Source organism: Mesoplodon densirostris, chromosome 6 (assembly GCF_025265405.1).
Source record: "Mesoplodon densirostris isolate mMesDen1 chromosome 6, mMesDen1 primary haplotype, whole genome shotgun sequence".
Classification (NCBI taxonomy): domain Eukaryota; kingdom Metazoa; phylum Chordata; class Mammalia; order Artiodactyla; family Ziphiidae; genus Mesoplodon; species Mesoplodon densirostris.
The window spans coordinates 123,130,685-123,202,773 of NC_082666.1; the positions used below are offsets into that span (position 1 = coordinate 123,130,685).

The 72,089-nt window shown below is 42.4% G+C and overlaps 1 protein-coding gene across 2 annotated transcripts; it reads left to right on the top strand.

Annotated features, from left to right (window-relative positions):
• Positions 1-5,559: 5,559 nt before the first annotated feature.
• On the top strand, positions 5,560-32,661 carry BNIP3L (BCL2 interacting protein 3 like). 2 transcript variants are annotated; one of them, XM_060102589.1, is made up of 6 exons: positions 5,560-5,744; positions 13,004-13,187; positions 17,309-17,381; positions 21,944-22,047; positions 22,166-22,315; positions 29,896-32,661. In XM_060102589.1, the coding sequence occupies exons 1-6, from the start codon at positions 5,645-5,647 to the stop codon at positions 29,942-29,944; spliced, it is 660 nt and encodes a 219-aa protein (XP_059958572.1). In that variant the 5' UTR covers positions 5,560-5,644; the 3' UTR covers positions 29,945-32,661. The 2 variants fall into 2 exon arrangements, with proteins under 2 accessions (XP_059958572.1, XP_059958574.1); XM_060102591.1 differs by having other exon boundaries at positions 22,166-22,265.
• The last annotated feature ends 39,428 nt before the right edge of the window (positions 32,662-72,089 follow it).

Below are 72,089 nucleotides of genomic sequence, written 5' to 3' on the forward strand. Positions count from 1 at the left end.
AAAAAAATGGAGAGGATTGGTTCAAGATGGAGGAATAGAAGGACATGCTCTCGCTCCCTCTTGCAAGAACACCAGAATCACAAGTAACTGCTGAACAATCAATGACAGGAAGAAACTGGAACTCATCATAAAAGACACCCCACACTCAAAGACAAAGGAGAAGCCACAATGAGATGGTAGGAGGGGCACAAACACAATAAAATCAAATCCCATAACTGCTGGGTGGGTGACACACAAACTGGAGAACACTTATACCACAGAAGTCCACCCACTGGAGTGAAGGTTCTGAGCCCCACATCAGGCTTCCCAATCTGGGGGTCTGGCAATGGGAGGAGGAATTCCTAAAGAATCAGACTTTGAAGGCTAGTGGGATTTGATTGCAGGACTTCGACAGAACTCGGGGAAACAGAGACTCCACTCTTGGAGGGCACACACAAAGTAGTGTGTGCACTGGGACCCAGGGGAAGGAGCAGTGACGCCATAGGAGACTGAACCAGACCTACCTGCTAGTGCTGGAGGGGCTCCTGCAGAGGCAGGGGGTGGCAGTGTCTCACCGTGAAAACAAGGACACTGGCAGCAGAAGTTCTGGGAAGTACTCCTTGGCGTGAGCCCTCCCAGAGTCCACCATTAGCCCCACCAAAGAGCCCAGGTAGGCTCCAGTGTTGGGTCACCTCAGGCCAAACAACCAACAGGAAGGGAACCCAGCCCCACCCATCAGCAGACAAGTGGATTAAAGTTTTACTGAGCTCTGCTCACCAGAGCAACAGCCAGCCCTACCCACCACCAGTCCCTCCCATCAGGAAGCTTGCAAAAGCCTCTTAGACAGCCTCATCCACCAGAGGGCAGACAGCAGAAGCAAGAAGAACTACAATGCTGCAGCCTGTGGAACAAAAACCACATTCACAGAAAGATAGACATGATGAAAAGGCAGAGGGCTATGTACCAGATGAAGGAACAAGATAAAACCCCAGAAAAAGAACTAAATGAAGTGGAGACAGGCAACCTTCCAGAAAAAGAATTCAGAATAATGACAGTGATGATGATCCAGGACCTCGGAAAAAGAATGGAGGCAAAGATCAAGAAGACGCAAGAAATGTTTAACAAAGATCTAGAAGAATTAAAGAACAAACAGAGATGAACAACACAATAACTGAAATGAAAAATACACTAGAAGGAATCAATAGCAGAATAACTGAGGCAGAAGAACTGATAAGTGACCTGGAAGAGAGAATGGTGGAATTCACTGCTGCGGAACAGAATAAAGAAAAAAGAATGAAAAGAAATAAAGACAACATTCATTTCTGGGATAACATTAAATGCAGCAACATTCACATTATAGGGGTCCCAGAAGGAGAAGAGAGAGAGAAAGGACCAGAGAAAATATTTGAAGAGATTATAGTCGAAAACTTCCCTAACATGGGAAAGGAAAGAGCCACCCAAGTCCAGGAAGTGCAGAGAGTCCCATACAGGATAAACCCAAGGACAAACACACCTAGACACATAGTAATCAAATTGGCAAAACTTAAAGACAAAGAAAAATTATTGAAAGCAGCAAAGGAAAAACGACAAATAACATACAAGCGAACTCCCATAAGGTTAACAGCTGATTTCTCAGCAGAAACTCTACAAGCCAAAAGGGAGTGGCATGATATACCTAAAGTGATGAAAGGGAAGAATCTACAACCAAGATTACTCTACCCTGCAAGGATCCCATTCAGATTCGATGGAGAAATCAAAAGCTTTACAGACAAGCAAAAGCTAAGAGAATTCAGCACCATCAAACCAGCTCTACAACAAATGCTAAAGGAGCTCCTCTAAGTGGGAAACACAAGAGAAGAAAAAGACCTACAAAAACAAACCCAAAACAGTTTAAAAAATGGTAATAGGAACATACATATCAATAATTACCTTAAACCTGAATGGAATAAATCCTCCAACCAAAAGACACAGGCTTGCTGAATGGATCCAAAAACAAGACCCATATATATGCTGTCTACAAGAGACCCACTTCACAGACCTAGGGACACATTCAGACTGAAAGTGAGGGGATGGAAAAAGATATTCCATGCAAATGGAAATCAAAAGAAAGCTGGAGTAGCAATACTCATATCAGATAAAATAGACTTTAAAATAAAGAATGTTACAAGAGACAAAAAGGACACTACATAATGATCAAGGGATCAATCCAAGAAGAAGATATAACAATTATAAATATGTATGCACGCAACATAGGAGCACCTCAATACATAAGGCAACTGCTGACACCTATAAAAGAGGAAATCGACAGTAACACAATAATAGTGGGGGACTTTAACACCTCACTTACACCAATGGACAGATCATCCAAACAGAAAATTAATAAGTAAACACAAGATTTAAATGACACAATAGACCAGATAGATTTAATTGATATTTATAGGACATTTCATCCAAAAAGAGCAGATTACATTTCTTCTCAAGTGCACACGGAACATTCTCCAGAATACATCATATCTTGGGTCACAAATCAAGCCTCAGTAAATTTAAGAAAATTGAAATCATATCAAGCATCTTCTCTGACCACAATGCTATGAGATTAGAAATGAATTACAGGGAAAAAAACGTAAAAAACACAAACACATGGAGGCTAAACAATACGTTACTAAATAAATCATACAACTCCTAGAAGAAAACATAGGCAGAACACTATTTGACATAAATGGTAGCAATATTTTTTTGGACCTGTCTCCTAAGGCAAAAGAAACAAAGCAAATTAAACAAATGGTACCTAATTAAGCTTAAAAGCTTTTTCACAGCAAAGGAAATCATAGACAAAACAAAAAGAAAACCTCCTGAATGGGAGAAAATATTTGCAAATGATATGACCAATAAGGGATTAATATCCAAAATACATAAACAGCTCATATAACTTAGCATCAAAAAACAAACAAAAAACCAAACAACCTAATTAAAAAATGGGCAGAAGACCTGAATAGACATTTTTTTCCAAAGAAGATATACAGACGGCCAACAGGCACGTGAAAAAATGTTCAACACTGCTAATCATCAGAGAAGTGCAAATCAAAACCACAGTGAGTTATCACCTCACACCTATCAAAATGGCTGTCATCAAAAAGTCTACAAAGAACAAATGGTGGCAAGGATGTAGAGAAAAGGGAACCCTAGTACACTGTCAGTGGGATTGTAAATTGGTGCAGCCACTACTGAAAACAATATGAAGGTTCCTCAAAAAACAGAAAATAGAACTACCATATGATCCAGTAATTCTGCTCCTGGCTATGTATCTGAAGAAAACGAAAACACTAATTTGCAAAGATACATGACCCCAATGTTCACAGTAGAATTACTTACAATAGCCAAGATATGGAAGCAACCTAAGTGTTCATCAATAGATGAATGGATAAAGAATATGTAATATACACACATATATTACTCAGCCATAAAAAAGAATGAAATTCTGCCATTCACAACAGTGTGGATGGACCTAGAGAGTATTTATGCTTAGTGAAATAAGTCAGACAGAGAAAGACAAATACTGTATGTTATATTACTGTATGTTATCACTTATATGTGGAATCTAAAAGATAAAACAAACGAATTTCTGAAGAGCTGATTTCTCATCAGAAACTACAAAGGTAAGAAGATAGTAGGAAAATACATTTAAAGTGCTGAAAGAAAGAACTACCAACCAAGAATTCTATATCTGGCAAAACTATCCTTCAAAGATGAAGATGGAATTAAGACATTCCCAGCTAAGGAATGAGGGAGTTCATCACTAGTAGACTTTCAGTACATGAAATGCTTAAAAAAAAAAAAATCCTCAGGCTGAAATGAAAGGATACTAGACAGTAACTCAAAGACTTATGAACCCCAGTAAAGGTAAGTACATAGGTAAACATAAAACCATTGTTACCATGGCTTTGGTCTGTTAACTCCTCTTTTTGTTTCCTATATGATTTAAAAGAATAATGCATAGAATAGTAATTATAAGTTTAGGTTAAAGGGCATACAATGTATCAAGACATAAGTTGCAGCAATAACAACATAAAAGGGAGCGAAGCTATACAGGAACAGAGTTTTTCTATGTCAGTGAAGCTATGTCGGTATCAATTCCAACTTCACTTGACCCTTCAACAACATGGGGGTTATGGGCACAGTTGAAAATCCATGTATAACTTTACAATGGGCTCCCTGTATCTGAGGTTCCACACCTGCGGATTCAACCAACCACAGATCATGTATTTTTTAAAAAATGAGTATAAGATTATACTAAAACTCAAAAAAGTTTATGAAATGTTTAAGATCTTTTTAAAGAACACCTTTTAACATTTTTAATAAAAATAGAATAAGGAGGGATATGTCTGAATGGAAGACAACTTTGTATGTCAGTTATCCCCTCCAAATTCATCTGAAGAGTAATTAAACAGTCAAAGAAAAATTTTTAACAAACTTCCTCTAATAGTTATCTAATAGAGCTACTGTAGAGAAACCTGAAATGAACTCCCGTTTTTGTGGGAATTTAGAATGCGATAAGGGTGCAATTTCAAATCAGGGTGGAAGGACGACTTAAAAATTAATAAATACCGTTGGGTCAGTTGGAGTTAAGCAATTTACACATACAAGAATAAGTTTCAGATGGATTAAGGGTATAAATATAAAAATTAAATCTATAAGAAAATTAGAAAAAAATTATAGGGAGTAGGTTCCAAATCGAGGTGTGAGGGTATTCCCAAGCCATATACAAACAATAGATCTCATTGCCTGAAAATTTTAACTTCAGCAAAGTGAAACAAGGTTAAAAGACAAATGAGAAAAATAGATGTCACACATAAATGAAACCAAGGAAACGATCAAGACATGGAGAGAGGAAGGAGGTGGAACGTTTAGGAACATAGTTTACTGTCACCCACGTAAACGAAACATGGCTTGCCATGTCAAGTCCCAGAAATGGGTTAAGTGATGGGATGTGGTTGATTATTTTCTTCTCTATGTTTTCCTGAAATTTTCCTTTTCTTTTTTTTTTAGAATGATTGTGTATTGTTTGTAATTAATTTTTTTAAAAAAATTGTTTAACAGCGAAAAAGTCTGGCCTGCCTTACATTGCCCACTGGCGTGTCAGTGTTCCACCAGCTTTATTTTAGATTTATGACGGGGAGGCACGGGGACTTTTGCTTATTTTGTGTCACCACGATACCTATTACAGCCTGAGTCCTTACAGATATTAAAAAAGAAATGCTCACGTATTGGATAAATAACGTTGGTCTTGTAGGTGTGGGAGACCTGCGTGCCAGCACCTGAGGGCCTTGCACTTCCTCATTACACACGTCTCCCCATCCTCTACCCCACTTCCAGCCGCATACCTCACTCCATCCGGCCGGTACAAATGACACGCAGGAATTCATTCCTGGCGCGCGCGTCAGCGTGACTCCCGCGTCTCCACGTCTGTAGCTCGCCTGGGAACGCCCCCGGCCCGCCCCGTCGCTTGTTGTGTTGTCATCACGTGGCCGGGGCGGGTCCTGACGTCAGGGCCAGGGGAGGGACTGCGCAGGCGCAGAAAAGGGGGCGGGGGACTCGGCTTGTTGTGTTGCTGCCCAAGAACCAGAGACGGTCCTGCTGCGGTCGCAGCTCTTCCAGCCGCCCGACAATGTCGTCTCACTTAGTAGAGCAGCCACCGCCCCCGCACAACAACAACAACAACTGGGAGGAAGGTGAACAGTCTCTGCCCCCACCAGCAGGCCTCAACAGTGAGTGCTGGGCCGGCGGGCTCGGTAAAGGGGATGGGGGAGGAGGAGCTGCTCGGGCCGCAGCCGCCAGCTCCGCGCGGGGAGCGGGAGGAGGAGGCAGACCATTGGTCAAGGCCTAGGATGTGCGGGTGACTGACAGCTCCCATCACCTGTCAGGAGGAGCTGCTCCTGTCTTCCTCCAGACCTGGCTCAGCTCCCTCCTGGGGTCTTGGGTGGGGGGCTGCTTGGGTTCGCCGTTGGGAATGGTAGGTGGGTGGGAAGACGAGGGGGTCGAGCGGATCCCACCTGTGGTGGGCCCCTGAGCGGAGCCAATCGGGGCGTGGAGGGGCGGGCCTTGGGGCGCGGGGAGGGAGGGTGGGCGGAGCGGGCCGCCAAGTGGACGTGGGCAGGGATGGGGACGTGCGGCGGGGACGCCAGGGGATGGACGCGGGCGGCGGACTGAGAGGAGGGGGCGGGCGAGGGACGGGCGGGAGGTCAAGTGTGCGGCAGGCCTTGGGCCAAGCCCGGCTGACCCCACCTCACTGGGTCGGCCTTCCCCCAGGGCTCAAAATGTAAGCCCTCTCGTTGCGTTCCTTTGTTAGCATAAACTGGCCAGGAGAATTATTTGGTAATTTAGTGGTTACTTGTATCACGTGACGGGGGTGGGTGAGGAGGCTATACTACTTTTTTTTTTAAGATGTTTCAGAGTTGCTCAAGTAATTTTTTTTTTTTTTTTTTTAACACTGGGGTTGTGTGTCCTGTAAACCTGCTTACGAACAGCTTCTTGAGCCATCCAAGATTACACAGATCACGGAGTCTGGGGCAATGAATTTTCAGAAACGGGATTAAAAATACATTGGTACACTGGGGCGGTTGAAAGTTAATGGCAGTATCGAATTACGACCAACTACAGTTGCTTTTGCTAACATTCTGGTGCTTAGACATCTTGTTCTAAGGTGATTCCCTGTTCTTTAAAGCTCGCTGGAAGTCTTGGAAAGGTTCTTGCCTTAACCTTCCTGTAATTTACCTTTTGAAAGAGGTGGTTGGGACATTTAGCGTATGGCCAGATGAAGTCGTTTGAAAATCAGTTGGATGCTTAAATGACACTTAAAGGCACTCTAAGATCTTTCATCAGAGGGAGGTGTTCCAGCGTGGCCTAACAACTATTTTAGGGAAGAGAGTTCCTGTCCTCACAAGATGTTTTCATTGCTTATTCTTTTTGCTCCATCTTTTGATTAGGTGATTCTTTAAATGTTGACTTTTAAAAACTTTTTAAGTGTCTTATGTTCTAGAATGTAAGATTTAGATATTTCCCACAGTAAATTAAGATTAATTTCTGTGTGTTTCAATGTTCTTTGCTTCACATATTAATATGCATTTTTAAATTAATTACCTATATTTAGAACCGTGTGATTTTAGAACGGGAAGAAACTTTAGCGATAACTGTCCAATTTTACTTTTATCTATTTAGAATGGATAAAAAACGAGGTTCTACTGTATAGCACAGGGAACTATATCCAATCTCCTGGGATAAACCATAATGGAAAAGATACAGAAAAAAAGAATGGGTATATATGTATAACTGAGTCACTTTGCTCTGCAGCAGGAATTAGCACAACGTTGTAAATTAACTCTACTTCAATAGAAAAAACAAACAGGTCTAGAGTAAAGTGTGTTGTCCAAGTTCACGGCAGGCTAGGTCCTAGAGCTGAGGTTTTACTTTCACCCGATCTAGTGTTGCTCTCAGGACACTTCTTTTCATTGGCCCACAATCCCCTGATTATGTGTGTTTCTTATTCTCTCAGCGTTATGCCACCTAATGTATAGAGGTGACCTGCCTATCGATCTCTTTTTAATGTACTGTTTCTTAATTGTACTCCAGTTTTCCTGTGATACTTACAAGTTAGCTGTTTGGTTAGTACGTGTACCCGACTTCACAGAAAGCAAAGGAATTTTTCTTTTCCTTTGACCATGTAACAGAAAAATGGGGTTGAGCTCTATGTGATGGTTTTCCTCCGTGTCCTGACAGACCTCTGAGGTCTTTGATGTCCTTGGCCAATCAGGTACTGCTACGTTTGTATTAGCTCTTACAGAAGTGCAAGAATGCTCAGCCTGTGTGCGATATCAAAATGTTGCTTTGGGAAATCTGCTAGATAGAAAGTATTTTATTTGAGCTAGGGTGAGCTGCTTTTAAATGTTACTGAAAAGCTTTCAGATAAGTGCCATGTTTCATTACACTCCTCTCGTCTTTTACTATTTTTTAGCTCATTATACAATACTGGACTGAACAAAACAAGAAGCCTTATTGATTCCTTCAAGTGGTTTTTGGGCACTGAGCAAAACAACTTATTCAGGCATCTAATACTATCCGAATTGCTGATAAGTTGAAGTTGTTTGTTGCATAAAGTTGCACAACTCTGAAAAACAGGAGATGAACTCATTGTTCAGATTATCTCTGGCTTGGGATATTATCTTTAGTTCAGGGATCAAAGTTTTAATAGAAAATTATTGAAATATTTGGAATAATGAAACCGTTCTCTGATTTTTTTTTTAAAGTTTATCCTTGTATGGGGACTGTTCGCTTTCATTACAAATTAGTGGACAAATATCTGAACTACTTCCAAAGTTAAAAGGCTATTTTCCAGTTGATAGTTTTATTCTAGAGAAAACTATCAAGTTACTTAAGAATATTGGACATTTATGTCATAAAATTCAGTAGGTAATATGAGGAAAATTATGGTAGTAATAAAACTCTTGTTATTGTTTCACGTAGGAAGTGCAGCCTTTTTCTTCTTTTTTTTTTTTTTTAGTACAGCCTTTTTTATCTTTTTAAATATCTACAGCTATGATGCACTTGCTTCCTCAGTATGGCAAGAAGGCTTTTAAGGCTATGACACGTGAAACTCCAATGCCTTATAATACTGTGTTTTTTTAGAAAAATGTTAGTGAATGTTCTCAGTCTGGATCCCAGCATCAGGTACTTGAAATAAAATACATGTTTTGAGGAAAGAAAATAAGACATGATGAAATGTGTTAGCCCCGGTTAGGATGAGTTACACATGGAATTGAAAAGTTGGGGAAAGAATGAGAAATATTCTTTTTCCTTTTCTCCCTTCCCCCATTCGCTCACTGTCCTTGCAAGAGGGTTAAACTGGTGATTATAAAATTATAAAGAGTAAATACAGCATACAGTCATGAATGCAAATCACAATTACTGGACCAGCCTTCACGAGGAACTGTATTACAGAATGTAGAAGCGTGCATCTCTGAATCCTCTTAGCAGTTCTCAGACTTAAACTAGAAAATAGCTCCTGTAGTGTGTATATGTACCACCTGGCGTAAGAGAACCATTGTTAGTTTGTAAGTAGTCTTTTAATATAATAGAGCCTCCAGTTTTTAATTTTAAAGCTTATTTATTAGGAAGGGAATTCACTCTGAGATTTTTTTTCTGCATTGCATTGCTTGGACAGCACAGTCCTCATGTCTTATTTCCTTTCCAACTAAAAAGGGACTTTGTGAGGATTGGTAGTGTTAGAACGTCAAGAAATTCGGAGGTTATAAATCAGGAATGAACTAAGAGATGAGAAAAAGGTATGTGTAGTTCATCTATTGAGAAAGATAAGTTTGATTTTTCCCACTTTACTCAAAAGATAAAGCTAGTATGTAAACATTTTTTTTTCAGATCTAAATTTTTTTTTCTTTACTGGAGTATAATTGCTTTAAGTATGTAAACATTTAATGGATATCTATGTCCTAACTTTCTCTGCAGAACTGATTATTTCCATAGATGATATTACTGGAACAGAATTAAGAGTTAAAGGAAATCTGCCATTTTAAGGCTTTTAATGGGTATTGCCAGATTACCCAGCAGAATGTTCATGGAAGTCCTGGTTGTAATAACAAAATATTAGAAACAATCATTTGGGTGATGATTAACCATTGCCATTTGGATAATGGTTTAAAGCATGGTATATCTTTATGATGGGATGCAGTGCAGTTCCAAAGAATAAGGTAAGGCAATATATATTGACAGTGAAAGACATCAACAAGTTGTTAGGTAAGAAACACTGCTTACAGAAAAATATATACAGTACAATTCCATTGTTTTTATTTGTAATAACAAAAGCAAAACACAGAAAACAAAAGTATTCTCTGGAAGTCTACATATGAAACTGTTAAAAGTAGTTTCCTTTAGGAGTAGGAATGAGAGGTTGGGAGGAGAGGTATCAGTTTTCTTCCTTCACGTACTGATGTTTACATTTTCAAGGAATGCATTAATTTTGTAGTAAGAAATGTTTCTAAAAGATACTGAGTATAATTATAATAGTAACTAACACCTAGCACTTGTTATGTACTCGGAACTTTTCGTTGTGTTTTATTCCTGTCATCCTCCCAACAGCCCTATGAGGTAGATGTGGTGTTTTGTTTTTTTTTCCCCACTATGTGCAGGCAACCATTCGGTGTGTGTGTTTTTTAAATTGAGGTGTAAGTGACATATAACATTATATTAATTTCAGGTGTACAAAATAATGATTTTATTTATTCATTCATTTTGCAATGACCACCACAGTAAGTCTAGTTAACATTCATCACCACACAGAGTTACGAAAAATTTTTTCCTTATGATGAGAACTTTTAAGATCTACTCTCTTTTCTTTCAAATAAACAATACAGCTATTAACTATAGTCACCATGCTGTACATTACATCCCCAGGACTTATTTCTCTCCTGACTGGAAGTTTCTACCTTTTGATCACCTTCAGGTAGACACAGTTATTATCCCTATTTTACAGATGAGAAAACTGGAACATAGAGAGGTTACTGGAACACAGAGAGGTTAAGTGACCTGTCTAGGCTGTGACAATTTGATGTGAGAGAAGGGGAGTCTGGGACAACTGGACGTGATAGAGGGTAGAAGGAGAGTCTGGATTCAGTCTGTGCTCCGAGCCACTATGCTAATACATGCCCGATAGGTATTGTCTGCCTTGAGTAGAGATGCCCTCAGTTACGTTACAGAGTGTTAAGGCAATTACAGGTCCTTTTCACTAAGCTTTTCTGGGTGAGTCTCCTCAAGTTCCTACATTATGATTACTTACATATATTTAATGTAGAAGGTAGAATTTAGATATGGGTGTGGAAGTCCTTCAAAAAAGCAAGGTTTTGAAAACCTGATATCGTTACAGCCTTTTTTCTCTCTGATCAGCTGCTTCAAGTGAACGTTAATTGTATTTTAGAGAAGACTGGCTTCCACGGAGACCCATCTAGAACTCCTGGTTCCTTAGTTCTGCTTCTGCCAGAGCACCTCCAGCCTTTTATTTTTTTCACATTGGGCTTCTGTACAAGAACTGGTCCCATTGGTGTAGAATAAATTGGACAGTCCTAGAAAGAGTGGGAGTAGGAAAAAAACAGTTTGTTCATCATATACCTCTCTCTCTGTCGCTCTGTTCAGTTAAAATATTTTGTAGAGCTCTAAATCTAGGGATGCTCGTGGTGTCTGTCTTGTGCATTCCAGAGGCGCTCCACACGTATTTAGTTAAATGACCTTCAGTGTTAGATCTGTCTTATTAGCTTTGCTAGTTGAATTTCTTCATCCATTTTGAGTACTGCCTAGTCTGTGTCCATTTTTGTGTGTGCACAGAATGAGACCATGGAGATGTCATGGAGTCGTGTTGTTTGGCAGTACAGTCCCAAAGAACCGGGGGTGATGATGGGACTCTGACAGCCACTGGGACCACCTTGGAGGGGAAAGAGGGAAAGAGTACCTTCACTTCTATGGAGCAAACCCTGTTCTAAGTACATTGCAAATATCAGCTCTTTTAACTAGTGTATTGATGAGTATCTCCTGTTTACTAGGCACTTTACCTGTGTTGCTCTGTTTAATGCTCACAGCAACCCTGGGGGGAAGGTACTATGTAATCATCTCTGTTTTACAAATGAGGAAACTGAAGCTCAGGAAGTCATAGTAAGTGGGAGAGTCAGATTTCCAACCAGGGCTACCTTTGAGCTTTTCCTTTGTAGGCGGGTGATGTTGAGTTCACTTCTGGGCCTGGATTAGCGGTCATCTCATGTAGAGTGCATTTTAGGGTTTGAGCCTCTTACTCTGATTTACGGATGGAAGACTGTTCTGCCACAGAGCTCTCTCTAACACTTGTGCTTGGAGTTTAGAGAAATGGCTCCACCAACCTGCTTGGTTATGTTTTCTAAAACAAAATTTGTTGTAAGGAATGGAAATCAGAAAAAAAAATACACCACTCTCTTTTTGTTATGAAGTTGTTTTATTGGTGACAGTTGTCAATGCTTATTAGAATTCAAGGACCTTCATGTAGTCAGCAAACTCATGGAGCCAATATTTTCAAGACCAGTCCAAATTACCAGGCCCCCATCCTTTCCTGTGGCTCCACCCGCTTTGACTGTTCGCCTGAGGCCGCGTCAGTGTTGGCCTGTAGCAGATGCCTGGTTTTCTGCCCCAAACCAACGAGGCTTCATGAAAACCCTAGAAAGTGGGAACTGGTGGGAGAGAAGAGAGAAAAGGCAAGCTTGCAAGGTATGTTTAGTGCATAGAGAAAGGAGAAGCAGAAAGAGTGAGGCATAAAGCAAGGGAAGAAGGTAATGTGTGGGACAGGGATAAAGCTTTTTTTTTAGGGTTTTTAAGCGTTCTCACCTGATTTAGGTAAGAGCCAGCTGCATTCATTTTATGCCGCAGACTTGCACACAAATTGAAATGTTGATGATTGGATTTAAGTTCCCTCTCCAGGAAGGTCTCAATTGTTTGTGCTAATTAAGGCACCGTTGTTAACATACTTAGATGACCTTTATGAAGTTTCTAAATACAGGTGGAGAAGATACAACTAAATAGCTGAGGCAGACTGTGGAAAGAATACATATGTAATTAAAATATTAAACCTAAGTACCCTGTCTGGTAATAAAGTAGCTGTTTATTTTTTGAAAAGCAACCTAAAAATTTTCAGTCAAGTATGTATTGTATGTAAATTAAGTTTTAACCAGAGAGAAAACTGGCTGAAAGACACATCTTCTAAGATACCCATTTTAGAAGTCCAGCTTCTTCTAAATCAGTTGATTGCACGAGCTCCTTCAGGAGCAGAACTATATAGATTTTCAGACTTTTATTGCTCCTTGTTTATTTTCTTCAGAATGCTTTGGCATTTGGTTTGAGGCGAGCCAGAATTCTTATCTGAATTCACCATGTTCACACGCTGTGTGCACTCGAGAGACTCCTGTCCTGCTGTGGTTGACTGCGGTTATCTGACTCGTCCCAACAGGTTCCTGGGTGGAGCTCCCCATGGACAGCAGCAATGGCAGTGATAATGGCAACGGGAAAAACGGGGGTCTAGAGCACGTACCCTCCTCCTCCTCTATCCACAATGGAGACATGGAGAAGATTCTTTTGGATGCACAACATGAATCCGGACAGAGCAGTTCACGAGGCAGTTCTCACTGCGACAGGTAAGTGAGATCGATCCACGTTTTGGTGGAATTCTGGAAACGGATGGGTTGCAAGGTTACCTCCCACTAGAAAAAATGAATCGCTTACATCTTCCTTTGACAAAATTTACAACTCCCGATTTCTTGCAGCGTGTGTATTTAAATCACATAGCCCGTTGACAAGGACAGGAGTGCCCACTTTTTCCTCAGCTTAAATCCGTTTCCTCAGATCGTGTCGTTTTCAGATGTTTACTAGTTTAAAAGTCAGCGGTGTAAGTGTTTACTTCCAGAATTAACCTAACTTTCTCCCGTTTTCCTTTGTCCTTTCACAGCTCTTTCTGCCTCAAATACAGTTACCTCTGTAATCTCTGCCCTCCCTTCTAAATTGTGAGGCTTTAAAAGGCAGGGATCCTGTTTCATCTCCTCTGTACCCTTGACAGTCAACGATGCTGGTATATAGTAGACATTCAGGAAATGTTTGAGTCGCAGAAAGTACAGGTTGATTCAGCTTGTTGTATAGCAGTATTTGCACGGTGGAAGCACCAACTAAGGTCTGTAAAGATAGTTACTTTTGAAGGCGGCCATTGAGTTTCCTTAGAGCTCAGAGGAAGTTTTGTTTCAGACCTCGTTTTTCTCTGTTTGCCTTGGGGAGACATTCTTCAATTAAGGACTGCATGTGGTGAAAGAGCTAAGAATACAGACACGTATGAGGAGAGTGAAACTGAGTTGTTAGTTTATTCTTCAGTACAAGCTTCTCTTCTTTCCAGAGGGACTAGGTATTACGTGACATAGTGGTATATTGAACGTTCTTAGACCAGTGAGAACCATAGTATTAGCATTCTGGGGTACTGGATGATCTTCTGGCTAATGAAGAGTTCACTGTGATTGGCCATGTAGAAAATGCAGATACACAGGAACTAGACTAAGGGGACGTCTAAAAACGTCAACAGTGATTATCTCTAGGGGATGGAATGATAGCCATTTTTCTTCTTCCAGATTTTTATACTTGGTAAAAATTGTGTGTGTGGTACATATTATTTCTCATCAGAAAAAGTAGAAAAGGAGAATCAAGAGTTAAATCATGTTCGAAGTGCCTCCATGACTTACGATCCACTGATGTCACCAAGGCCACGGAGGACTGGTCTGACGGCTCTCTGGCACGCCCACCTCCCAGTCACATCCCTCACGTGTCCCTGTGCTTCTGAAGAGCCGGGATGGCTCCTGTCATGAGCAGAAGCAGAGCAGATGGCTCTTCTCTGAGCAGCTTGCCACCAATGCTGGGAGCTACGACATTAGTCTGTTTTTGAGAATCACGTTTATATTATGTTACATTTATGTTGTGAGACTCACCGATGGGTTTTCTGAAGTTTTCTGCTGCTTATGGGCTTGTTGATAAGCCTTTTATTATGTGTTCAAGTACTGGTGAGTCCCGTAACCTGCTGTTCACTTGGTGCTGTCATGGAGCAGAGAGAAGATCACCTGCCCGGCCTTCGGTCATCTTACGTCATTTCTGATTGCAGTTATACTTGTGATCGAATACGAATTCATCTTCCCGTGATCGTGTTTCAGTTAGGTTTCTGAACATGTAAATCGAGATGTGGCGGGTGCACTTGGGCACTTTTCTGTTCTCTGCTTACACATCTTCAGGCTCTGGGTCACTGGTCACGTCTCAGGGGAGGCCTACAACTCTAGCTCAGTAATGCTCTCCTGGGATATCTAACACTTGAACATTTAAGGATGTCTTCACAGTTCATGTCATCTGAATTGCCAGCATCTCTAGATTTGAGGCTGTTAAGCAGTGCTTCTTGTAGGCGGAAATGTTTTAGGATTGTTGGCTATTCGTCCCCAAGCTAATTTATGTATATTTTCGTACATATTTAAAAATTATTCCGTCGGTATATTTTTGTCACTGTGGTGGTTGTTAGAAGAGACCCCCATGTGTTTTGCTTTGTGCTCCAGCCTATTATAGGAGTTTCCAACCTACACTCTATATTCCCACAGCAAGCTTTTAAAAATACCAGTGCACAGACCCCATCCCTAGAGAATCTTGTTCTGTTGTCAAGACATGAGAAAAAAAATTTTTTTTAAGATGTTGGGGTAGGAGTTTTTATTAATTTTTTAATTTATTTTTGCTGTGTTGGGTCTTCGTTTCTGTGCGAGGGCTTTCTCTAGTTGTGGCAAGCGGGGGCCACTCTTCATTGCGGTGCGCGGGCCTCTCACTGTTGCGGCCTCTCTTGTTGCGGAGCATAGGCTCCAGATGCGCAGGCTCAGTAGTTGTGGCTCACGGGCCCACTTGCTCCGCAGCATGTGGGATCCTCCCAGACCAGGGCTCGAACCCATGTGCCCTGCATTAGCAGGGAGATTCTCAACCACTGCGCCACCAGGGAAGCCCGACATGAGAAAATTTTAAAAGCTCCCCAGCTGACCCTAACATGAGCCAGGATAATAATGCATCGCAAATGGATCAGTCTGCCAGTGAAACGTTGAGTGTTTGTCTAAGTGAGCTTGGTGCCAGTGGTAAGAAGAGTGCAAAGTAGAGCTGTGCTTCTCTTGGCTTTTTGACTTGGTCATTCTGCTGCCTTGACCTGGTCAGGGCTCTGTAAGGCTGGTCCTTAACTTGATCTCTGGCTGTGAATCCAGCAGTGTTACGAGCATAATAACAGTACACTGAGGACAACAAGAGTCCCTCGTTCTACGTCGTTCCTGTGCTATAGCCTGAGATTTCTCGTTCAAGACAAAAATTTTCTAAATACAATAATACGGTGGTTTGGTATGGAACCAGTTTTTCACTTTTCCTTCCCCCATTTAAGAATCTCCTACATCAGTTATAATAGTCAGAGACTGGTGATCTTACTTAACTTTCCAGTCAGTCTCACCAGCATCTGTATATATTACCATTGTACACATGCTCTTGACAGCGTTGATAGTTAATATCTATTCCTTTGAGCAAGTTAAGCCTGGAGCATCCTTCAGGCCCACTTGAGTTTACATTTGGGGAGGTGGGGTGTGTAGTGAAAGATCTAGTGACTCGCTGTGGTTACACAAGGAATCATTGATAAAGCTAAGAATAGCACTTAGCACATTGTATTCATCTCTTGTTATCAAGTACAGCTTGTGACCATGTATCTTTGTCTAAAAATGTATCTGTAAATTTTTATAGTTCTGGGAATATATCTTGTACTTGTTAAAGGTTATCACTTGCTATAAGTTTATAAAATTCACTCTGAAATATCTCAAAGTCAGTATTTCAAAAATAAGTAAAATAGTGGTTCTCAAACTGTTTGGTCTCAGTACTCCTTTACACTGGTAATAACTATTGGGGACCCCAAAGATCTTTTGTTTATGTGGGTTATATATTTTGATATTTACTATATTAGAAATTAAAACTGAGAACATAAAAAAGATATGTATTCATTCATTCAACAAGAAGCCTATTACATGTTAACATAAGTAACTTTTTTAAACAAAAATTACCTGTTTTCCATAACCAAAAAAATAAGTAAGAATAGTGGCATTGTCTTACATTTATGCAAATCTCTTTAATATCTGGCTTAATAGAAAACAGCTGGATTCTCACCTGCTTTTACATTCTTTCTGTTGTGCTATTACACATAATTTAGCCTTTGGAAATTTTCACTGTACACACATGGCAAAATGAGAATGAAAAAGGCAAATAAATCCTGATAGTATTATGAAAACAATTTTAACCTCAAAGACCCTTTGAAAGAGTCGTTAAGAGCTGCTTTCACACTTTGAGAATAGCTGGTGAATTGTTTAACGATGAAAGAACTTTGAGAAAAAGAACCCCAAACCAGAGTTTCTGAATTTGAAGATCATTTTACTTTTATTGGAAAAAGAGTAAAAATAAGAAAATGTGACAGTCTTGTATCTTTAGGTAGTATTTCCGTTGCAGATTTATCATTGCAAAGGAATTTATCACCACTGAAAAATTCTAGAACATTTGGGAGTAAGGGTGCTCAATTTCATTTTTTCTTACATGGGGTTATGGTATACTTTCTGATTTGCTGCTTTTTCAAAACATACCACTATAACTTTTAATTTTCTAATCTCCAGTAGAGGCTAATTTATTTGACAAAATGAGAATTAAAACTAATGGCTATAAATGTGTCTTTCTCTTCTAGCCCTTCCCCACAAGAAGATGGGCAGATCATGTTTGATGTGGAAATGCACACCAGCAGGGACCATAGCTCTCAGGTGTGTGTGTATGTTTGTTTATTTTTCTGATTTGCATTAGATAATTAGGAAAAATGCAAATCTCTAAGTCTGTTTTGCTGAAATGTAGTAAAGAATATGAAGACTTTTAAAAATAGTTTGAACAATGGAATATTACTCAGCCATAAAAAAGAACGAAATAATGTCATTTGTAGCAACATAGATGGACCTAGACATTGTCATACTGAGTGAAGTAAGTCAGAGAAAGACAAATATCATATGATATTGTTTATTTGTGGAATCTAAAAAAATGGTATAAATGAACTTATTTACAAAACAGAAATAGAGTCACAAATATAGAAAACAAACTTATGGTTACCAGGGGGAAAGGGAGGGAGGGATAAATTGGGAGATTGGGATTGACATATACACAGAACTATATATAAAATAGATAACTAATAAGGACCTACTGTAGAGCACAGGGAACTCTGCTCAGTACTCTACAATGACCTATATGGGAAAAGAATCTAAAAAAGTGGATAAATGTTTATGTATAACTAACGGATTCATTTTGCTGTACACCTGAAACTAACAACATTCACAACATTTTAAATTAACTATACTCCAATAAAAATTTTAGAAAAATACTTCGAAGCCATTTTAAGTTATTCAGTTTCTGATGTTGGAATTTATGCTGCTGTGGTCATCGTCGTGCTCCTTTACAGCTAAGAATTTTGGGTCCTAAAAGAATTGGGAAATTCTTGTCTGTAATGTGTCATTCCAATATTCCAGGCTAGTTTCTTGAGTTTATAAATAGAAAACTGAGGCACATGTCTTATTTAAGGTCACAGAATAAATGAAACAGAAGGTGGTTGTAGAACCAGGTGTGAAAACTTTTTTGCGTCTGAAATGAAATCAAGCTAGAGACAAAATTCACCTAAATTATGCAGGATTCCTTAAGGTAGAGAAGTTAAATATAGTTTCACTAGGAGTTGACATTGTTGGAAATATAGATGGATATAGTATTGGAAGCTTACAAAAGTTTTTATTGTAAAACTTGGGATAAATAAATAATTGTCATTAATGATTTAGAATGTTCATTGACTTTATTGATGTGTCAGATCACCTGCAAGTGTCAGAGTGCAATTTTTTTTTAAATAAATTTATTTTATTTATTTATTTTTGGCTGTGTTGGGTCTTCGTTGCTGCGCTTGGGCTTTCTCTAGTTGTGGCAAGCGGGGGCTACTCTTCGTTGCGGTGCGCGGGCTTCTCATTGCAGTGGTTTCTCTTGTTGTGGAGCCCGTATGGGCTCTAGGCATGCGGGCTTCAGTAGTTGTGGCACATGGGCTCAGTAGTTGTCGCTTGTGGGCTCTAGAGCTCAGGCTCAGTAGTTGCGGCGCACGGGCTTAGTTGCTCCGCGGCATGTGGGATCTTCCCGGGCCAGGGCTCAAACCCGTGTCCCCTGCATTGGCAGGCAGATTCTTAACCACTGAGCCACCAGGGAAGTCCAGATCAGTCAATTTAAACCAGGTTACATTTTTGAAAAAGCAATCTAACTCCTTTACAAAAAACATTATATCCTTTAGAGTAAGATTTCTAGTAAGAGAGAAATCCATAGGAATAATATACTTGAACTTTCAAAAAGCCTTTTACATTGCTTGTTTTTAATTGAGGAAATGATAATTCAAAAATTAGTTACTTTAGGGTTTGGGAAGGTGGATTTTTTTTTCATGAATTAGAAGGAAGCTTAGGGTTAGGAAACAGTTAAAAACAGTTAATAAAGGACTTAATGGTACTTGCTCTTATTGAATTTTTTAGATCGTCTATATGAGGAATATATGACATTTTTAGCTTTTTTAGGAGGAGGAAGGAAAGGAGCTAATATTTACTAGATATATTCCAGGTGTAAAATTTTTTTTTTTTAATTTTTTCCCACTGTAGTGTTCTCAGTCCAGTGAAAGAGGTGACATAATGCCCATGAATGAATTGGAAAAAATGAAGCATTGTCTTAATTAAGTTACTTACCTAAGATCAAAAGCAAGTAAGTGATAGAGTCAGGACTGAAACCAGGGCTGTCTGGGCCTGTGGCCCCTGTTCTACTAAAATAAGTCGATGAATGGGATTGATTTCAGAGGAGCTCACAAGGTCGTGAGAATGAACTAAAACATGTCTGGTGAGTCGTGGTACAAGGAAGCCTACGGTGTAATGCATTTAGGAAAAAGTTGTTCAAACTGGACTTTTAGGATGATGGTCCTCAAGAGTCAGTTTTGTAGCAGAAAATAGATGGTAGATTGTCTCTCAGAGGCGTTTTTCAGTGTGTTTCTGGGACCAAATAGGCCAGCACAGGGTCGGGTGTCATTGGAAGGTGATACAAACTGAAAATGTCTTCCTTTTCCCTCCTGTAAAACTGTGGTTTATCTGTTCTGTGCTATGTAGTTTAATAGCCACATTTAGAGACCTAAGAGAGCTTGAGGTGGGCCAGAGAAGGAAAATGTAAGTGATTAGAAGATAAGGGACTGCCCATGATAATAGGCTGAAATGATCAGAATCTTCTGTCTGAATAGATATAGGTGTGGAGCGAGGGTTATTGATTTGGATAAAGGCATGAATATTACTTCATTAGACTAAGTGCATTTTTACCATATTCTGAAATTCCAAGAATCAGAAGGCAATTTAGAGCCTAAAGCTGGCAAATTTAAGATTAATAAAAGGAAGCACAGGGCAGTAGTGAATGAGGAGAGCTTACAGTCCTTATTCTTAAGGCAAGCATTCTAAACTGATCTGGGAAGTTTTTGTTTTTTTTGTTTTTGTTTTTGTCTTTTTAATAATAGCCCAAAGATCATCATCTTTAAAAATTAGAATAAAATCTTATTATATTTTCATTCTTTTGGGAAGTATGAAATACTAGCTTGTTCACACATTTAAACCTGAATCTTTGAGCAGTTTTAGAAGCGATATTTAAGACCAATGTTGGAAACTGAACAGAAGTGACCTGCAGTGTGTTGAATGAGGTGTTGTGTGGCACAGGCTGATCTATAAGTAAATTGTAACAATTTATCGTTTTTGATTTAAGGTATTTTCAGATTTACTCCAGAGAGCCAACTCATGATTCTGAGTAATCTCAATACTCAGTGGAACAAGCTTAATCCTAAAGCCTACATTATGTCATTCAGTGGTATTTGCCAAGTCCAGCAGAACTAAATAAGAATGATAGTACCAGGGTAGCAAAAATCCACAGGGATTTTACCTTCTGTTTGGTAGCAAAAGGGACCATCTATATCTACAGATTCTCTGAAGCTACCTTCCTGGAGTAGCTGTTTCAGAGAATTTTCATAACTACCTACAAAAGAGAATAAAAGTTTTAATTCTATCCAAACAAAATAACAAATCAAAATAATTCTTAGCTTTGAGACCCTTTGGTTTGAGGTCATAGCATTATATTCCTTAAAACTGAATAAATAATGCTGTGTCATTTTTTAGGAATTTCTCATCCTTGTGGGGTCTGTGGAAAGAGAAGCTATTGGAAATTTTGATTGTTCTTAGCCTGAAACTTTAGATTATTATCATTAGCAAGGAAAAGGACTTTTTTTTATTTATTTGATGTGGAAGATGTCCAGCTCTTACTCTGTATTAAATAAATTACTCTTAAAACTTTTGGCTTAAATAGTTTTGAATAAACCTTTGAAAATGTTTAGATAGCAATTTGTCTAAAAATCTCCTTCTAGGGAGTAAAACCTAATGCCTAAGAGCGGGGGCTATAGAGACCATTTGCCTGCGTTTGAATACTGGCCCTGCTACTTACCGCTTATAGAAACTTGGGCAGTCACTTAATTTATGTCTCGGATTCCTCATCTGTAGAATGGAATAGTAATAGTTCCTTTTTTTACAGGATTGTTGTAAGGTAAAGGTTAATGCATGTAAAGTGCTTAGACTGATGCTTGTCTCTTGATAAATGCTTAATAAATACTAGTTATTTAAAGTTATTATAAATTGTTTACTTCCTCAGCCCAACTCCCAGTTATTTATTTTCTCATTACTTTGTATTTGTTAGCATATACTTTTTGATGTTCCCCTTTGTTTCTAATTATGAAAAATTTTGAATGCATACAAAAGTAAAGAGGATATTACAATGGCCCTTCATACATGTATCACCCAGATTCAACGATTATCAGTGTTTTCCACACTTTAGTTACACTATATCCCCAAATATACTTTTTTCAGATTCATATTCTTTTTTTTACTTGAGGAATAATTCAAATCTCAGGTTCATATTCTGTGTTTAGACATAACAGTGAAACTCACTCAAGTTTTGTTTTTTTGTTTTTTTTTTAGTTTCTGCTTTATAACACAGTGAATCAGTCATACATGTACATCTGTTCCCACATCCCTTGCGTCTCCCTCCCAAGTTTTTTTTTAAGATGTTAAATACTCTGATCTTAGATCATTTTGTCAGCCTTTTTGGAAAAATGACATCTTTCTTACATAAAATTTATTGACGCACAAGCTTATGATTTTTGTATATTTTCTGTCTAGATTTGTCTTCTGTAGTAGGAAGGATCATTCTTCCTTTTCTCCTTTTTTAAAATGTGAATTCGCCTTTACAGTCAGAAGAAGAAGTTGCAGAAGGAGAGAAAGAAGTGGATGCTTTGAAGAAAAGTGTAGACTGGGTGTCCGACTGGTCCAGTAGACCTGAAAACATTCCACCTAAGTAAGTCAGTACATGGTTCTTTTCAGTGGACACAGTGCATGTAGTGTGGGCTTGCTAATTCCCAAGATATTTTCAGCAAATGCATTTCTGACACCTGCCTCTGCATTTCTTCCCCCAGGGAGTTCCACTTCAGACACCCTAAACGTTCCGTTTCCTTAAGCATGAGAAAAAGTGGAGCCATGAAGAAAGGGGGGATTTTCTCTGCAGAATTTCTTAAGGTGTTCATTCCATCTCTCTTCCTTTCCCATGTTTTGGCTTTGGGGCTAGGGTAAGTACTGGTCAGTGCCTGAAGTTTCGTCCATTCATTTATTCACAGATTTTATTTCCAGCTGTAAGAAATATATGTGAAAGCAGTTTGTGTTGTCCTTTTAATGTTTCAGCGCAAGTGGGGTGAACTTAGAAGAATTATTGAAGTCGATTCACTTTTGGTATATAGGGTTCCCCCGCTCTTTGAAAGTAGAACATGTCTATGAAACCTTCCTTAAGCTGAAATGGTGTAAAGTGAAGAAGCAATTACCTTAGGACACATCTTGCTAACTGATGCACAGCATACATCGAGATAAAGCACAGATGCTCACAGATGCAGTTCAAAGCTATGGGAGCTGGATGCTGAGGTGCTGAGTGTGGTTCCTGGGAAGGAGGCGCTCTCACTGCTCGGAGTGCGTTTCCTCTGTAACAGCTCGCTGCAGAACCACTGCTGAACACTGTTCACTTTTTGCCTTTTTTTATGAAAGTGAAAATCCTCGTCGAATTTCTTTCAGTTATCAAAAACAGGTACTAACATAGGTCTAACCTACATAGCGAAGTAATGAAAAGCAAACTTTCGAAAAGCGGGGGATACCTATCCAATAAGCATTTTTTAAGAGTAGAGTTTTTTCTTATTTGAAAATAAGTTGTTCATATGATTTACTACCCTAAATGTTCATTTTAAAGTGAGCTCTTCTATATTTGATTTTTCTTTTTGGGTTTTGTTGTTGTTGTTTATAAATTACTCAAGATAAGCTGAGTTTTAAAGTAAATCAATCTTTAGTGTATAAAGTTGGCGTTGATGTGAGCATTTCTCTTTCCCAAATGGGAAAATATACCATTTTATCGAGTAGTCCTTGAGTGCAACTGGAAAGCTGGGTGGGGTTACTACTGTTTTCTCTTTGTATTGACAGCATTTTTCTTTCCGTCTAAAATTGACCCCACATTTACCTGCAATTCATTAAATTTTCAGGGATTTCTTTTATTTTTTAATAGATCTTTATTGGAGTATAATTGCTTCACAGTACTGTGTTAGTTTTGGTTGCACGACAAAGCACATCAGCCGTATGCATACATATGTCCCCATATCCCCTCCCTCTTGAGCCTCCCTCCCACCCTCCCTATCCCACGCCTCTAGGTCATCGCAAAGCACCGATCCCGTCTCCCTGTGCTATGCTGTTACTTCCCACCAGCCAACTATTTTACATTTGGTGGTGTATATATGTCGACGCCACTCTCACTTTGCCCCAGCTTCGCCCTCCCACCCCATGTCCTCAAGTCCATTTTCTATGTCTCCCTCTTTATTCCTGCCCTGCAACTAGGTTCATCAGTAACATTTTCTTTTTTTTTTTACATTCCATATACATGCATTAGCATACGGTATTTGTTTTTCTCTTTCTGACGTACTTCACTCTGTATGACAGACTCTCAGGTCCATCCACCTCATTACAAATAACTCAATTTCGTTTCTTTTTATGGCTGAGTAATATTCCATTGTATATATGTGCCACATCTTCTTTATCCATTCATCTGTCGATGGACATTTAGGTTGGTTCCATATCCTGGCTATTGTAAATAGTGCTGCAGTGAACATTGTAGTACATGTCTCTTTTTGAATTATGGTTTTCTCAGGGTATATGTCCAGCAGTGAGATTGCTGGGTCATATGGTAGTTCTATTTTTCGTTTTTTTAAGGAACCTCCATACTGTTTTCCATAGTGATTGTATCAATTTACATTCCCACCAACAGTGCAGGAGGGTTCCCTTTTCTCCACACCCTCTCCAGCATTTATTGTTTGTAAATTTTTTGATGATGGCTATTCTGACTGGCGTGAGGTGATACCTCATTGTAGTTTTGATTTGCATTTCTCTAATAATTAGTGATGTTGAGCATCTTTTCATGTGCCTCTTGGCTATCTGTTTGTCTTCCTTGGTGAAATGTCTGTTTAGGTCTTCCACCCATTTTTTAACTGGATTGTTTGTTTTTTTGATATTGAGCTCCATGAGCTGTTTGTATGTTTTAGAGATTAATCCTTGTCTGTTGTTTCATTTGCAAATATTTTCTCCCATTTTGAGGGCTGTCTTTTTGTCTTGTTTATGGTTTCCTTTGCTGTGCAGAAGCTTTTAAGTTTAAGTCCCATTTGTTTATTTCTGTTTTTATTTCTGTTACTCTAGGAGGTGGGTCAAAAAAAATCTTGCTGTGGTTTATGTCTTAAGAGTGTTTTTCCTATGTTTTCCTCTTAAGAGTTTTATAGTGTCTGGTCTTACATTTAGGTCTTTAATCCATTTGGAGTTTATTTTTGTGTATGGTGTTAGGTAGGGTTCTAATTTCATTCTTTTGCATGTAGCTGTCCAGTTTTCCTAGCACTGAAGAGGCTACCTTTTCTCCATTGTATGTTCTTGCTTCCTTTGTTGTAAATAAGGTGCCCATACGTGCGTGGGTTTATCTCTGGGCATTCTATCCTGTACCATTGATCTATATTTCTGTTTTTGTGCCAGTACCATACTGTCTTGATTACTGTAGCTTTGTGGTATAGTTTGAAGTTAGGGAGCCTCATTCCTCCAACTCCATTTTTCTTTTTCAAGATTGCTTTGGCTATTCAGGGTCTTTTGTGTTTCCATACAAATTGTAAGATTTTTTTGTTCTAATTCTGTGAAGAATGCCATTGGTAGTTTGATAGGGATTGCATTGAATCTGTAGATTGCTTTGGGTAGTATAGTCATTTTCACAATATTGATTCTTCCAATCCAAGAACATGGTATATTTCTCCATCTGTTTATGTCATCTTTGATTTCTTTCATCAGTGTTTTATAGATTTCTGAGTACAAGTCTTTCACCTCCTTAGGCAGGTTTATTCCTAAGTATTTTATTCTTTTTGTTGCAGTGGTAAATGGGAGTGTTTCCTTAATTTCTCTTTCTGATTTTTTTGTTGTTGTTGTATAGGAAAGTCAGAGACTTCTGTGCATTAATTTTGTATTCTGCAGCCTTACCAAATTCATTGATTAGTTCTGGTAGTTTTCTGGTGGCATCTTAGGATCTTCTGTGTATAGTATCATGTCATCAGCAAACAGTGACAGCTTTACTTCTTTTCCAATTTTGTATTCCTTTTATTTCTTTTTCTTGTTTGATTGCTGTGGCTAGGACTTCCAAAACTATGTTGAATAAGAGTGGCGAGAGGGATATCCTTCTCTTGTTTCTGATCTTAGTGGAAATGCTTTCAGTTTTCACTATTGAGTATGATGCTTGCTGTGGGTTTGTCATATATGGCCTTTATTATGTTGAGGTAGGTTCCCTCTTTGCCCATTTTCTGAAGAGCTTCTATCATAAATGGGTGTTGAATTTTGTCAAAAGCTTTTTCTGCATCTATTGAGATGATCATATGGTTTTTATTCCTTAACTTGTTAATGTGGTGTATCACATTGATTGATTTGCATATACTGAAGAATTCTTGCATTTCTGGGATAAATCCCACTTGATCATGGTGTATGGTCCTTTTAATGTGCTGTTGGATTCTGTTTGCTAGTATTTTGTTCAGGATTTTTGCATCTATGTTCATCAGTGATATTGGTCTGTAATTTTCTTTTTTTGTGATACCTTTTTCTGGTTTTGGTATCAAGGTGATGGTTGCTTCGTAGAATGAATTTGGGAGTGTCTCTCCCTCTGTAATTTTTTGTAAGAGTTTGAGAAGGATCGGTGTTAGCTCTTCTCTAAATGTTTGATAGAATTCGCCTGTGAAGCCATCTGGTCCTGGGCTTTTGTTTGTTGCAAGATTTTTAATTATGGTTTCAATGTCATTACTTGTGATAGGTCTGTTCATATTTTCTAATTCTTCCTGATTCAGACTTAGAAAATTGTACCTTTCCAAGAATTTGTCCATTTCTTCATGGTTGTCCATTTTATTGGCATAGAGTGGTTTGTAGTAGTCTCTTATAATCCTTTGTATTTCTGCAGTGTCAGTTGTGATTTCTCCTTTTTCATTTCTAATTTTATTGATTTGCGTCTTCTCCCTTTTTTTCTTGATGAGTCTGGCTAAGGGTTTATCAATTTCATTCATCTTCTCAAAGAACCAGCTTTTCGTTTTATTGATCTTTGCTATTGTTTTCTTCATTTCTATTTATTTCTGCTCTGATCTTTATGATTTTTTTCCTTCTACAGACTTCGGGTTTTCTTTGTTCTTCTTTCACTAGTTGTTTTAAGTGTAGTGTTAGGTTGTTTATTTGAGATTTTTCTTGTTTCTTGAGGTGAGATTGTATAGCTATAAACTTCCCTCTTAGAACTGCTTTTGCTGCTTCCCATAGGTTTTGGGTCGTTGTGTTTTCATTGTCATTTGTTTCTATGTATTTTTTTATTTTCTCTTTGATTTCTTCAGTGGTCTCTTGGTTATTTACTAGCACACTGTTTAGCCTCCATGTATTTGTATTTTTTACAGTTTTTTCCCTGTAATTGATTTCCAGTCTCATAGCGTTGTGGTCAGAAAAGATGCTTGATACGATTTCAATTTTCTTAAATTTTCTGAGGCTTGATTAGTGACCCAAGGTGTGATCTATCCTGGAGAATGTTCCACGTGCACTTGAGAAGAAAGTGTATTCTGCCACTTTTGGGTGGAATGTTATATAAATATCAATTAGACCTGTCTGGTCTATTGTGTCATTTAAAGCTTGTGTTTCCGTATTTATTTTCTGCTTGGATGATCTGTCCATTGGTGTAAGTGGGGTGTTAAAGTCCCCTACTATTATTGTGTTACTGTCAGTTTCTCCTTTCATGGTTGTTAGCATTTGCCTTATGTATTGGGGTGCTCCTATGTTGCGTGCATAAACATTTATAATTGTTATATCTTCTTCTTGGACTGATCCTTTGATCATTATGTAGTGTCCCTCCTTATCTCTTGTAACAGTCTTTATTTTAAAGTCTTATTTTATCTGGTACGAGTGTTGCTACTCCAGCTTTCTTTTGATTACCATTTGCATGGAATATCTTTTTCCATCCCTTCACTTTCAGTCTGTATGTGTCCCTAGGTCTGAAGTGGGTCTTGTAGACAGCATATATATGGGTCTTGTTTTTGTATCCATTCAGCCAGTCTGTGTCTTTTGGTTGGGCCATTTAATCCATTTACATTCAAGGTTATTATCGATATGTATGTTCCTCTTACCATCTTCTTAATTGCTTTGGGTTTGTTTTTGTGGGTCTTTTTCTTTTTTGTGTGTTTCCTGCTTAGAGAAGTTTCTTTAGCATTTGTTGTGAAGCTGGTTTGGTGGTGCTGAATCCTCTTAGCTTTTGCTTATCTGAAAAGCTTTTGACTTCTCCATCGAATCTGAATGAGATCCTTGCTGGGTAGAGTAATCTTGTTGTAGGTTTTTCTCTTTCATCGTTTTAAGTATATCCTGCCACTACCTTCTGGCCTGCAGAGTTTCCGCTGAAAAATCAGCTGATAACATTATGGGGATTCCTTTGTATGTTATTTTTTTTTCCCTTGCTGCTTTTAATATTTTTTTCTTTGGATTTAATTTTTGTTAGTTTGATTAATATGTGTCTTGGTGTGTTTTTCCTAGGGTTTATCCTGTATGGGACTCTCTGTGTTTCCTTGACTTGGGTGACTATTTCCTTTCCCATGTTAGGGAAGTTTTCAACTATAATCTCTTCAAATATTTTCGCAGACCCTCTCTTTTTCTTTTCTTCTTCTGGGACCCCTGTAATTCAAACATTGGTGTGTTTAGTGTTGTCCCAGAGGTCTCTGATTGTCTTCAATTCTTTTCGTTCTTTTTTCTTTATTCTGCTCCTCGGCAGTTATTTCTACCATTTTGTCTTCCAGCTCTCTTATTCGTCCTTCTGCCTCAGTTATTCTGTTATTAATTGCTTCTAGTGTATTTTTCTTTTCAGTTATTGTGTTGTTCATCTCTTTTTGTTTGTTCTTTAGTTCTTCTAGATCTTTGTTAAACATTTCTTGAATTTTTCTCAATCCATGCCTCCATTCTATTTCTGAGATTCTGGATTATCTTAACTATCATTACTCAGAATTCTTTTTCAGGTAGATTGTCTATTTCCTCTTCATTTATTTGGTCTTGTAGGTTTTTACCTTACTCCTTCATCTGTGACATATTTTTTTGCCATCCCATTTTTTTTTTTTTTTTTTAATGAGTGGGATTGTGTTCCTGTCTTACTGGTTGTTTGGACTGAGGCTTCCAACACTGGAGTTTGTAGGCTATTGGGTAGAGCTGGTTCTTGGTGCTGAGATGAGGAACTCCATGAGACCTCACTCCGATGAATATTCCCTGGGGTCTGAGGTTCTGTGTTAGTCCAGTGGTTTGGACTTGGATCTCCCACCACAGGAGCTTTGGCCTGACCCTAGGCTCGTGAACCAAGATCCCGCAAGCCGCCGGTTCACTTTGGGCTTCTCCTGTCTCCTTGGGCATCAGAGTCCCCCACCAGCTGTCGGCAGGCGCCCTAGTTGTGGGGAGACTCCAACTCCGCATCTTCCCACACCGCCATCTTGACTCCTCCAGGGATGTCTTTTAAATTCTTCTTTTTTTCTTGATTTGAACAATTGAGGAAATATACTTTTGAAATATTTTAGGAGTTAAACACTTGTGGTTAAACATTTTTAAGACATAGCTGCTGTTCTCTTTGAGCATGCCCAGTGGGTCCTTTTCTGTATATAATGAGCAGAAGAAGTACAGCATCTCTTATCTTTCCTTTAAGGAGCTCATCATATGGGAGAGATGTTCACGGTAATGAACTCGGAAACATACGTGACTTTCCCACACAGACCTCCTGTCTTCTGGGTGCCTGATCTGCTTTTGTGAGGGTGAGGACAGTGATGGCACGCAGCAAAACAGGGAGTATGTGAGAATGCTGCATGGGGCAGGCGTTCACATTCCCCTGCAGCATTGACTGCACAGTAGTTCATTTGCCCTCAAGAGGTTGGTCGGCTTTTGTACCTTGGAGGATCTCTTCCTTTTATGAATCTTCAGACTGTTTCTCTTGCTGGTGTAAGTGTAACTGTTATTATAGATGAACGTAGAAAACAAAAGGATTCTAAAAAGTAAAGTTGGTTTTATTACATTGGGATATGGGGCTAGTTCCATCTTTTCCTTAACTTCCCTTCTGCTTCTGTTATATAAGGGTCAGACACTTGCTTGGCATGGGAAAGTAATATAAGGCCCTAATCCTTAAGAGTTAAACTGTTAGTAAGAGCATTTTAAAGCACTGGCAGCTTTGTAATTTGGTATATTAATGTATTTTGTGTCTGAAATATCAGTAGGATTTTTTGTCCACCACAGCAGACCGTCTCACAGGAGGTTGGCCCTGCTTTACTCTTTGAAGGGCTCTGTTCTCTCTGGCTTTGTTTTGTCTAATCATCGCCCCAGTGATGTCCAGTCCTGCCCAATGAGTAAACATAATCATAGAAAACCAGTTTAGCTGGCTGATGACTAGCTTTAAGTAAGTCAGTGATGATTACAGGGTGTTAGGGAACTGTACACATGGATCTTTAGAGCCTTATACAATGGCTGAAATTTTTCATTTGTAAGTACAGTTCAACCTGTGGGCAAGTTGGTATAGAGCTGTTGAAACAGATGCAGCATGATTTACTGTGTTTCCTTTCAGCATCTACATTGGAAAACGACTCAGCACACCTTCTGCCAGCACCTACTGAGGGAAAAGAAGAGCCCCTGGGAAAGCGTGTGACTTGTGAAGTGGTGTATTGTCACAGTAGTTTATTTGAACTTGAGACCATTGTAAGCATGACCCAACCTACACCCTATTTTTACATATCCCAAGTTCCAGTAACTCTCAAATCCAATATTTTATTCAAACTCTGTTGAGGCATTTTACTAACCTCATTCCCTTTTTGGCCTGTAAAACACTTTAGAATTTCCTAACAGAGTTTACTGTTGTTTAGAAATTTGCAAGGGCTTCTTTTCTGCAAATGCCACCAGCAGATTATAATTTTGTCAACAATGCTGTCGTCTCCTTTTAGTACCACCAGACTTAGACCTGCATCATTCATGGTATAAATTTTACTCTTGCAAGATAACTCCCATCTTTCTCTTAAAGCAAGACCAGGTTAGCAAATGATATAAAAGCTTTGTTGTTGTTGTTTTTTTCAAGACAAAGGCAAGCTTCCCTAAGCTTGAATTTATAGTTATTAAAAAATAAAACAAAAACAAACAAAATAGGACACAAGAAAAAAAATATCCTGGGCAATAAAAAATTATTTTAAACCAGCTTTGGAGCCACTTTTTGTCTAAGCCTCTTAATGGCGCCTTTTAATTTGTAGGAGGCAAGCTATATAAATGATAGGTATAAAATAGAAGAACTAGAATACATCAGCAGATTTTAATACTAGTATGTTACAATGCTGTCTTTTCTATGGTGTAGAATCTTTATTTCTGGTAAGGAATGTCTCAGGCCTAGTAATCTATGAAATTGCTTTGGGGACTTCTGTGTGTGTGTTTGGTATTTTTATGTTTATTAGCTGCATGTGAATTTTTCATGACTTTGAGGGGTTTTTTTTCTTTTTTTCTTTTTTCCTAAGAGGCTTTGGAATGAGTTCCAATTTGTGGTATAAATACAGGCTTCTTGTTTTAGGAAGCATCACTTACACTCTGAAGCCTTTAAACTCTGAAGATAACTGTTTCAGAGTTATTTCAAGCACTTGGGCAACTTTGAAAACCAGACTTGGGTTGTGGGAACAGTTGACAGAGTTCTGAAGAGATGCCATTGGTTTTCTTCTGCTCTCGCCCTTTCTTATGTTTACTGTACAACCTGCCCAAGGCGATTCCTGTGATTGTGCAGGCGCTAGCCATTTCCTTCTCCTGTAGCCATCTTTTCAGTTATGTTCAACTCCTGAAGTTCCAGAACACTCAACAGCTTCCTCTAATGATATACGTTTTGGTTCATTTCTCACATGTGAAGCTTTAGGACCAAATTGTTAGAAAGCAACAGATTTACCAGTCATTTCAAGTAGGTTTATTGACTTTCTGAACACACAGCATGATTCTGAAGGATACTATTATATGTTTTATATATAAATAATTACTGTTTATGGTATAGGCATTGAATATTTAGAGAACCATTGTTAATTTGAAGGCTAGCAATCTATTCAGTAAATAAGGAGCATCAGGTTGACTTGAATAAAAGCACTCTGACCACCAGGTTTGCTAGTTTGCAGAAACTACCTGAGTCTTTTCTCTCTCACATGAAGTTTTGTAAAGTTGATATGTTATAGTGGAAAATAACATACAGATTAAACAAAAAAATTAATTGCTGACTGTCTTTTTTCAAGAATGTAGCTGGCTGTCTTTAAGAAAGATGAGATATCCAAGTAGTCTTCTGAATTCTTTGACTTTGTTTTTCTTTCTAGATTTTGGTGTCTAAATAATTTTGGACATTTTTTAATTATTCCTTGTTTCTATCTTATTCACAAATCTGATAACACTTGACTTGCCTTCTGTAACCTATTTATTTCAAGTCTTCATATTTCTTTGGGAAGAAAGTAAATCTGCTGGCCCGCTGACTTTGAAAAGTCTGAATAAAATTGGAAAGGCCGGTAAAGTTAGGAGAACTGAAGAGCTAAACCGTTCTAATATACAATTTGTATTACAGTTGGTATCATGGGAGGAAAAAGTAAAATTATACTTAAAGAAAAGCAGCTTTTTACAGGCAACACATTACTCTCTTTTGAAATTCAGTAGTGATCTTGTCAGGTGTGTGGCTGAATTTGGGTATATTTGTGGTTTTTTTCCAACATTGAAAATAAATTTAGTCCTGCCCTTTTTCTTAAAATAGCTCTGAAATTTTGGACTATTACTTAAAACATGAATACATGATCACAGTAGAACTTAATCATAAGATGAAATCGTGCAGTATTTATTGATAACTCTAACATCTGGGGTAAATGTTTATGCTCCTACCCAGATCTGTGTTGAATGGAAACAGATTGTGTGATTGAAAAGGAGAATTCGACAGTTAACAGTTGACATTTTTAAGATTAATGTTTAGAAAGCTTTACACCTGTTTACAATTTGAGGACGAAAAGGCAGTCTTCATTTTTCTTACGTTTGATGAAAACTGGCTTAAGATATTTGTAAATATAATCAAGAGCAAAACTGCACAAACTTGCACATGGAAAAGTGCAGCAAGTTACTTTGATTGCAGTAAAAACATCTACTGTTCTAAAAAATGAAAACTGAAGACTTAGATGAATTTTCAAGTGAACCAGTTGTTGAAATTATCGGAATTAACTGAGCCAAAGTGATTGTGCATTCTTCATCTATTTAGTTAGCACTTTGTATCATTATATACAGTTTACAATCCATGTATAACTTGTAGCTACAAACATTTTGTGCCATTAAAGCTCTCACAGAACTCTTTCTGTCAGTACGTTATTTTACGTCCCGTGTGTTGCCTGGGAGTTAGGGGGAAAGGAGACCTCACCTGTCTGCACACACGTTTTCTATAGTTGAGTTCCTCCAATCCTAGAGGGACTGCCAGTGCGCCAGTCACATAGGAGTGGATGATATTCCTGCCCTCCTGAGGCTGCCACACTCAGGAGACAGCCACCACGCGACGTAATTATTTATCATGTTTGAGGCACAGTGGGGCCATGACCGTCAGAGCATTTGTTCTGCCAGAGGGCGTCAGGGCTCACAGAGGAGGGGGTCTGTTGTAGGATGAGTTAAGTGTTCAGCAAACGCAAAGGGAATTACAAGCATGCCTGCGGCTGACACACGTGAAAATACATTCCGGAAATAACGAAGCTCACTGTGGCTGGAAAACACGGTGAGTAGAGAGGACACCGAAAATGTAGTGAAGTGTTGAACCAAACTGAAGTTTACATGCCCTCGGTGGTTGAACTTATTTGGATAGTCATTGGGTTACTTTTGAGGGGTTTATTTAAAGCAGGGAAACGCTTGAAGACTTAAGTTGTAGATGGTTATGAAACAGGGAAGCAAAGAGAACCATAGGCCAGGAGACCCGTGAGTTCTCTGAGGAAGGAATAGGAGCCTTCCCTCAGCTGTAACCCTAGGGATGGGAAAGGTGGACCGGGGTAGATTCGGAAGACAAAGCCGAGTCAGTGGTAAGGAGATGGTTGAGAAAGGAAGAAGGCGTGTGACATTAATGTGACGATGCCATTAACTGAGAAGGTGAGGATCAGAGGAGGAATGGAGTGGTAGGGGGAGAGAAAGATGATTTCAGCTTTGAATACATTTGACCTGGTTTGAACATAACCAGCAGACACTTCTTAAACAGAACTAGAACTCAGGAGAAAAGTCTGGAGTGGAGATGGAAACACGTTGTATTTGAAGATTTGGCCATGAGGGCAGATGAGAGAAGTCGGCAAAGTAGTGGGGAGGGGCAGCATTTGAAGATCGAGCAGGAGAGAAGCTGGAAAAGATGAGTGATGTAAATAGTGTGGTAGGAGAACCCCTCCTCCCCAAAAAGAGGTGGTAACCAGTCCTGTCCAATTCAGTGGTTAAAGAGGGTGAATTGAAGGGTACCTTTTGAACTGGGCAGTTGCATCACTGCTGATCTTCGCAAGAGCATTTCTGTCGGAGCAAAGGAGGGGGTCCCAGGTTAAACTGAATTGGGTCAACGAATGAATAGCAACTAAGAAGTGTTGACTTTTCTTGGTCAATTGGGAGATGAAGAAAGTGAAGGGGGAGATTTCCCAGAGGAGAGCGGATGGTAGGATTGTTTGCTTAGGTTGGGATAGAGAGAGAGGAGGAACGAGTTTGTAGGCTAAGGAGGAAGTGCAAAGGGAAATTTTTTTTACATCTTTATTGGAGTATAATTGCTTAACAATGGTGTGTTAGTTTCTGCTTTATAACAAAATGAATCAGTTATACATATGTTCCCATATCCCCTCCCTCTTGTGTCTCCCACCCACCCTCCCTATCCCACCCCTCCAGGAGGTCACAAAGCACCGAGCTGATCTCCCTGGGCTATGCGGCTGCTTCCCACTAGCTATCTACCTTACTTTTGGTAGTGTATATATGTCCATGCCTCTGCAAAGGGAAATATTGAAGATGCGGGGGAGCCGATAAATAACCAGATGAAGTCCTGGAGGGAGTAGGCAGGATATACTAAGGACTCAGAGGGGAGATTGACCTTGGAAAGGGGGAGAGGGACTTTTGGAATCACTCAAAACCCAAATACTTAGAATAGGAAATAAAGAGGTAGGTGAGAAGAGGTGGAGATCTGTGAAGAGGTGAAGGAGCAGTCAGTTGAGGAAATCCACGTGTGACGGGGTCCGTTTGCGCCGTGAACACTAGGTCTCTGAAGATGAGGATGGTGATGGAGGCTGAAGGAGGAGGGAACTGTTTTCCGTCAGTATCTCCTGACCTAAAAGGAGCCGGAACTAAAGCCGAGACGCTTGGAGCCTTTTAATGGCTCTTGGCATCTTTCCCCAGTGTACCTTGCTGTTGAGTGGGCTCGAAGCCCAGACCGGGCTCCGCCACCTTCCAGCCTAGTCAGTGCTTTTGAGATTTCAGCCGTCTTGGATTAAACGAAACGATCTCTTGGGACTTTTTAATCCTATAATTGCTGTCAGTAAATTACAGTTCAGTCTAAAAAGCAGGATTGAGAATGGCTGAATGATGAATAGGCATTAGGAACATCTTATAAGTATTACTTTATATTTGTTAGTGGAACAAGAGAGTGTGTTTTTCTGAGCGTCTCCTTTATGTCTCTTGGTAAATGGACAAGATAACAAACCAGAATGCAGACGAAAAGCTATAAATTCTGGGTGCAGATGAGTGAGGATTCCAAATCACAAATGATTTAAATCTTTAATCAGTTAGTAAGCCCCATTCCTGCCATTTAAACTTTCACATGTTTTAGCCCTGGGATGATTTGGTCAACTCTGCTCTACGAGGGGTATGAAGTTCAAAGTCATAATCACTTTTCTAGATTAATTATAAAATCTAATGAAATCTTTGGAGTGGGGAGAAAAATTTGTAAAGATTACCATGTCATCTACTTCATTTATTATTATTTCTCACTTAGAAACACAAATATAAAGGTCATGAAATTAGCCAGTTCATAAATTCAAATCAAGGGAAAAATAGTTTCCGACAAAGGCCTCATTTCTCCAGCTAAGACAGAAAGGGCTCAGTCATGTCAATGGACAGGGCTTCCCTGGTGGCGCAGTGGTTAGGAATCTGCCTGCCAATGCAGGGGACACGGGTTCGAGCCCTGGTCCGGGAAGATCCGACATGCTGCGGAGCAACTAAGCCTGTGCATCACAACTACTGAGCCTGCGCTCTAGAGCCTGTGAGCCACAGCTACTGAGTCCGCGAGCCACAACTGCTGAAGCCTGCGTGCCTAGAGCCTGTGCTCTGCAACAAGAGAAGCCACCGCGATGAGAAGCCGGAGCACCGCAACGAAGAGTAACGCCCACTCGCTGCAACTAGAGAAAGCCCGCGCGCAGCAACAAAGATCCAACACAGCCAAAAATAAGTAAATTAAATAAATTTTTTAAAAAAGTCAGTGGACAATGACAAGTCCTATAAATAACCGGAAAGAGCTTTTGAGCTGTTTCCAAGGGTTTTGAATAAGAGCTAATGGATGGTGAAGCTGCTGACCAATTCTTAGACTTTGAAATGCAAATTTGAAGTTTGCCTAAGTGAAATGAGGCTGGAAACTTGGGGTGAGGGGAGAAGGATTACAAATCACATCAGAAATCATTTGCTTACCACTTAGTAAAAGATACACCCCTGCAGTTCCTAGCATTTTTTGAAATGCCCCACAAACAAAAACGTCTTTACTTCCTCAACCTCGTTGAATTTGACTTCCACTTAATGTCCTGTCCTCTGCTTTCACTACTAGCATGAATATGGAAAAACTGTGGATATATTGAATAAGGAAAGAAACCACAGTTTTTTTTTTTAAAAAAGAGCTCCAAAAGCGATTCTGCTGCACAGCCAAGATGTGGACTCACTGACCCACAGGTACATGGGAAGGATGCCCACAGCTGCAATCAAAGCAGATCTCTACTGGACTTCAGGCCCATGTATCCAGCTACCACGGGCATTTTAAACGTCTTACGTCCTAAGCTCATCTTGCCCATCTTTCCTGCTGTGTACCCATCTCTTATGTTGTCTGGGAATTACACAAGTATCCCTGCAGTTGCCCAAACCAGAAACTTGCCAATTATTTTCCTTCCCCACTTCTCCAGTCATTCACCACGGCCTGTTAATTCCACCTTCAAAACAGCCCCACCTACTCCTCCCCACCTTCCCCTACCTTAATCCAGGCCGCCCCCCAACCCCCTTTGTTGGGTCACTGCAAGAGCTTCCTGACTGGTCTCCATGGCAGCCAGAGTAATTGTTCTAAAATACAAATCCATTCTGACTGGTGTGAGATGATGTCTCATTGTAGTTTTGATTTGCATTTCTCTAATGATTAATGATGTTGAGCATTCTTTCATGTGCTTGTTGGCAGTCTGTATATCTTCTTTGGAGAAATGTCTATTTAGGTCTTCTGCTCATTTTTGGATTGGGTGGTTTGTTTTTTTGCTATTGAGCTGCATGAGCTGCTTATAAATTGTGGAGATTAATCCTTTGTCAGTTGCTTCATTTGCAAATATTTTCTCCCATTCTGAGGGTTGTCTTTTGGTCTTGTTTATGGTTTCCTTTGCTGTGCAAAAGCTTTGAAGTTTCATTAGGTCCCATTTGCAATCCCACTACTGGGCATATACCCTGAGAAAACCATAATTCAAAAAGAGTCATGTACCAAAATGTTCATTGCAGCTCTATTTACAATAGCCCGGAGATGGAAACAACCTAAGTGTCCATCAACAGATGAATGCATAAAGAAGATGTGGCACATATATACAATGGAATATTACTCAGCCATAAAAAGAAATGAAATTGAGCTATTTGTAATGAGGTGGATAGACCTAGAGTCTGACATACAGAGTGAAGTAAATCAGAAAGAGAAAGGCAAATACCATATGCTAACACATATATATGGAATTTAAGGAAAAAACATGTCCTGAAGAACATAAGGGTAAAACAGGAATAAAGACACAGACCTACTTGATAATGGACTTGAGGATATGGGGAGGGGGAAGGGTAAGCTGTGACAAAGCGAAAGAGAGGCATGGACATATATCCACTACCAAACGTAAGGTAGATAGCTAGTGGGAAGCAGCCCCATAGCACAGGGAGATCAACTCGGTGCTTTGTGACCGCCTGGAGGGGTGGGATAGGGAGGGTGGGAGGGAGGGAGACACAAGAGGGAGGGGATATGGGAACAGATGTATATGTATAACTGATTCACTTTGTTATAAAGCAGAAACTAATACACCATCGTGAAGCAATTATACTCCGATAAAGTTGTAAAAAAAAATTAAAAAAAATAAATAAAATACAAATCCGATCAGACCACGGTGTCACCCTTAAATGGTTCCCCGTTGTCTTGAGGGCAAAGTTAAAGTTCTCTAAGGTTGCTGCCAGGACCCTCTTTATCAGGCTCTGCCCGTCTCAGCCTCACGTCTCCCGTGGCTGTTCTCCACTCCCTCCCCCAACACAGGTCAGACTGAACAGATCTTCATGCTCTTCTAACTCCTGGCCTTTGTGAATATGGTTTCCTCTGCCAGGATAGCCCTTTCCCCACCCCTCCCTCTCACTCTTCATTTTTCAGGGCAGCTCAGCATTCATTTCCTCTGAGAAATCTTCTTTGACGCCTGTCACACACACTCCACACCCAAGTGGACTGAGTGCCTCGCCTGTAACCTCCCAGAACAGTTGGCATTTACCTCCATTGTGGCACAGTTCACCCTGAAATATGATGGTCTTTTTCCATGTCTTCCGCCCTCATAGACCTTGAGGCCCTCTAAGTTAATTCACCCTGAAATATGATTGTCTTTTTCCATGTCTTCCGCCCTCATAGACCTTGAGGCCCTCTAAGTGAAGTCCTGTATCTGGTTTGTTTTCCACCGTGTCCCAGAACTGATGGCGCTTGTCACCGCATGCATGCTAAACATAGTGAAAATTGCTGAATTTTGTTTTCAACACACACACACAGCTAGTTTCAGGCTAGTTTTATTGAATTTACCTGAAGTGGCATAGCAAGTATTTGGAGATAAGTTAAGAATTCGGAAGGATTGAACTCTAGGGAAATTGCATAGAAAGGCAGCAGATTTTTGAAAAACTTCATTTTGGAGGGAGAAGAGGAAAATGTTTTAAAAAACACAAGGGAAAGAACAGAGCTTGTGGAAACCTGAAATCTGAAGCAACGTGGGTCAAACTGATTATTTAAACGTCTGGTTAAACCTAGAATCTTCTCTTGGATCCTAGCTAGGGAGCCTTGTGAGTTCTTTGTTAGAACTGTCACATGCAAAAGCAGCTCTGTATCATCACTGGTTTTAAAAATGGGATTAGAGCTACCACAGGGTTGGCTTGCATAATGTTAAACGTGGGACTGATTACTTTTCACCTTGTAAATTGTTTATGGCTTGGGATCGCATTAGATGGCTTGAAATGAGATGGCTGGCCATTGGAGGTGTTGGGACTAAAATTCGGCCTACAGAAAACGGTGTGTCCAGTTTGAGACTTTTTTTGGTAAAGGTTGTACTCCATTTATAGTTATTATAAAATATTGTCTGCATTCCCCGTGTTGTACAATATATCCTTGTAGCTTATTTTGTACATAATAGTTTGTACCTCTTCCTCCCCTACCCTGTATTGCCCCTCCCCTGCCACTGGTACGCACTAGTTTGTTCTCTCTCTGTGAGTCTCTTTCTTTTCTGTTAACTTCACTAATTTGTTGTATTATTTAGATTCCACATATGAGTGATATCGTACAGTATTTGTCTCTCTCTGTCTGACTTATTTCACTTAGCATAATGCCCTCCAAGTCCATCCATGTTGCTGCAGATGGCAAAATTTCACAAGACGTTTTATGTTTGTTTGTTTTGGTTTTTTTTTTGCGGTACGCGGGCCTCTCACTGTTGTGGCCTCTCCCACTGCGGAGCACAGGCTCTGGACGCTCAGGCTCAGCGGCCATGGCTCACGGGCCCAGCCGTTTTGCGGCATGTGGGATCCTCCTGGACTGGGGAACGAACCCGTGTCCCCTGCATCGGCAGGTGGACTCTCAACCACTGCGCCACCAGGGAAGCCCCTCACAAGACTTTTAAAAATCAGTGTTTCTAACAAGTTATCTCCACTGCCTGTTGAGGAAAACTGCATCTGGTAAGGATTTTCTTTTTGATGAGCATTGTGGTTGCTGTTACTTAATAGAGTCCTATAATAGGTGATTTTATAGATGAAGGAACCAGGGCTCAGAGGTCTTAGATAATTCGCCCATATCACACCATTAATAAATTACAACATTGAGATGCCAATTTAAAGCAAAATCACTTTCAGGGCTCTTTTTAAATCAAGCCTCTGGGGTTTCTTAGTTTTTCTGAAATAATTCTGAAGTGTCCATTTATATCCTGAAAATCACAGCTTCTAACCAAAACATTAGACTTCTGCAATAATTAAATTTTCTTGAAAATACTTGTCAACTGTTCTAATGGTAGATCTAGGAAATAACAGAATCAGATCAAACCCAGGGCAGGATTGTCAGAGTGAGTGGCATACTTTGTTATATTTGGCAGTACTAACAATCCTTGTGCAAAGATAGATTTTAAGCTTCAAGCCACCCATTTGGGCATCACCAAGTTCTGCTTCATGAATAAATCTGAAAAAGGAAACCCATACCCATTTCAACCATTTCTGAAAGTTAATTTTCATATCATCTGTGCCTTTATCCATGTTATAATGTTCCTGCCAAAGAATCTATATGTTGGGTGGGTTGTGATTCAGGCTGAGAACAGTGTGAAGAAAGATGGGTGGGCTGGGGGAAATGGGAGGGAGGTCCAAGAAGGAGGGGATATATGTATGCATAGAGCTGATTCACTTCGTTGTATAGCAGAAACTAACACAACATTGTAAAGCAGCTATACTCCAAAAGGAAGAAAGAAAAAGAAACTGTCAGTATCACTGGCTTGTGAAATATTGCTGTGTTAGCTATGTGATTTCATACAGAAATCACTGGGGTGAGTAGTAAGGGGCAAGGGAAGGATAGGAGGTTGGAAGGAAATAGGAGAACTTTGGGGGAGCACTTAGCAAGGGCCAGAAATGGGATCTTGAGCTCTTACATTCTTTCATCCTCACAACAGCTCGTGTTGTTGCTCTTGTGATTTTACAGAAGAGAAAATCGAGGTTCAATAAATGACCCAGATCTCACCTATGTTTTTGCTCATAGAACAACTTCTGAATCCCTTTGGGTTTTAGTCTCTAGCCTGGTGACCCTTAGCTCCAGGTGAACTGTCCTTCCCGTAATGCACACTCCCCCGTTGCTGAGTCAACTTTTTATCCTTTGGTGGATGTGATTTTTTTTTTCTAGTGGGAAAATCAGGTATTAATGCAGTGAGCACAGTCGTAAAGGAATTTCCATTATCAACAAATGCAGTGTTTTCCAAACTTTGGTTTAACCTTGGTGATTTTTGCCATTTAAATGTAAGGTGAATGTGAATTTAAAAAATCATTCTCTGTAAGAATAAGGGCTCTTCAGTCCACAAAGGCACCTATGGCCCTTTTGTTTCATGCATTCTTTTAACCAGAGAATATTCATGGTGTACGTGCTCCGTGCCAGGGACTGTTCTGGGACGCCAGATTAATAGCTGCTGCATTCATTAGTCACCTCTGACTAGTGGATGCTGGTATAGTCTGATGCACATTGCGTCTATTAAAAAGTTCATTACAAGTGACAGAATCATTGAGAGGGCTGGAGAGCCACTCCTCTGAACTAATGAAACTGCTGAACCCCAGGCACTGCATTTTTCTTTTTTTTTCTTTTTACTGATGGTCATTTATTTTATTTTTTAAGATTTTTACTAGAGTATAGTTGATTTACAATGTTGTATTAGTTTCTGTTGTACAGCAGAGACATTTTTCTTTTTCTTCTTTTTTTTTTTTTCCAGCCACGCCCCCACGGTATGCGGGATCCTAGTTCCCCAACCAGGGATTCATCCTGCGCCCCGTGTAGTGGAAGCGCGGAGTCTTAACCACTGGACCGCCAGGGAAGTCCCTATAGTGGCTTAAAACAAAATCTGTGGTTGTGAAGATGGGGGAAAAATGGATTTGAGGAATATCCGGGAAGTAAAATCAATAGGATGGAATGAATGCTGGGCTATGTCACCCAAAGAGGAAAAGGGTTACTCTTAGGTTGCTACCAGGTGATGGTTCCATTTCCTTGGGGACAGCAAGTCTAGTGGTTCAGAATGAGATTGAGGGCTTGTCAGATAACCCAGCAGACATGTGCACCAGGTCACTGGACAGATGAGTCTGGAACTCAGAGGAAAGAGCTGGGCTGCGGACACAGAGTTTGGTCTTAAACAGCAAAAGGATGGTAGATGAAGCCATGGAGTAGGTGCTACGGTCTAGAGGGATAGAATAAAAGAGAAGAAGGAAGGTCTAGAAAGAGACTCAGAAAATGGCAACACTGAAAGATTTGGACAGAGGAGAAGCTAAAAAAGAGGTTGAAAAGGAAGAGCCAGGGAGGAGGAGGAAAGCCAGGAGTGGGAACCGAGAGAGGAGCGTACTTACAGAGCCGCGATGCCAAAGGTTGTTTCAAGGTCAGTTTACATGAGGGACTGCAGAGCATTTGCTGGTTTCATCAACATGGAGACATTGATTGGATCCACAGCCCCACTGGAAGATGGCTGGCGTTGGAGGCTGGACTAGAGAGCTTTGCAGAGCAGCAGGAGGAATGGGGACAGCCCTTTAGGGGACACGTGGCCACGGAGGAGAAGAAAGAGATGGGATGATGACTGGAGGAGAGGGACTTGAGGGAGGTTTTTTTTTTTTTTTTTAAGCTGAACAGGTTTGAGCATATTTAAATGGTAAGAGAAGGATGGAGTAGAAAAAGAAGTTGAAGGTGGGGACTTCCCTGGTGGCGCAGTGGTTGAGAGTCCGCCTGCCGATGCAGGGGACATAGGTTCGTGCCCCGGTCCGGGAAGATCCCACATGCCGCGGAGCGGCTGGGCCCGTGAGCCATGGCTGCTGAGCCTGTGCGTCCGGAGCCTGTGCTCCGCAACGGGAGAGGCCACAGCAGTGAGGGGCCCGAGTACCGCAAAAAAAAAAAAAAAAAAAAAAAAGGTGAAGGAGAGATACAAGTGGGCAGGGTTTTGCTCTAGTCTCTTTTTGCTCCATTAAGATCAATGGCCCTGAGAAGGAGGAAGCTGCCTCGGAAGGTCTCCCTGAGACCCTCTCCTCCAAGCCCCTATTGCATAAGGCCGACGCGTTCCCCACCTTGCGGGGTGGGGCACTTTTCCTGAGCGCAGTGATGCGCTTACCTTCAACACCATTAAACCAATACATATTACTTGTAAAGCGATTTTGGGGGGGGGAGGCCGCACCTCGCAGCATGTGGGCACGGAGCCCTAACCACTGGACCGCCAGGGAAGTCCCTAAAGAGATTTTTTAAAGGCATGTGTGAAACTACATCCAACCTTGCAATCACACCTGGTATGTAAGTTTGAGAGCACAAGGCAGAAAACTAAACTTGTCTTCATAATCCAGGCAGAGGAATTTGGGGTGAGTGTAGAGGTCAGATCCCTAGGGGGTGGAGGAAGAGGAAGGAGCCCATGGATATTCTCTAGCTGAGAGGGACTGTGGAATGTAAATCTCTTTTTCCCAAACAAAATCTTCAGTGAAGTCTGCCCTGCTTGCTCCAGAGACTAAGTGGATTATTTGGGGGGCACTCAAAGAGATGTTGTATTTCACAACTGGGTCAAAATTATAATTCAGAGAAAGCTCTACTTACCGGATAACTTGTTTTTCTCCATTAAAAAAATTAGGCTTCATTTACATAAAGTAAAACATTTTAGTATACGGTTCTTCGAGTTTTGACAAATGCACAGAGTTATGTAACCCCCACCATAACCAAGATACCCAACAGTTCCATCCCCCATCCCCCAAGTTCCCACATCCTCATACTATTCATATTATCCTCATACTATTCATATTATCCTCATGTTAAGAACAAATCCTTATTGGAAAACTGGAAACACCCTCAGTCAATGGTAGTTTTGATTGCATATCCCAAAAATGATGGGAACAGGCAAAGAAAGTTAACACGGATTTAAAAGTTATACTGGGGTAATTGCAAGTGTTGAATGGAGTTGCAAACATGCCTTTAAAAATCACTTTACAAGCAATATTTATTGGCTTAAGTGATATTATAAGGAGCTCTTTCCAACCTCTTCTAAGCATATCAAATAGATTTTTTTTTTTTTAAAGAAGGGAAAGCTATATCCACTCTCAAAACAGGATAATATAGAGAGACCCATGCAGAGATGGAAACTGCAGGGACTTCTGGGCTCTAGTTCAAAAGCAGGCAGTGGAGCTGGAGCTGGGGAGTCGCAGCCCTCACAGGGGGTGCGTGCAGGGCCAAGGTCAGCCAGCTCTGGAAAGCTGGTGTCTGCGGGGCAGAGAACGCAGAGGACAGCCCCTGCGGACACTGCATCATCAGCCCCGGCTGGTAGGAAGCTGAGGCCGAGGGAGGAGGAGCCAGCCTCACAGCCGAGCTGCAGCCGAGGGAGCCGAGCGGGCACCGCCAAGGTCACAGTGGAGGAGACTCCGCATACTACGCTGGTGTGGAGGCCCCTGTACTGCGGCCAACACAAGCAGCCCTCAGATGATGGGTTCCAGAGGGAATGCAAATGAAAGACAGTTTTTTAAAAACTGCGGTTAAATATACATTAATTTTAAGTGCACATTTCATTAATTTTAAGTGCACATTAATTTTAAGTGCACATTTCAGTGGCATTAAATGCATTCACATTGCTGTGCAACCATCACCACCATCCGTCTCCAGAACTTTTCCATCTTCCCAAACTGAAACTCTGTACCCATCAAACACTAACTTTCCATTCTCACCTCCCTGTCCCTCCCCCTACCAACCACTATTCTACTTTCTATCTCTATTAATTTGATAATATTTGTCATATTTCACTTAGCATAATGTTTTCTAGGTTTATCCATGACGTAGCATGTGTCAATTTCCTTCCTTTTCAAGACTGAATAGTATTCCATTGTTTATTGATGGACACTTGGGTTGCTTCCACCTTTTCGCCTTTGGATAACACTGCTATGAACGTGGGTATACAAATCTCTGTAAACGGCAGGGTTTTGTTTGTTTGTTTGTTTTTAAAGCGGCAGCGTAGCATAATGATTACAAACCAGACTGGAGCCAGACAGCTTGGGTTTGTTACATGTTATTTGTGGACTTTGGTCGATTTACTTAACTTCTCTTCCTGTGCCTGGGTCCCCTCACCTGTACAATAGGGTGATAACGGTATCTTCTTTAGAGGGTTGTTGTAATTACATGAGATTTTATATATACTTAAAATGCTTAGAACAATGCCTGGTACACAGGGCCATGTAAGTATTTATTAGTTTACCTTGAATTACTTATGTTTAGGATCCCCAAGGAGATAAATGAAGGAATAACAGCCATTAAAAATTCTAAAATAAAATATGCAGAAATGAAACAAAATCAAACGGATATGAGAGAAAAACACCTTGAATGAATTACACAATCACTGAAAAAAGACACGGGATGAATGATAAACTAGAATTAAGGAGAGAATTACTAACTTGGAAGATGCTGCTATAATATTCACCACAATGCATCACTAAGCATCAGAGAGCTTTCTTTGTGATGCTCAAATATCTCTTATTTAAAGGCGGGGAGAACTCCACATCTCCTTTCAGCCTTTCTTTACAGCACACATCCTTGGAAAAGTGGAACCGTTTTTCACTTCCTCTCTTTTGCTCTTAAACTCTCTCGGTCAGGCTTCTCCATCACCCCAGCAAAACATCCTTTGTCAAGGTCACCTATGACCTCCATGGTGCCAGATTCAATAGTTCCTGCTCAGTCCTTGTCCCCTGTAACATCCGATCAGCCCTTGATGCCATGGATCACACACTTTCATCGTCTCAACTTCCAAGATCTTGCCTTCTTGTGTTTTCCTCTCCTACATCCCGGGAGCAGCTTCTCAGGCTTCCTTGCTGGACGCCTCTCCTCTCTTGCCTCCTAATTCCAGCGCACCCCAGAGTGCTCCCTGGACATGAGCACCCAGCATCTCATGGCATCTAGTTACTGAAGACTCCCAAGTTATGTCTGTAGCTGCGATCTGGCCCCTGGACTCCAGGTTCATACATCTGTCTGCTTCCCACTTCCACTTGGACAGCTATCAGGCATCTCAAATGTATTGTGTCCAAAATACATTTCCCCTCCACACACAGACACAGACCACTCATTTCTCCTGCATTTTCCTCCATCTGATTAAATGGCAACGTGGTCCATTCAGTGGCTTAGGTCACCTCTTCCTCCCTCTCTGCCCGTGTCTCTGTAACACCCCCATATTCAACCCATCAGCTAATCTTAGCCTCTGCGTTCAAAATACATCCCAAATCTAACTTCCACCACTACCACCTTAGTCCAAGGCTCCAACCAGTCATTGCTCTGCTCACTGCCCCCCCTCCTCCCAGCAGTGACTTCTTATTTCCTTCTGGATAAAATTTAGAAGACTTGACCATGACCTCTCAGGTCCTACCTTGCTCCCTTGATGCAATGCTCCCCTCCCACGTGCTCACTGCAGCCCACACGCACTGACCTTCTTGACATGCGTCCTGCAAGCTGGCTCCCACCTCCTGACCTTCTCATCAGGGGTTCCCGGGACTGTGTTGGGAGAAAAATGACTCTTTTCACTGTTGCCTCTTCTTTCTCCACTGGGCCACACATTCCTCAGCATCTTGGGCAGGTTCCGTAACTTCACACTGGCTTTGGCGAGTAAAAGACCAATCTGACCCACTTGAAGAACACCCATCTCGGGGAATTCCCTGGCAGTCCGGTGGTTAGGACTCCGCACTTTCACTTCCAAGTGAAAACTGTTTTTATTGTTGTTGTTGTTTGACAGTGGCCGTCCTAAATGGGTGTAAGGTGATCATGACTTAAGTTTTCAATTTTTATCTGGAAATGATTTACGTTAAGTTAGATATACAACATAGTTAACAGTCACTTGTATGTGTGTGTGTGTGACAGAGAGAGAGACTGCATAGGTATAAACTGCCTATTTTTGCTAATTAGCACAGAGAATACAATTGGAATTGTTTGAGAAGGAAGGATTCAGTGTCATGTGGTAGCCAAAGCCCAGGCAGTGGAGACAGGAATTCTTGTCTTTTTGCCATGGACTTGGGTTTCGTGAGTGATCATGTAAGTTCTCTGGGTCTCAGTCTCTTCATAGTGATGATTAAAAGAAATATACATGTAAAAGAAAAGGGGCTGACACATATCAAACACTTAACAACAAGGCCATCTAGAATAAACAAAGGGAAACAACCAAAGGGAACTGGGCTAGATAACAGCCAAGTGCAGCCCATAGCTGAGTTCTTCACAATATAGATATTGCTGGAAATGGATGGTTTTCTCTATTTTGAAATACAGATAAAATTCACTTTATACATGGGACTTCCCTGGTGGTCCAGTGGTTAAGACTGTGCTCCCACTGTAGGAGGCAGGGGTTTGATCTCTGTTTGAGGAGCTAAGTATCCTGCATGCCACACGGCCAAAAAAAAAAAATTTCACGTTACACAGCAGACTTGTTGAAGAGATACTGTGCCTATCGGGAATTGTTGTTTAATAAAGCAAATGAAAATGTAAATATTTTCAGAGAACTCTACATGAAGGAATCCCATGTTGAAGTTAAATGTAATTTGGTAATGTAAATAATTAATGTGATTGCTAAGTACATGTTCTGGGAGAATTGTCTCTCTCTCTCTCTTCCATTTCTTTCTCTTCTTCATTCTTTTCTTTCCCACCCCCTTTCAAAAAGGACTCTATATACCATATCAAAGATGAGTATAAGATTAAAAGATGGGACTTCCCTGGTGGCGCAGTGGTTAAGAATCCGCCTGCCAATGCAGGGAACACTGGTTCGAGCCCTGGTCTGGGAAGATCCCACATGCTGCGGAGCAACTAAGCCCGTGTGCCACAACTACTGAACCTGTGCTCTAGAACCTGTGAGCCACAACTACTGAGCCCATGTGCCACAACTACTGAAGCCCGCGTGCCTAGAGCCTGTGCTCCACAACAAGAGAAGCCACCGCAATGAGACGCCCGTGCACCGCAACGAAAAGTAGACCCCACTCAACACAACTAGAGAAAGCCCACGCACAGCAACGAAGACACAATGCAGCCAAAAATAAATAAATTAGTTAATTAATTTAAAAAAATTTAAAGATAAATTGGAAGGAAGAGAAAGAAAAGAAAGGAGAAAAATTTAAAGTCAGAGCAAATATTAATTCCCCAAACACATGCTTTGTGAAGATATACTTTTTATTAAAGGAAGTCTGAAAAAAAAATTGGATCTGAGCATCCTAGCACCCAGTGTAAAGGGGGAAACATAATCCAATACATCATGCACAGTCCAAAAAATTAAAACAAGCCCATTGTGTAATTCTGATTACTGATGCCTGAAAGACTTTTCCCCCCTAAGAAGTATTTAAAAAAGGACACAGCATCCTATCAATACCTGCATACTCAACAGTTATCTCCAGAATAAATACAATACTGAATTTTTAAAAAATCAATGAACCAGCAAACCATAGCCTGGCTTGTGTCAAAGAGCCCTGTCCTTAGATATTGCTGATCTTGTCTTTGTGAGCTCTTAGTTTTTTTATAATCTTCAGAACTGACTCATAAAAAACAAAGGAAAAAGGCTCTGTTGAACCTCTGGAGCCCCAGACTTAACCTCAAAAATCCTAAGGAAAATATTTGATGACTTAAAGTTGATTATCAGAAACATGTAAACTTGTGTATTAAAAATACCATAAACAAAGTCAGCAGATAAATGATAAACCTGGAAAAGGCTGTTCAACAAATATGACAAAGAGAAAAATTGCCTCTTCTTCTAAGGCAGCCCCCCTCCCCTGTTCCCATTTACATGTAAGTGGATACAGTGCGGAGAAGGGAGGAACCAGGATTGGGGAAGGGCCATTAAGGAAGACGCTGTATGATAAAGTTTGTAGTTCACAAAATCTTTGTGAAACCCTTCTCTCAGAATCAGCCTTCTGCGGGGACAGTGCTCAACTTCCATGGTGCTTCTCCATCATGCAACCTGTAACATCCCCCAGGTTCCGGCAGCCCCCTGACCCTGACTAGCTTTCTTGCTTGAGGACCCTAGAGGTTGGGGATTGGTGGACACATCTTGGGTAGTCTTTTTTTTTTTTTAATATAATATTTATTTATTTATTTATTTAGGCCACGCTGGGTCTTAGTTGCAGCACGCGGGATCTTCATTGCGGCATATGGGATCTTTTAGTCGTGGCATTCGGACTCTTAGTTGCGGCATGCACACGAGATCTAGTTCCCTGACCAGGGATTGAACCCGGGCCCCGTGCATTGGGAGCCCGGAGTGTTACCCACTGGACACCGGGGAAGTCCCAGTCCTGGGTAGTCTTCACACCCATACCTGGGTAATCTCATCCCAACTATAGGTTTTGGCTTCCAGTTTGACTTTATGTAGATAATATCTTTATATGTACTGCCTCCTGGGACTTCTCCATGCGGAGATCTCCTAGTACTTCAAATCCAACACATCGTGGGCTTCCCTGGTGGCGCAGTGGTTGAGAGTCCGCCTGCCAAGGCAGGGGACACGGGTTCGTGCCCCGGTCTGGGAAGATCCCACATGCCGCGGAGCGGCTGGGCCCGTGAGCCATGGCCGCTGAGCCTGCGCGTCTGGAGCTTGTGCTCCACAACGGGAGAGGCCACAACAGTGAGAGGCCCGCATACCGCAAAATAAATAAATAAATAAATAAATTAATTAATTAATTTAAAAATGGGCAGAAGACCTAAACAGACATTTCTCCAAAGAAGACATACAGATGGCCAACAAACACATGAAAGAATGCTCAACATCACTAATTATTAGAGAAATGCAAATCAAAACTACAATGAGGTATCACCTCACACCAGTTAGGATGGGCATCATCAGAAAATCTACAAACAACAAATGCTGGAGAGGGTGTGGAGAAAAGGGAACCCTCTTGCACTGTTGGTGAGAATGTAAATTGACACAGCCACTATGGAGAACAGTATGGAAGTTCCTTAAAAAACTAGAAATAGAACTACCATATGATCATGCAATCCCACTCCTGGGCATATACCCAGAGAAAACCATAATTCAAAAAGACACATGCACCCCAATGTTCATTGCGGCACTATTTACAATAGCCAGGTCATGGAAGCAACCTAAATGCCCATCGACAGACGAATGGATAAAGAAGATGTGGTACATATATACAATGGAATATTAGCCATAGAAAGGAACGAAATTGGGTCATTTGTTGAGAGGTGGATGGACCTAGAGATTGTCAGACAGAGTGAAGTAAGTCAGAAAGAGAAAAACAAATATCGTATGTTAACGCATATATGTGGAACCTAGAAAAATGGTGCAGATGAACCGGTTTACAGGGCAGAAATAGAGACACAGATGCAGAGAACAAATGTATGGACACCAAGAGGGGAAAGCGGTGGTGGTGGGGGAGGTGGGATGAATTGAGAGATTGGGATTGACATGTATACACTGCTGTGTATAAAATTGATGACTAATAAGAACCTGCTGTATAAAAAAATAAATAAAATAAAATTCAAAAAATAAAAAATAAAAAAGTAAATACATTAAAAAATAAAGATGTTTAAATAAATTGTATTAAAAAGGCTATTTTACATAACAATAAGTGCAACAGGAAAATAAAACAGAGTGATGCACTAGATGTGAACGTAGATGTTGGTAGAGGTGTGATTTGGGGAGGAAGATGACATTGGTGTTGATCTTGGTCTATGAGGGACAACGTAATCGGGCCCCTCCCCTCCCAGCTCTTCCACGTCTTTGAAGGCACCGTGTTTCCTGACTTCTAGGCCTTCAACAAACTGTTGTCTCTGCCTCGTTTGCTCCCTTCTCTCCCTTCACTTGACTAAGATGTACCTTTCAGATCGCTTCTTTAAGGAAGTCTGCACATCCTTCAGAACACTGCAAAGTACGTCATGCTAAGCTGCTTCGCAGAAGCTGTGTTCCAAGTACACCCTCACCAGCAAGACATCAAAGGGTGAGTTCCCTGTGTCCACACGTCTACAGGTGGCCATTGTCTATTCTTCTTAATCTTAGCCATTTTGCTATTGTCCATTCTTTTTAACCTTGGCTGTCTTGATAGACAAATGATAGTATCTCCTTGTTGTCTTAATTTGTGTTTCTTTGATTCTAGTGAGATCAGACATAGTTTTATGTGTTTACTGTGCCTTTGAGCTTTTCTCTTCGATTTTCCAATTTATCTCCTTCATTTGCTTTTCATTGCTATTCTTATAGTTTTTCATTCACGCAACAGCACATTTGTTGCATGCCTACTCTATGTTACGGGATGAATTTTGTCCTCTTAAAATCCATATGTTGAAGCCTCCAGTACCTCAGAAATGGACTGTATTTGAAGATAGGCCCTTTAAAGAAATAATTAAGGTAAAATGAGGTCATGTGGATGGGCCTTAATCCAACATCACTGGTATCCTTATAAGAAGAAGGGACCGGAGCACAAACACACACAAAGGGAAGATCATGTGAGGACTCTGGGGAAGGTGGTATCTACAAGGAAAGAAAAGAGGCCTCAGAAGAAACCAACCCTGCCAACACCTTGATCTTGGGCTTCCAGGCTCCAGAACTGTGAGAAAATATATATCCACTGTTTAAGCCCCCCAGTCTGTCGTATTTTGTTGTGGTAGCCCTAGGAAACTAACACAGCCGTGTTCTGGGCCCTGGCATTTAAGCATTTGAATAAGACAGAGTCCTTGCTCTTATGAATTAGAGCAGGAAGAAATAAATAAGATATATAATTTATTGTATATCGTCTTTTATTATATATGTGTCTTGTTATAAGCTAAATAAATAAGCTATAAGCTAAATAAATAACATTTAGTGCTACAAAGAAAATAAATAGGGTGATGTAATAGCAAGTGATGAGGGCCTATCAGGAAAGGCTGTAGAAGTTGGAGAAGGTCTCTCAGAGGAACTAAGACCTAAACTGTGCTGAGACCTGAAGTCGGGAAAGAGCTGGCCACACAAAGGTCAGACGGAGAGGGTCTGCACATGCCGTGCAAAGGCCCAGAGGCACCATGAGTTTGGCTTGCGCATTAGTTTCCTGTGGCTGATGTAACAACTCACCACAGGTTTAAAGGCTTAAAACCACAGAAACGTATTGTCTCCCAGTTCTGGAGTCTGAAATCACGTTGCTGGCAGGGCCGTGTGCCCTCCATTAGCGGCAGGAGAGGAGCCCTCCTTACCTCTTCCAGTTTCTGGAAGTTCCAGGCATTCACAGGCCCTCTCCCCCATGTGTGCACCTAATCAGTATAGTTATTACTGATTCTCTCTTATCAGGACACTCGTGGTAGCCTCTAGGGCCCACTGGATAATCCAAGACAAGAGCCTCATCTCAAAATTCTTAACCACATCTGCAAAGACCCTTTAGTAGGTAACATTGACAAGTTCCAGGGCTTAGGATCTCGTATCTTTGGGTGGTGGTTAGTCAGCCTACTATGGCTTGATTGAGGACAAGGGAGAAGGTCTGCTCTGCCCTGGGGAGTGATGTCTATTGTAAGAGCCATGGGACCCAATGGCAGGTTCTAGCTGGGGAGGGAATGAACCGATTTAAGTCTGAAGGCCATCACCCTAGCTGCTGTGGGAAGAATGCATCACTCAGGGGAAAGATGGGAAGCAGGAAGATGAGTTAGGAGGTTATTGTAGTCGTCCTGGAAGGAGATAGCGATAGAGATGGAGAATGGAGTCATTTGGGATGCACTTTAGAGACAGAGCCAGCAAGACATACTGATGGGTTTAACATGCGTGTTGAGTGGAAGGAGGGATCAAAGATAACTTCTAGGTTTCCAGCTTGAGCCGGAGTGCATGGTGGTCCCATTTACTGGGGGAGAAGTCTGGGCAAAGAGCAAATAAGGCGGCTGTGGAAAGAGAAGTTCTTTTTTGCTTAATATTTATTTAGTTTATTTATAAGTATTTGCTTGTGAGTATTTATAAGTATAGTTGATGTTGTACATTATATATATTATATAATATGTGTTGTATATTATGTACATGTATATTATATAAGTTACAGGTGTACAATATAGTGATTCACAATATTTAAAGGTTATACTCCATTTATAGTTATTACAAAATATTGGCTATACTCCCCGTGTTGTACAATATATCCTTGTAGCTCATTTTATACATAATAGTTTGTACCTCTTACTCCCCTACCCCTATCTTACCCCTCCCCCCTTCCCTCTCCCCCCTGGTTTGTTCTCTATATCTGTGAGTCTGTTTCTTTTTTGTTATATTCACTAATTTGTTGTATTTTTAAAATTCCACATATAAGTGATATCATATAGTATTTGTCTTTCTCTGTCTGACTTATTTCACTTAGCATGATACCCTCTAAATCCATCCATGTTGTTGCAAATGGCATTATTTCATTCATTTCTATGGCTGAGTAGTATTCCATTGTATATATATATATAAAACATCTTCTTTATCCATTCATCTGATGGATACTTATGTTGCTTCCATATCTTGGCAACTGTACACAATGATACTGTGAACATTGGGGTGAAGTTCTTTTGGGAATGTTTGGAATTTGAAATGCCCATTGGACATCCAGTGGAGAAGTCAACAAGTGGCTGAAAATACAGGTCTGGAGATGTAAATCTGGGAGTCATCTATGATAGATGGTACGTACAGCTGTAGCTCTGGATGAGGTGCCCTCCCTAGATAACGTGGCTTAAGAAGAGAAGGGGGCCCGGGTTTGGACCCTCAGATGTTCCAAAACTTAGCCAACAGCCAAAGAGATGGACCACTGTCATCAACACACATCTATCCTGTTTGAGGGACTGCCCGGTGAATGCTCATAATCACACAAGAACCAGTCAAAGCAAATAGTTTAACTTACACTCAGATACAGGTAGAGAAGAACCTGGAATGTCCAGCCCCTGGAGGAGATTTTGTCATGTCAGTCTGGGGTTCTGGAAGCCTATGGTAGGAGGGGTGTGGAGTCAGAGAATAAGGGGGGCATGGGAGGCCCCAGGCATCTTTCCTCTGGTCAGTACAGCCAGGCTTTTAACCTTCTAGGTGTGGTTGTATCAGAATGTAAGAGTCATGGGTGAGAGGCAGTGCAGTGTGGCGGCCAAGAGCTTGGATACCGGAGTCAGGCTGCTCGGGGAGAATCCTTGTTCTGACACTTAGCTGCGTAGACATAGGCAAGATAAGTAAGCTTTCCGCACCCGATTTATTCTTCTTTAAAAGGGAGTAATATCAATCGATTCCACTTCTGGTTATATGTCCTAAAGAATTGCAAGAAGGGACTCAAAGAGATATTTGTACATTCATGTTCACAGCGGCATTATTCCCTATAGCCAAAAGGCAGAAGCCACCCAAGCATTCATCAAAAGATGAATGAATTAAAAAATGTGATATATACATATAACAAAATATCGTTCAGCCTGGAAAAGAAAGGAAATTCTGAGATGGGGTACAACATGGATGAACCTTGTCGACATTATGTTAAGTGGGATAAACCAGCCACGAAAGGACAAATACCGTATGATTCCACTGATACGACGGCCTAGAGTAGTCAGACTCATGGAGACAGAAAGTAGATGGTGGTTGTCAGGGGCTGCGGGCAGGAGAAAAGGGAATTTGTTGTTTAATGGGAACAGAATGTGTATAGAATGTGAACGTCATGCCACATGGGTACACTCAAAAATGGTGATGTGTACGCTTTAAAATGTACATTTAAAAATGGTTGAAATGGTAAAATTTGTTATGTCTATTTTACTGCAGTGGAAAAACAAGGAAAGAGGATAATAATATGTGCCTGGTAGGTTTACTGGGAGGCCTAGCTGAGCTGATGCACATAAAGACCATGGAGCAGGGCCCAGTGAATGGCACTTACTGTTACTTTGTGAATACATTCACCTTAAAAAGCTGATCACTTTATGGACAGCTGTTCTCAAGAGTCCACCCTCTGGGCACGTCCCCTGCATGACCCGTATGTGGCCCTCCAATTGCCACCGTAAATACTGCTGAAGTGTCTCTCATTTTTCTCGGGAAAACGGACAGAATTGTTTAACTAGATCTCAGCAGTTTTTAACCTTAGTTATAAATCCATCCGTTTTGTTGACAAAACTTGAGCCAGGACACAGCTGACGACACTTAGAAGTGCCCCAGCCACTTGTTTATTGTATGGTCCAGGGAAGCTGGGTCATCCAGGTCTCCCCGGATGTCAGGGGACACATCCCAGCCAGCCTGGAGAGGGCGGAGCCTGGGAGGCACACTCCAGCTTCAAGGCCTGCTGGGTCTGTGTGGTACCCCTCTTCCTGGCTCTCAGATCCTCTTGTAAGGATCCCAGTGGTACTGTTTATCAGATCATCACAGACACACTCAGAGTCACGTTTAACCAAATATCCGGGCACCCTGTGGCCCAATCAAGTGGACGCACAAAATCATCCATCACGAATCTCACGTGGATCAGCGAGAAAAATGTTCTGGTTTACAAATACAGTTCAGGACCTGGAAAGGGAACCAGGCTGAGCTCAATTTTAGGTCCCGAAAGGACTTCAGAGGGCATCCTCTGAAGAGCCTAGTGTTTAAGAGCTTGAAGTGCTTAAGTGCTTTGCTCAGATATGTAGAACTACTTAGTGGTGGAGACCCAGGTGCCCTCAAATGAATGAGCCACTGCTTATTATGATAATAACAAGTTAACACATATTGAATCTCACGGAGGGCTGAACACCGTTTTCTGTTCATCTCCTGTATTAATGCATTTAATAACACATGAGCCCTGAATTTGACCAATGCGGGTGCTAAGGTCGGGCCACTAAGGGTCAGAGCCAGGAATCAAACACGTGCATTCTGGTTCCAGACCTTGTGCCCTTAGCCACCGTGCTAGAAGATCTGACTGGTTTGCCTGAGAGCAGTGCATGGGTCCAGGTGAACTTTTTTTTTTTTTTTTTTTTTTGCAGTACGCGGGCCTCTCACTGCTGTGGCCTCTCCCGTGGCGGAGCACAGGCTCCGGACGCGCAGGCTCAGCGGCCATGGCTCACGGGCCCAGCCGCTCCGCGGCATGTGGGATCTTCCCAGCCCGGGGCACGAACCGGCGTCCCCTGCATCGGCAGGCAGACTCTCAAGCCCCCAGGAAAACTTTTCATGAGGCCTGATCTCAGTTGGAACTCGACTGGCCGCCGCGGGCTGTGTGAGTTTGGCCAGTTTTGGCCTCTATGAACTTTTTGAATTGGATTCAACAGATCAGTCTGTTCTCTAAAAGGAAAAGGACCGCATTTGCTATTGGCGTTTCATTAAAAGGAGTTTCTGGCCCCTTTACTATACCTTCAAAAGAGGATAGGCTTTCTTGCATGAGTCAACACTGCTGCTTTTCAAGAACATGGGACCGATCCTTAGTTTGAAAGCTGTCAGCTGCCCTGTGATGTAGGAAATGAACCAGGCGAAATAGCGTTTCAATACCAGGGAAACCACTCCGTTTACTGCCCTCCAGGGACAAACAGGAAGCTCTGCTTCCTTCCCCTACAAATGGACTCATGTAGCCTTTTCTTCTTTCCTTTTTAAAATGAAACTGGAGTTTCCTTCCCACATTCCCATATAGGTTTTGCCCCCATTCATGTTTTACCCATCAATGGTATTTGACTTTTATTTATTAAAAGCACACTGTTTTAGATCAAGTCCCCAGAAGCAGGACCTGAGAGAGATATTTTTATGAAAGTGATTTATTAAGAGAGTGCTCTCCAGAAAAAAACCTAAGGGAGAGAGGGATGCGGGATGGAGAGGGGGAGAGGCTGGGGCCCAGCCAGGATGCAGTCTCAAGTCAAGTGTAGGTTTGGCTTAATCCCCAGGGCGAAGGTTCTAGAATATAAACCGCACTGCAGAGCTGACCCACCTTGAGGCAAGGGGTCAGCTGTGTACACAGTACCACTCAGTTCGTGGCCCTGAGGGACTCCCCTCCGTGTCAGCAAAGGGTCATTCTCCAGACACTGGGGGCTCTGGCCGGCGGTGGTTCCGGCTTGGGAATCACAGCTTCCGCTTCACGCATGTGGTTTGATTGCTCAGCATCCAACACCATTTCCCCATAACTTCCCTCCTCCTCCTCTTCTTCCTGTGCGTCACACAGCAGTTACCAAATCAGCACAGGCAGAAGCGTGGAGGGGGTTGGCAAGACAGGGGAGGTGGCGGCTGCTAGGGAACCAACTCCCAGTGGCCATTCGCTCTGTTCCTAACTCACCGTGCACCTGGCCTGGTGTTCAGTCTGCAGATGTGAAAAATCAGAGTCGGGCAGCAGGAAGGGAAGTTGGAAAACATCTGGTCTGCAGGTGGACAGACCTTGTGGGTGCCATGCTTGTGGTGTGCGTCGAAGGCGTGACAAAATCAGGGCTGGGACTCAGGCCTCCTGACTTGAGGATGGGGCTCTTTTCCCAACAGCCCGCTGCCCGTGCTGCCTTCTCAGACCGGCTCCTTATGCTGTCTGCCCTGCCCACCTCCCCCCTCTCCCAGAGATACTATTTGCTGAGTGACAACCCTGGAGAGAGTCCCTTAGTGCACACTTAGTGTCATCAAAGTATGGGGGCACAGGGACTTCCCTGGCGGTCCAGTGGTTAAGACTCTGTGTTTCCAATGCAGGGGGTATGGGTTCGATGCCTGGTCGGGGAGCTAAGATTCCACATGACGAATGGCGTGGCCAAAAAACAAAAAACAAACAAACAGACAAAAAAAAGAGGAAAAAAACCACAAATACATGCAGGTCATTTCATTAAAAAAACAAAGGGATGGAGCACATGGCAAGGGAATGAGCATAGACAGGACAGAGATAAGTTGACATGAGATTCTTCAGATTCTCCGATCACATGTTATAGAGCTTTCTGTAGGGCCTGGGTAACCAATGGAGGTTTTTAACAAGAGGAATGATGGAATCGGTTGGTTTTGGGGGAAAGTGGCAGTATGGAGTATGAACCAAGAGAGAAAAAGATGGCAGACGATGTTTAGCAAGTTAGGCAAGATATGGTGAGGGCCTACACTAAGATGTCTTTCAGCATAGGTGCTGGGGAGAGAGTTGAGCAGGAGAGCCAAAAAGCCAGGGATCTGATGCAAACAACTCCCCAAACTGCATCTTTAGGTCAAATAGGGGTACCACCGAGAGCGCTTCCTAAAAGTCTCTTGCATATGTTTCTCAGAAGGAAAGGGTAGGTGATTCCATGGCCAACACCACCAGCGAGGGGTTGTATTAGGTTCCTAGAGCTGCTGTAACAAAGCACCACCAACCGGATGGCTCAAAACAACAGAAATTTATTCTCCCAGGGTTCTGGAAAGTGGAAGGTCAAAATTCCGGTGTCAGCAGGGCTGGCTTCTTCTGGAGTTTCTGAGAGAGAATTTGAGGGAATTTCCACGCCTCTCTCTGAGCTTCCGGTGGCTCCTGGCATTCCTTGGCTTGTAGATGCATCACTCCAATCTCTACCTCCATCGCTACGCAGTGTTACCTCCTGTGTGTGTCTTCGTCCTCAGCCTAATCTAATGGGGCCTCATCTTAGGCTGATCACATCTGCAAAGACCCTAATTCCAAATAAGGCCACACTCACAGGTACCAGAGGTTGGGACTTGGACACGTCCTCCTGGGAGACACACTTCAATCCACACAGGTGTGTTACGCCTACTTCAGCTGAAAGTTTCAGACAACCTCTGGCTTAAGGGGAAGAGAGGGACTTGACCTACTTGCGTAATTTGAAGCACGAGGGCATGGCTCTGCCGTCCTCAGTGTTGCTTCATTGTCCAGAAGAATCTCTCCTGTGGGTGGCTAAGATTACCCTCCACCCACCCTGACCACATCCAGATTTACAAAGGTAATCTCGGAAAAAAGATCTCCGCCCTAAATCCATGGCCACCTTTCCACAGGAGTCATGGGTCACACGCCCATCCTTGGAGGCAACTTGCCCAAATCATAACAACTGAAGCGGATTATCATGGAATGTGTGTGTGAGGGGGAATTCCCCAAAGTGCTGTTGGGCAATGTTCTTTCTCTGCCTCTGCCCAAGTGAGGGCAAGGGGAGAGCCCCAGCTGCAAATACCAGCTGCTTCCTGGCCATCTTGATTTTGTGGGCAACCCACATGATGGATAGACATTGCATCTGTTGACTTCTGTTCACGTGGTTCTGATGGACGCATCTCTGTCCAGCCTTTATTCTGATCAGGAATCTGGCATTTGTCCCCGTTTCCTCACCTGCCCACAAGAGATAAGAGCCGGTGGGAGAGGTTGCCTCATGAATGAGCTGAGCTCAGTACCTAGAGGCTGTCTGCTGTCAACGCCTCTAGGGCCATGACACTGGAGATGGCTGGCCACTGGGCACTGTTCCTTGCATCATGTCCTTTGGGACTGCCCACCACCCATCACATTCTCCCTTCACAGGCCTCCTGGGGGTGCGGGGAACCTAGTCTGCTCCCAACTGGCCGGCTCCTACCTCTCTCAGCACAGGCAAGCAAGAAGCTAAAAACATCTTGAGGTCCATACCTGGGTCATGGCTCCATAGACATCCTGCTACCACCACCGCCATCGTGCTCAGCACCTGAGCTGGAAAACTGCCGTACCTCCCTCCAGCTGGCTTTTCTTCTACGTTGCTCAGCCTAAGAGTTCCCTGACCATAGGCCAACAGAACTAGGAAAAGCCTCAGGGACAACTAGTCCAGGCCCCTCCCGGTATGGACGGTGGTGAGATGTTCATTTTCACCCTCGTTCGCCTGTGGGGCGATGGAGGAAGGGAAGCCTTGCCGTGCCTTGACCAGCATGGGCCTCCTGGACCGGGATGACCCGCGGCCCCCCGGATGCCTGTCTTCCCTTTGTCCCAGGTGAACAGCCCTCCTCCCCTCGCCCCGCCCCTTGGCACTCGCTTTTCCACCATGAAGATAAATAAACGAGACCTCCTTTAAAATGGAATCGGGCATCTCTGAAAGGGGAGGTCTCACACACTCAGCCTAGGTCACCAGCAGGGAGGACAAAAGATGAGAATTATTCTGACAAGGGAGGGCATTTTCCACCCGGGGATTTTATCTCCTGTTTTTAAGAATAAGAAGGAAGATCCCTCCCTGCTCCAGCAAGAGCGCTCCAGCCACCACGGGCAGCTGATGAGACACTGCCACAGCCTTGAACTCTCGTTCTCCTCCGATAAACTTTCGCTTAAAACAATCCTCTCCAGTTTCCTCCTGTAACCTTAATAAAAGCTGACCTTCCCTTTGTCTTTTTTGACTTGCCCGTGGGTCACCATGCCTTCCTTGTCCTTCATGGCAATTCCCGTTCTTCCCTAATGAACTTCATTTTGCTTTTTCTAATTTGTCAATTTTTTTTTTTAAGGTTGATACTACTCATGTTCTCCTCTTTAGGACCTCCCATGGGGTGAAACAAAATACGACTATTCTCATGAACAATATCATCATTAACAAAATCATCATCATCATAATAATATGCATCCCCATGTGCCAAGCCCTGTATTTAGTCCTGTATTATATCTCTACTATTCAGATGAACACACTGAAGTTCAGAGAGGGGTTGAGTAATAGGTCCATGTGCACAAACCTAGGGTGTGAAAGGACTGTCAGACTTGAACTCTGAGGGGGTGGCCTCAGGCCACGCAGGCAGTGGGAAAGAGGTGAATATGACTATGGCTCCTTTTCTGTCTTCTCCTTGGCATCACCTGCATTTGTCCCCTGTTCCTGGCCATCTCCTATAGGCATTTTTCTTAATTAGAAAAAAAACACTTTATTTTAAAATTTGTTCACTGCTTTTTAATTTTTGAAATATTAATTTTTGCCTTCTCGTCCTTAAGTTCTTCCTTTTGATTCCCTTAAGTTTCTTTTTCAAATGTAAATGTTCTCAGTGTTATTTTCTAAAGAATCTATCATTGCAGCTTGAGTTTCTCTTTGACCCAAGAGTTAAAGAGAGGGCTCTTAAGATTTCCAAATGGTTAACCTTTCCTGACTAATGACTAGTTTTTTTTCTTTGTGTGTTTTGTGGTGGGATAGAGGTGGGCGGGAAGGTTATTTGTGTAAGTGTGTTTGTGTGTATTTAGGAGAAACTTGTTTAGTTGACCTGCATTAATTGCCATCAGCTGTGTGAGGGCATATGTTGAACTCCACAGGAAACAGAGGCAGGTAAGGCAACTCTTTTGTGTGTGTGTGTGTGTGTGTGTGTGTGGTACGCGGGCCTCTCACTGTTGTGGCCTCTCCCGTTGCGGAGAGCACAGGCTCCGGACGCACAGGCTCAGCGGCCATGGCTCACGGGCCTAGCCGCTCCACGGTATGTGGGATCTTCCCGGACCGGGGCATGAACCCATGTCCCCTGCATCGGCAGGCAGACTCTCAACCACTGCGCCACCAGGGAAGCCCAAGGCAACTCTTATAGAGAATCAAGTCTCGGTTACTTGCATCAGCTTCCAAGGCTTTTTGTTTTCATTTTTTTAATTGAGATATAATTGACATATAACATCGTATTAGTTTTAGGTGTATAACGTGGTTTGAGATATGTATGTATTGTGAAATGATTACTGCAGTACCTTTAGCTAACATTCTTCACCTCGCAGAGTTACAAATCTCTTCTTGTGATGAGAACTTTTAAGATCTAGTCTCTGAGCAACTTTCAAATATACAATTACTAGTGTATTAACTACTAGTTTTTATGGCATTGCTGTTAGATATTGTGACCTGTACAATTTCTACTTTTGAAATACATAAAGCTTTTTAAAAAGAATATATATTCTCTGTAAAAGTAAATAGAAAGCTCTTAAAACTATTAAACTCGACATAGAAAACAAACTTATGGTACCAAAGGGGAAGGGGGGAGGGATAAATTTGGAATTTGGGATTAACAGACACACATTACTAAATATAAAATAGATAAGCAACAAGGACCTACTGTACAGGACAGGGAACAGTATTCAATATGTTGTAATAACTTATAATGGAAAAGAATCTGAAAAAGAATAAATATATATGTATCTATAACTGAATCACTTTGCTATACACCTGAAACAGTGTAAATCAACTATACTTCAATAAAAATGTGGGTACAAAAAAATTTTAGATTAGCGCCTAAAAATAATGAACTATAAAACTCTTGAGAAGAAAACATAGGGAAAAAGCTTCAGGACATGGGATTTGCCAAGGATTTCTTGGGTATGACACCAAAAGCACAGATAACTGAAGGAAAATTAGATAAATCGGACTTCATCAACATTACACACTTCTGTGCCTCAAAGGACAGTATCAACAAAATGAAAAGGCAACCTACAAAATGGGAGAAAATATTTGCAAATCATATATCTGATAAGGAATTAATATCTAGAACATGTAACAGACTCCTACAGCTCAACAACAACAAAAAAAAACAAACAATACAATTCAAAAATGGGCAAAGGACTTGAATAGACATTTCTCCACAGAAGATATACAAATGGCCAATAAGCATGTGAACAAATGCTCAGCATCACTAATCATTAGGAAAATGCAAATCAAAACCACAATGAGACACCACTTCACACCCCAAAGTATGGCTATTATAAAAAAAAAAAGAAAGAAAGAAAGAAAATAACAAATTTAGACAAGGATATAGACAAATTGAAATCCTTGTACATTGCATGTGGGCAATGATACGGCTGCTGTGGGAAACAGTATGGTGGGTCCTCAAAAAATTAAACAAGGAATGGTCCATATGACTCAGCAATTCCACTTCTGGGTATATACCTAGAAGAACTGAAAGCAGGGACTTGAGCAGATATTTGTACACCCACATTCATAACATCATTATCATGGTAGCCAAAAGGTGGAAACAACCCAAGTGTCCATCCACAAATGAATAGATAAACAAAATGTGATATATACATAAAATGGAATATTATTCAATTTTAACTAGGAAGGACATTCTGACACGTGCTACAACATGGATGAGCCTTGAGAACATTATGCTAAGTGAAATAAGCCAGACACAGAAGGACAAATATTGTAGATTCCACTTAAGTGAGGTAGGTAGAGTAGTCAGATTCAGAGGCAGAAATTAGGTTATGGGTTGCCTGGGGCTGGGGGGAAGGGGGAAACGGGAGTTATGGTTTAGTGGGTACAGAGTTGCAGTTGGAGAAGATGAAAAATTTCTGTGGCTGGATCGTGGTGATGGTTGCACAGCAATGTGAACATACTTAATGTCATCAAACCATACATATAAAAATGGCTAAAATGCTAAACTTTATGTTATGTATATTTTGCCACAATAAAAAAGTAAATACAGAGCTCTGATATCAAGTTAATGTTTTTTTCAGTTCTTCTATGTCACCATTTTCCTATGAGATGTGACCAAGACAGGAGTTAAAATTTCTAAACTCAACGTGATATTTGCGATTTTCCTTGTTCTTTGGATGGTTTTTACTTTAAATAAGTATATCATACTACTCGAGACCTAAGGGTCTATGACTGTTATTTCCTCCCATTTTAAAAATAAATACAAAAAAATGTATTTTTTCCCCATTTCCTTTGTTCCGTTTACAGTTTTCACCTTGAATTCCACTTTGTATGACACTGGATTTATCATCTTGGCTTTCTCTTTGGGCTTATATTTCATTCACTCCTTCCTTCCTTCCTTCAATAAATAACCATGTTCCCCCACTGTGTGTCAGGTTCCAGGTGCTTAGGTAGAGCAGGCAACAAAATAAACCAAATCTTTACCCTCCTGGAACTTACATTCTAGTACAGGAAGAAAGAACGTAAAGCGAGATAAATATGAAAACTATGGTCTAGTGTTTTAGGTCCTTCCTATGTAAAGGGTCGCCCACAGATCCAGAGGCACAAGGTGGGAACGGGTTAGAAACGTGGGAACCCACCTTGGACCAACTGAATGTGCATCTGTGTTGTAACAAGTTTCCCAGGTGGATCCACAGGCACATTCCGGATGGAGAAGCACTGCTTACACCCTGATACATGCGAGGGAGAAAAAGTATAGACAGTGAAAGGGGTCGGGAGGCCTCGCTAGGAAGGGGGCCTTGGAGCCGAGGACGTGAGCTCCGCAGATACCCGGAGGAAGAAGCTGCAGCAAACTGTAAGGCAGAGCGAGCAGGTGCAGGAGGCTCCCGAAGAAGCCGACTCATCCTCGCTCGGCCTTAATCCCAGGCCTTTTGTTTTGGGTGTGCCCCGGCGGCGCTGTTTGAGCGCGGCGATTTGCGCGGCGCTGCGATGCTAGGAGCGCCGTGCGCTGTGCTAACTCGGGGGCACTGGCGAGTAAAGCTTGCTTGCCCAGGGTTTCTGTCGCTCCAGCAGAGCTCCCAAGACTTTCTCTTTAAAATGCAACCCCGCCCCGCCCCTCCCCTTACACTAGCCAGGCTAGTAACGGGAGAAATACCAAGGCAACCCTTCGAGTTTACCCTTTTCTCTCGGCTTCCTCTACCTAAACGTCCCGCCCTAAGTTCCTCCTCTCATCCCCGCTATCTTCCCCTGTTTTTCCACGCCTGTACCATCGAAACTCTTAGAAGAGTCGTCCAGGCAAGTGGATCTCAAACGGGGCAGACTGAGAGAATCACCTGTTCCTCCACCGGCCCTCAGTTTCTGAGCAGGAGGACGTGGAGTCCGGCCTGGATCCGCGTCTGACCGAGCCGGGCTCCGCCGCCCAGCCTGGGACCTTGGAGCAGTTACTTGGTCTCGCCACCCTGTCCTTTCCTCCGCTGTGAGAAGGAGATAACATCCGCCTCACCGGGTTGGTTTGGGGACCGAGAGAGAGCATTTGTAGAAAAGCATTTTGTAAGTGACAGACTGCTAAACACACTGGACTAACTTCAGCTCGCGGACTGCGGCTAAATGATTGATGTCTGGACTCCCCCTTCCCCCAGACATCTTCCTGTTTCTTCTGCACTTGGAATTGCCCTCTCGCCAGGTTGTTGCACACGACGTACTCGATTCTGCATCTCCGGCCACAGGTTTTCCCGGGGAGGGCAGGCCTGGTGCGGAGGAGAGGACTGATTGGCTGGGCGGGAGGTGGGACGAGCGGTGACGCGCGGAGCCCGGGAGACTGCGCCGCGGGTGCGCGGGACGCCGGGGCCGCGGAGAGGGCGGGGCGGAAAGGGAGCGGACTGGTCGCGGGGCGGGGTTGGGGGGGGAAGAGGGGGACAGGGACAGGATGGAGAGGAGGGGGAGAGGGGCGGAAGGAAGAGGGGAGAGGGCGGGGTGGGGAGGGGAGGAGGAGAGGAGGGGAGAGAGGGACGGGGTTGGAGGGAAGGAGGGGAGGGGCGGGGTGGGAAGAGGGCTGAGGGCCTGGATGGAGAGGGGAGTATGGGGAAGGGGGGGCGCCTTCCTGCGGCCGGGGCGGAGACCTGGTCCGGGCCGGGTCGCCGCGTCCCGCTGAGGACAGTGTCCCTGGTGAATCCTCTCTGGTCCAGTAGGGGAAGAGGCAGAGCCTGAGCTGCAGGAGGAGGGGGCGCGGGAGAGGGAAGGGCCCTCGGGGGCGCCAGGCCGGGGGCGGGTGTGCAGCCGCCCGCAGAGCTTTGGCTCCTCGCGTCGCTGCGCCGGGAGGTTTCCGGTCACACCACATCTCTGGGCATGTGGCTTCTTCCCGGACCGGCTGTTCTCACAGCCGCCGCCCGTCCCTCCCTTGGCTGCTGCCCCGCGCGGGAGGCGAGGGACGTCGGGGTCGTGTCCCCGGCGCTGGTTGGCGGGGCGGAGAGGTGGGGTCTCTCAGTGACCCACAGCGGGACCTCCCGTGGGCGTGGTGCGGGTTTGTGGGCTGTGGAACTGGAGCACAAGGTCACCATGAGGACCCCGGGAGACGGGTCCCCCTCTCAAGGGGCAGACGCCCCTTGAAGGGGGTCTGACCTCGGGGTTTGCGAGGGTCAGGGCGGAGGAGGGGTGAGCCTTGAAAGATGGGGGCGATCTGGCCAGTGGAGATGTGGGTGCTCCAGGCCGAGAGAATGCGATGATGGGGGCACAGGCCTGCTGGGGTCGAGGGCTGGAAGAGTCCGAGGCGAGCTGGAAAGGTCCCGGCCCGTCCAGTGCCTGCAGAGTGACCCGCTGAGGTAGCCCTTCCCTTCTGGGCCTTCAAGTCCTCATCTGTAGGTGGGACAGTAACTCACTGTTGTGAAGATTTATAATGTATGTGAAACTGGAGCAGTTCCCAGCATGGCTCTGCTTAATAAACTTAGTCCTTTTCCCTCCTGGAAGGAGAAGAAAGTGAACTTGGGAGGCTTTGCTGGACATTTTACAAACACAGCTCAGAGCCAAATAGAGTTCAACAGAATAGATGTCTTAAGAATCAAAAGGAATAGGCGCCTGGCCTGACCCACCATCTGCTTCTGAGATGCACACCCCTTAGGACTATGGTCTCAACTTGTTTAGGCTTTGTTGGGGATCCTTACCTAGCACAACAGAGGGAGTTTACTGGCACTGATTGCATTAGAATGGACAGACACACACAGCTGGTGACTTTCTCTCTCTCAAAGGGATATAGAACCATCCAGATTATCTTCGGCCAGAATTCCTTGATTTGCAAGTCTATGCTGGGTTCAGGATTCAACATAATAGGTCTGAGAGGCAGGATCCCAGAGCTGTCACTGATGAGCCCTGGGCCAAACTTCTGGCACCAGCCAGGCCCGGTGTCTATGATAAAGCACAGGGCAGGGTGACTGGCCTGAAGTCACACAGCTTGTGCGTTGGGCTTTGTGGAATTTGGACCTCGCTGAGTCGCGGAGGAGTTGAGAAGGCCTTGGCAAGGAGTTTCCATGACTCAGTTTCTCCACCTGTATCCTGGGAGTGAGAAAACTGGCTGTTTAGCTTCCCTTAGGTTAGGTGCAATCTTAAATAGCTCCTCCCACGACAAGGCAGTGGTGGGTGGGATGGTCATTTTTGTGGCATGAGAGTGGGTGCAGCCTCCCGGTGAGATCAGGGCTCTGGCAGGGCTGAAGCAGCATGGAAGAGCCTGGTGGGGAGGGTGGAAGAGCCCAGAGGGAGGGGAGGAGGAAGGCACAGAGGTGTGGCGGACTTGGCAGGGAGAGATGTCATGACACTCCCATGACAGGGGCAGGGCGGGCTGTGTGAATATGCCCTGGACAATGGCCAGGACAGGTGAAGCGTCCCCTTGTGGGACTGTGATTTAGGAAGTAGCTTGAGTAATGGGACAGTCAGGGCTGAGCCACACACAGAATGTGGCCATAAATGCAAATAAGTGTGCACCTTCTTTCCTCTCTCCTACAGCAGTAGTCAACTCAACCCTCCTGAACCTGGCTCCCGCCTTCGTTTCCTTCTCCAGGTGGACTCTGCTTTGATGACGGGCCCATTCTTGGAGGTAAGCTTTTTCCGCAGAGATTTACATAATGGGAGGCTGAGCAGTCAGCCCTTGATGTCACTGAAATACCCAGTGGAACCTAGCGGCAGCTCTGAGTGAGTGTAGTGGCTTGTGAGGCCCCTCTTCATTGTGGCCAGGCCACTGTCTCCTGCCCACCGTCCTTCTTAGCATTACCTCTGCCCCTCTCTTCAGCAGGCTCATTTATATCTTTATACCAGCTCTCAGGATACCCCCCTCCCCATGCACACACCTAGAATATTCTCTCCCACTGCAGTCAATCCTTCTCATCCTCAGGGTTTAGTGCAGCCCCACCTCCATCTCCAGTCCTTCCCTGACAGGTCCAGCCTTGTTCTGTGAGCTCAAATAGCATTCAGAAGCATTTCGCGTGTTTATATATGATCATGAGTGCCTGCCACTGTTTTATGTTTCTGAATCTTAACTCCTTATCTGAAATGTGAGTTTCCTGGTGGCAGAGATGCTACCAGATATATCTGCATTTATGTCCTTTGGAAATGTTCCCATCAACCTTTAAGCATTTCCTTACTTATTGTAAGAATAGTATAAGACTATTCTAGGCACATTTTGTACTCTGAGCCATTTGTCCTAGCAGCACCAATTCTTTTTAGCAGAGAATGATTTAGAAACCAAGATTAGGGTGGTAGGTGTGCTTGTTACAGTTGGAGTGTTGCAACTCCCGTGCCTTCTCAGTGGACAGAGCTAGGGATGTACCCGAGGATACATTTGTATATTTGCATCCTTACATATATATTTATTTCTATATTGAAATGTACTGGTGAAAAGAAGGAGCTCACACCAATACCTCCAGTTCCAATCTGGCATCAAAAGATTCATTCTAGTTTCCTCCCCTTCTTTATTTGTAACTCTTTTCTCCAACAGGGAGAAATCTGGCTTACGTTATCTGTAATATGGCTACTTACCGATCACCCCCTTTTTATGGAACTGATTCCCACTGCCACAGGTACCCCTTCCTTCTATGGATGCCATCCTCACCCCCTTGAACTCCAGCACCTCACTCACACACAGTCGCCTTCCTCACCCTTTTCAGGATCTGATACTCTGTGTCACACCCCCTCCTTCCTGCTTGGACTCTGTCCTCCACATGCTTGGGTTTTTTATTTTATTTATTTTATTTTTTTTAATTTTTTTTATTTTTTAAAGAAGATGTTGGGGGTAGGAGTTTATTAATTAATTTATTTATTGTTGCTGTGTTGGGTCTTCGTTTCTGTGCGAGGGCTTTCTCTAGTTGTGGCAAGCGGGGGCCACTCCTCATCGCGGTGCGTGGGCCTCTCACTATCGCAGCCTCTCTTGTTGCGGAGCACAGGCTCCAGACGTGCAGGCTCAGCAGTTGTGGCTCACGGGCCCAGTTGCTCCGCGGCATGTGGGATCCTCCCAGACCAGGGCTCGAACCCGCGTCCCCCGCATTAGCAGGCAGACTCTCAACCACTGCGCCACCAGGGAAGCCCCATGCTTGGGTTTTGACATCCCACACTGGGGCACTCCTCAGTACCCCCGTGGGTTCTCCTCACCCTCCTCAGTGTCTGAGACCTCACACTGTCACCCCCTGAACCTGAAGCCAAATCCAGCCTCTGAACCCCAACACCAAGTTGAATCTCGGAGTTTTGGGTGAAGTAGAAAAGAATAGCTTTATTGCTTGTCAGGCAAAGGGGGGCCACAGTGGGCTAATGCCCTCAAAACCATGTGTCCTGACCTGGAGGGGGTAGTGAGGAGATTTACAGTAATGGTTCAAAGAGGGCATGATCAGCTCATGGACAATCTTCTGACTGGTTGGTGGGGAGGTAAGTGGGAGTCGGCATCATCAACCTTCTGGTTCCAACCGGGTCTGGGGTCTACATGCTTGTGGGCAGCATACCATTGTCAACCGTTCACTTCTCCCACTTAGCTGGGGTTTCAGTATCTGCAAAACAGCTCAAAGACATTGTTATGTGTATCCCTTGATGGGGAACCAGGACCCTGCCCCGAGGCTGCACTATTGTTTCTCTTGACTGTTCCTCCCTTGTCTCCCAACCCCTCCCTTCCCTGATCAACAGCTGTTTGAACCTGCCTGTTGGAACTCAGGGAAAGTCATGGAGGCTGAGTGAAGCCTATTGCCTGTAATCAAAGAAATGGGGGACTAGAAAGGCTTTTGTGCCCAGGAGCGCCACAGGGTCCTGCTCGGTATCAAACTTAGCTGCCCTTCTAGCCTCATGCAGACGTCCTTTCCACCTGCTTGGGGTGAGGTGGGGGCCCGACACCCCAGTCTAAACCCCTCCAACCCCCATGTGGACACCTGTTTTTCTAGGCTTCACCCAATGGCTTTAGGACCAAGTTATTCAGGAATGAAAAGGTAAGAGGAAGAGGCACATGCTAAATTTTTAGTCTCAGATTCCTCATCAGTAAAATGAGCTTAATAATGGTGCCCACCTAGTACAGCTCTGTTACGGTGAGAACTACGTGAGGTAACATACAGAAGTGCTTCCTCAGCACAGGGCTTGCCAGCACTCAGTGTCAGAGGCCCTCATGATTACTATAAATTCACGTTCCCATTTTTTTGCATCATTTGGCAGGAATACAGTGGAGACCTATAGAAGAGAATTAAGCAGGAGGAATGGGTGCCAATGGCAGAGGTATCAAGCCGGGGGGATTGTTGCCTCTTTCTTAAGAGAAGGAAGACACTCATTATATCAGCTGAGTTCAAGTGAGTAAGTAAGGAGAAGAAACGGGGAGGGGACATCCAATATGTTGAGCGGTTATCTTTTTGCGGTACGCGGGCCTCTCTCTGTGGTGGCCTCTCCCGTTGCGGAGCACAGGCTCCGGGTGCGCAGGCTCAGCGGCCATGGCTCATGGGCCCAGCCGCTCCACAGCACGTGGGATCTTCCCGGACCGGGGCACGAACCCGTCTCCCCTGCATCGGCAGGTGGACCCTCAACCACTGCGCCAACCAGGGAAGCCCTGACTTAACATTTTTTAATGTGTTTTCCAAAATGTATTCAATAAATATTATTCAGACTTAGACAGAAACATTTTAGAAGGCCTCTGCTTAACTTCAGCCTAACTAAATGAAAACTGCTCTCAGCCTGAGTGGTTGGTTGTGCCTTTTTCTTCTGCCTGGTAGGCTCTGGAGTCAGGAGTGCCTGGATTCAAACTCTGGCTCTGCATATTAACTAGCTGGGAGACCATGGGCAAGTTAATGAACTTCTCTGTGCTTTCGCTTTTTGTTTTGTGAAGTGAGGAGTCTTACAGTACCTAATTCAGGGGTATTTAACAATTAAATGAGATAATGCTTCTAAAGCACCGACCCAGGGTAAGCACACAAACATGTTAGCTTTTAATGTTATTATTATTCCATGGGACAGAATGTAGTGAGTGGTTCCTCAGATGTCTCAGAGGAAAGACTAGCCTCAGCTATGCCTTCCCCCGAGTGAGTATCTTGTGACTAACCCGGAGACCTCAGGCAGCTGAGCCTCCCGTGGGACATCAAGCAGAAGCAAGGGTGACAAATTAAAGCAGGGGAAGTGTTTTCCTCACTTCTTGGATGGGATCCAAAGAGACCAGTTTCTTAACTGATGCAGCATCCTGACATTAGGACACTGTGACTGGCACCCACAGGACAAATGATACCGCTCTGTCTGAGTTGATGTCCAATCTGGGATTCACTCACGCATTCGCTCGTCTAGCTGTCAATTTCATATATATTTATGAAATGCTTGCTACGTGTCAGGCACTGTTGCAGGCAATGTAGTAAACAACCATTAAAATGCAATTAATTAAAATTATATTTAAAAATTAAAAATGCAATTAGTAAGGGACTCAGACATCTATATACCCATGTTCATAGCAGCATTATGCACAATAGTCAAAAAGTGGAAGCAACCCAAGTGGTCACTGATGGGTGAATGGATAAACAAAATGTGGTATATACATACAAAAGAAGATGATTCAGCCTTAGAAAGGGGGAAATGCTGTCACGTCTACAACATGGATGAACTTGAAGACATTATGCTAAGTGAAGTAAGTCAGTCACAAAAGGACAAGTGTCGTCTGATTCATTTGAGGTGCCCAGGGTAGTCAAGTTCCTAGAGACAGAAAGCAGAATGTTGGTTGCCAGGGGCTGGGAGGAGTGGGGAGAAACAAGGAGTTAGTTTTTAATGGGTAGGGAGTTTCAATTTGGGATGATGAAAAAAGTTCTGGAGACGGATGGTGGTGATGGTCGCACAACAGCGTGAATGTACTTAATGCCACTGAACTGTACACTTAAAAACAGTTAAGGTGGGCCTCCCTGGTGGCGCAAGTGGTTAAGAGTCCGCCTGCCGATGCAGGGGATACGGGTTCGTGCCCCGGTCTGGGAGGATCCCATATGCCGCGGAGCGGCTGGGCCCGTGAGCCATGGCCGCTGGGCCTGCGCATCCGGAGCCTGTGCTCCGCAACGGGAGAGGCCACAACAGTGAGAGGCCCACATACCGCAAAAAGAAAAAAAAAAAAAAAACAAAAAAAAAAACAGTTAAGGTGGTAAATTTTATGTTGTGTATATTTTACCACAATTGTTAAATGTGAAAAACTATAGATATTCCACTTTAAATAGTGGAGTAAAGAATAGAAATTACGTTCATGAAAAGATTTCCCTAACAGGTTTAGTTTTTACAATTTGTTCTCTTTTAAAATTTCTTGGAGACTTCACCAAACAAGATGTGTGGATGGCAAATAAGCACGTGAAAAGATGCTCAGCATCATTAATCATTAGGAAAATGCAGCTTAAAACCACAATAAGATACCATCATACACCTATTCCAATGGCTAGAATTAAAAAGATTGACCCTACCAAGTATTGACAAGAATGTAGAGCAATTGGAACTCTCATACTTTACTGGTGAGAGTGTAAAATGGTACAACCCCTTTTGGAAAACAGTTTGACAGTTTGTTAAAAAAGTTGAACATATGCTGCCATATAATACAGCCATTGCACTTCTACATATTTACCCAGGAGAAATGAAAGCATACACTCATACAGACAGGAAACAACACAAATGTCCATCAACAGATAAATGGATAAACAGACTGTGTTATATGCATACAGTAGAATACTACTCAACAATAAAAAAAGGATGTACTACTGCTGTTACACGGGTAAAAAAAGCCAGGGAAAAGAGAGCATATACTGTATGATTACATTTATATAAAATTCTAGAAAATGCTAACTAATATATGGTGACAGAGCCAATCAGTGGTTGCCTGAAAATGAGAGAAGGGTTGGAGAGGGCAGGAGGAAGAGCTTATCAGAGGACAACAAAGAAATCTGAGGGGCTGATAGATAAATTTATTATCATTT

Excerpts from the sequence above, each read along its gene's own strand:
- BNIP3L (XM_060102589.1), top strand. The coding sequence starts at position 5,645 with ATGTCGTCTCACTTAGTAGAGCAGCCACCGCCCCCGCACAACAACAAC. Across the intron at positions 17,382-21,943 it reads GCAGGGACCATAGCTCTCAG|TCAGAAGAAGAAGTTGCAGA; the intron begins GTGTGTGTGTAT and ends TCGCCTTTACAG. Across the intron at positions 22,048-22,165 it reads CCTGAAAACATTCCACCTAA|GGAGTTCCACTTCAGACACC; the intron begins GTAAGTCAGTAC and ends TTCTTCCCCCAG.